Source organism: Nansenia antarctica, assembly GCF_963989245.1.
Source record: "Nansenia antarctica genome assembly, chromosome: 12".
NCBI classification, from domain to species: domain Eukaryota; kingdom Metazoa; phylum Chordata; class Actinopteri; order Argentiniformes; family Microstomatidae; genus Nansenia; species Nansenia antarctica.
In genome coordinates, this window is record NC_137682.1 from 29,244,759 (window position 1) to 29,310,868 (window position 66,110).

Here is a 66,110-nt window from a genome sequence, read left to right on the forward strand (position 1 = left end):
ATGCCCTTATGGTAGTATGTATGTATACAGAACATGACTCAAATCTATCCTAAGATGTAACGCTAACTAACTAAGTTTGTTTAATGTCCCAGGGGGGGATTTGATTTCACAGTACTATACACAGGCCAACAATACATGTAATATATCGTCATATAACACAGGACAAGACTCTAAATACAATATAAGTGGTGAGCACAGAGTCTGCCCTGATATACATACTGTAACATAACTAGCCTCAGCCCATCAATTATGTAATTCTATACAAATATAAATGTCATGGTTTCTTAGGTTTTCATTTTAGAGACATCTAGTGGACATTTTATGACATTACATTTGTTACTGCCTTTATTCAGTTTCGGTTTTGATTAGTCACATGACGAACATTAGTCACATGACGTGAGCACACTGTTCAGACGTGATAGCTCGTGCAACAGCTAGTTGAGAGAAAAAGCTCCGGAGAATCTCTTTGTTTACATTCTTGCCCTGGAAAAGGCTTTGCTTGTAAGTTGCCTTTTCTTTTCTTGTTTAACTACAATGTATAATGTATATGTTTATAAATACATAGCTTATATTATTTAAGTATAACTATTTGTATTGCTATATTGATGTTATATGTTGGCTACATACTGTTGATGTTGAAAGTGTAACAGTATAGTTTTGAGCATTACAGTAATTGTACTCTTATGTTTATTTACAGTTTTACAAAATAACCAAACGACCACTCATGTTTCTGAGGATTGAGTAAAAAACTAAACTTTACTCCAGCGTCTGAGGATTCATTTGTGTGTCAGTGTGTGTTCGCTATCTGTGGAAGTTGCGCCCTGGTTACGCGCAGTGGGAACAGAATAGTAAAAAAGCAACCACTCAGCGGGCGGATCGACTCAAGGAGAGAGATCTTCAGCGCAAGCACTGCTCCCCATCATCCTTGCTCACGCCAAGCACACAGCAATATTCATGATGGAAGAGTTGAGCAATGCTGAGACAAGGTCAGTGGCCTCTAGCACATCTAGGTCTTTTAAATCAACAGCCAGTAGGGCAGCTGTCAATGCACGTGTCAAAGTGGAAGTAGCACGCACACGTGCTGGCTATGCAAAAATTGAATCAGAGATTATGATCGAAAAAGCCCAAATGGAAGCAAAATTAAAGAACTTGCTGCATGAGAAAGAAGTGGCAGAAGCCATCGCTGAAGCTAATGTTCTTGAAGCAGCAGCGGAGGAAGAAAACAACGGTATCGAAGCTGTCATTCATGCCACTGTTGACCGCACACGCCAGTACGTAGAACAACAGTCACAGCTACCACTATCTGCCGAAGATGTTAAGGACTCTATAGCCAATCTGGAACCGATAGTCCATAGGCTGAGATCCTCCTCACCACCCAGACAGCGTCTGACTGTTTCATACGAGAGACAGCACTCCTCCACTGTGAAGCATGAGCACAGCTCTCCATCACTGCGACCTAGTAGGCCAAAGACATCAGAGCAGCCCTCATCAGAGCAGCCCACACCCAGCAGGCCCAAGGGTTCACCATACAAACCAACAGGAAGCGGTGACACAAGCGACATCAGTGATGTGGCTCGGTACCTAGCACGCAGAGACCTCGTAACCTCCGGTCTCACCAAGTTCGATGATCACCCAGAAGATTACTGGGCATGGAAGTCGTCCTTCAAGAACGCCATTGACGGACTACTACTCAGTGCTAATGAAGAGATGGACCTCATGATTAAGTGGTTAGGGAGTGAATCTGCAAAGCACGTGAAACGAATAAGAGCAGTACATGTAAGTCATTCATCTCAAGGTCTATGCAAAGCTTGGGAACGCTTAGAAGAGTGCTTCGGGTCTCCAGAGGTAATTGAAAAGTCCCTCTTCGACAGGCTGGAGAACTTCCCAAAGATCAGCAATAAAGATCCTGTGAAGCTGAGAGAGCTAAGTGACCTTCTCCAAGAGTTGGAAGCAGCCATGTTCGAAGGTTACCTGCCTGGTTTGAGCTATCTGGACACTTCACGCGGCATTTTGCCCATCGTAGACAAGTTGCCCTACAACATCCAAGAGAAATGGATATCACAGGGTTCCAGATACAAAGCTGAGCGACAGGTAGTTTTTCCCCCATTCACATTCTTCTGCGAGTTCATCACCAAAGAGGCACGAGCTCGCAATGACCCAAGCTTCAGGCTATCGATGAGTAACACAACCCAGATGAAGTCAGAGCAGCCATTCAAGAGACAAAGTAAGAGCATGGTCTCTGCACATAAGACAGATGTCTCTCACGAGAAAGACACACGAGACGGTTCAGGCCGAACAGCAGTGGACATAAAAAAACTATGCCCTCTCCATAAGAAGCCACACCCCCTAACACGCTGCAGAGGTTTCAGAAGCAAGCCCCTCGAGGAGCGCAAGGCCTTCCTCAAAGACAACGGTGTCTGCTTCAGATGTTGTTCCACAACTACTCATCTAGCCCAGAACTGCACCACAGCCATCAAGTGCATGGAATGTGAGAGTAACAGCCACACCACGGCTCTTCATCCAGGACCTCCGCCTTCAGCCCCATCTGAGGATGGCGGGGAGGGAGAAGGAGGATCAGACCAATCTTCAGTCACCTCAAATTGCACAGAAGTCTGTGGAGAGGGTCAAAGCGGCAGATCTTGCTCGAAGATTTGCCTGGTGAATATATTCCCAGAAGCACACCTAGAGAGAGCAACCAGAGCATACGTTGTGCTGGATGACCAAAGCAACAGGTCGCTTGCACGGTCTGAATTCTTTGGTATGTTCCACATCAAGGGGTCAGATTCAGCATTCACACTTCGTACATGTGCAGGTACAACTCAGATGACAGGAAGGAGAGCCACAGGCTTTGTGGTGGAATCTGTGGATGGAGCTACAACAGTGACACTACCTACACTAATAGAGTGTAACAACATTCCCACCGAAAGAGCTGAGATACCTACGCCAGAAGCAGCGTTGCATCATTCCCACCTCAAGCCCATAGCATATGGTATACCACCTTTGGATTCTAAAGCACAGATCCTTCTCTTGCTAGGCCGAGACATCCTTAGAGTTCATAAAGTGCGGGAGCAACGGAACGGTCCACATGACGCCCCCTACGCACAACGACTCGACCTGGGATGGGTCATCATAGGAGAAGTCTGCCTAGAGGCAGCCCACAAGCCTTCAGACATCCAAAGCTACCGCACCAATGTGCTTGAGAACCAACGCCCTTCATTCTTCAGCCCATGTCCGAACAGGATCCAGGTGAAGGAGCAATATGTTCCGAAGCCAGCACATCAAATTGCCCCAGCGCAAGGCACCCACAGTATCCGGGAATGCAACTTAGGGAGCACCATCTTCAACACGTCCGGGGATGACAACAAGATTGGACTCTCTATTGAAGACAGACTGTTCTTAAAGGTCATGGACAAAGAAATGTATATGGATGACTGCAACAGCTGGGTGGTACCATTGCCATTCAGAACACCACGTCAGCAACTCCCTCACAGCCGAGGCCAGGCCCTCACACGACTTACCTCTCTTCAAAACACACTGGAGAAAAGGCCCGAGATGAAGAGGCACTTCATCGCGTTCATGCAGAACATCTTCGACCGTGATCATGCTGAGCTGGCTCCTACATTGGAGAACGGACAAGAATGTTGGTACTTACCTATCTTCGGGGTTTATCACCCTCAGAAGCCAGGCCAGATTCGAGTCGTCTTCGATTCCAGTGCAAAATGGAAAGGCGTGTCACTGAACGATGTTCTCCTTTCTGGTCCGGACTTAAATAACAGCCTCTTAGGAGTACTGGTGCGATTCAGACGAGAACCGATCGCTGTCACTGTGGACATAGAACAAATGTTTCACAGCTTCGTTGTGAAAGAAGACCACAGGAACTTTCTCCGCTTTCTGTGGTACGAGGACAACGATCCTAGGAACGACATATGTGAGTACCGCATGAAGGTTCACGTATTCGGGAACAGTCCCTCTCCTGCGGTGGCAATCTATGGTCTCAGACGTGCTGCAGCTCATGGTGAAGAAGAATTTGGGTCTGACGCCAAACAGTTCATCGAAAGAGAGTTCTACGTTGACGACGGACTCCTGTCAAGGCCCACAGCACGTGAAGCCATCGACCTACTGAAGCAGACACAGGAGATGCTTGCTGTGTCGAACCTGCGACTTCACAAAGTTGCTTCCAACAGCCAGGAGGTTATGGAAGCATTCTCTGCTGAGGACCGAGCAAAGGGACTCAAAGACCTAAACTTGGATGTCGATCCCACTCCTATTCAACGGAGCCTTGGAGTGAGTTGGGATCTGAAGAAAGATGTCTTCACGTTTCAAGTAGCAGAATCCACAAAGCCTTTCACACGTAGGGGTGTTCTAGCTACTGTCAACGGCCTCTTCGATCCACTTGGATTCGTTGCACCAGTTACGATACAGGGAAAGATCCTGTTACGAGAGCTCACAAACGAAGCCTCCGACTGGGACTCTCCTCTTCCTCCAGAAAGGGAAGATGAGTGGAACGCTTGGAGAAGCTCTCTTCAAGACCTCAGGCAGTTGGAGATCCCAAGAACCTATTCTGCTTCTACAATCTCAACAGCCATAAGAAAGGAGCTACACGTGTTCTCAGACGCTTCAGTGAAGGCTATTGCAGCAGTCGCCTATCTCCAAGTAATTGATGTTGAGCAAAAATGTCAAGTAGGATTTGTCCTTGGAAAAGCTAAGTTAACTCCACAGTCGGCTCACACTATCCCAAGATTGGAGTTGGGAGCTGCCGTGTTGGGTGTGGAAGTCGCTGAGCTAGTCACAAGCGAGCTAGATATAGCTCTGGATGCTGTCAAGTTCTATACAGATAGCCGAGTTGTCCTAGGATACATTAGCAACCAGACAAGAAGGTTCTATGTATATGTGAGCAACAGAGTGCAGCGTATACGGCGGTCTTCTGAACCAACCCAGTGGCACTACATCTCCACAAGCCATAACCCAGCTGACCTTGGCACACGTTCTGTACCTGCAGCTATGCTAGGTGAGACAACCTGGCTTAGAGGACCAACGTTTCTGCTACAAGTAGAGGAACCATCATCACCTGAAGTCTTTGACCTCATCAACCCGGACTCAGACATAGAGGTGCGGGCACACATCACCAACCTGCCCAACGACAGAACACACCTTGGATCTCACAGATTCGAGCGTTTTTCCTCATGGAAGCGACTTGTGAGAGCAACAAGTTCACTCATCCACATCGTGGAATCCTGTAAGGCTACCAGTAAAGATCAGGATCAAACTTGCAGGCATCTTCATGGCATCACTGCAAGCAGCCTCGCACAGCTGAAGAACTGACAAAAGCTGAACTCATCATCATCAAATGCGTGCAAGGAGAGGCTTACAAGGACGAACTTGCGTGCATAGCAAGTGGAAAGGACATCTCAAGAAGTAGTCCTCTGAAGAAACTCAATCCCTATTGCGACGAAGAAGGCCTCCTGAGAATAGGGGGACGGCTCAGACATTCAGATCTCGCCTACAAGGAAAAACACCCTCTTGTTATTCCGGGACGGAAACACATCGCAAAGCTACTTGTGGAACACCATCACCAAAGGGTGATGCACCAAGGCCGAGTCTTTAACGAAGGCGCTGTCCGCACTGCAGGGTACTGGATCATGGGAGCAAGACGACTGATCAAAGGCATCCTTCACGACTGTGTAACCTGCAAGAAGCTCAGAGGCAGAGTGACGGAACAGAGGATGGCCGACCTACCTGTTGATCGCCTGAGTACTGAACCCCCATTCACCTACGTGGGACTGGACGTCTTCGGCCCCTGGCATGTAAGCACAAGACGCACAAGAGGAGGACAGGCAAACAGTAAAAGATGGGCTGTTCTTTTCACATGTCTAAGTATGCGCGCTGTCCACATCGAATTGATTGAGTCAATGGACACATCATGCTTTATCAATGCGCTACGCAGGTTCTTTAGTCTAAGAGGACCTGCCAAACAGATCAGATCAGATTGTGGAACAAATTTCACAGGCGCATGCCGAGAGCTGAACATTCTGCTGACCGACCCCAACATGCCTAGCATTCGAAAGTACCTGGGAGAAGAGGGCTGCTCATGGGTCTTCAACCCACCTCATTCATCCCACATGGGAGGCTCCTGGGAAAGGATGATAGGGATATCAAGGCGCATACTTGACTCCATGTTGCTCAAGGCTTGCCCTTCTCGCCTGACTCATGAAGTTCTCTCCACCCTGATGGCAGAGGTTACAGCCATAATCAACGCCAGACCTCTCACCCCCATCTCAATGGATCCAGACTCTCCTTTTCTTCTAACACCAGCTATGCTTCTTACGCAGAAGATGTGCACTCCACTTCCTCCTCCGGGAAATTTCAGTGATACGGACCTCCACAGACAGCAGTGGAAACAGGTTCAGCACCTTGCAAATACTTTCTGGAGCCGATGGAGACATGAATACCTCACGACACTACAGAGTCGCAGCAAGTGGCAAGAGGAACGTCCGAACCTCAAAGTAGGGGATTTGGTCCTTCTCAAAGATGCTCAAGCTAAGCGCAACGACTGGCCCTTAGGACTAGTCAGCCAGACATTCCCTGACAAGGACGGGAAGATCAGAAGAATCGAAGTGAAGATCACCAAACATGGGACGGCTAAAACGTTCTTGAGACCAATATCTGAGACAGTGCTTCTCATGTCGCCAAAGGACTGAGTATCCCTGAGTTAGTTCATAGTGGTATTTCCTCCATACCAGACGGGGAGTGTCATGGTTTCTTAGGTTTTCATTTTAGAGACATCTAGTGGACATTTTATGACATTACATTTGTTACTGCCTTTATTCAGTTTCGGTTTTGATTAGTCACATGACGAACATTAGTCACATGACGTGAGCACACTGTTCAGACGTGATAGCTCGTGCAACAGCTAGTTGAGAGAAAAAGCTCCGGAGAATCTCTTTGTTTACATTCTTGCCCTGGAAAAGGCTTTGCTTGTAAGTTGCCTTTTCTTTTCTTGTTTAACTACAATGTATAATGTATATGTTTATAAATACATAGCTTATATTATTTAAGTATAACTATTTGTATTGCTATATTGATGTTATATGTTGGCTACATACTGTTGATGTTGAAAGTGTAACAGTATAGTTTTGAGCATTACAGTAATTGTACTCTTATGTTTATTTACAGTTTTACAAAATAACCAAACGACCACTCATGTTTCTGAGGATTGAGTAAAAAACTAAACTTTACTCCTGCGTCTGAGGATTCATTTGTGTGTCAGTGTGTGTTCGCTATCTGTGGAAGTTGCGCCCTGGTTACGCGCAGTGGGAACAGAATAATAAATGATGGTGACTGGCAGGGGGAGCTACGTGTGCTGACCTCCCTCTGTGCCCAGAACCACCACAATTAGTTTGCTTCATTAAAGGGTGTGAATGTATATGTGTTCTCCAGTGCCTTTTGTCCGCTTTAAGGTGGTGGTAAGTTGAAGGTGTTTTTTTATTGGTTTTTATAAAAACGCAACACCGTGTATACAATCAATTAATCAAACAATCAGACATTTAAGACATTTCATTCAACAACAACCAACATTAAACTAACTAAAGTGCTCAGTGTTCAGTGTATTGTCCAGTGTAGTGTAATGTTCAGTGTTCAGTGTTCAGTGTCCAGGTTCCAGTGTCGGTAGGAGGCAGGGGTAAAAAACCTGTTCGCTGTGCATCCGGGAAAAAAATTCCCCTGCAGCCCTCTAGTTGTAGAGCGACTACTATCCAGTTTGCCCACCAGTGCAAAGCCGTGGCTCCCCCACCTCCCTCCCCCGAGGGACCCCACACACTCGACTCACCCGACCCGCCCCACCACCGGCGCATCCGGCCCAGCCCACCAGGCTCAGACTCCTGTAGCCCTTCACGAGGCTAGCCGGACCAGGCGCCCCAGCGGCGGAGCAGATCGAGCACGCAGGCCGACCGGAGGCCCCCGAGGAGAGGCCCAGAGAGCTCGGCGCATGGCAGGCAAGCAGAGGCGAAAAACCTGTACACAGCTTATCCAGGGAAAAAGCTCCCTGGCTCTTCTCAGCTTGTTCCGGGCTGGGGGTTGGGGGTTGGCGGGTAGGGGACTGGGCCTGTAGCTGGGGGCCTGGAGTTGGGGGGGGGGGCCCGGAACAGGGGGTTTGGGGTCGCTGAGTTGGAACCTGGGGTTGGTGCTGGGGTGACGTGGTGGTTCCCGCCGGTCTCTGCTCCTGGGTCTGGAAGCCTGGGTAGGTGTCAGAGCTGGATATGACATGTGCCTGAAAAGATACAGGAGTGAGAGAAGGGAGGTGTGCATGGTTTGTGTAGTGTGCATTTTGGTGTCAGGCGGGTGATCAGTACTTCCCTGTGACCCAGTGGTGTTGGTCATCCTGGTGCTGGTGGTGCTGGCAGAGACGGCTGGTTCGGCTGTGGGTTGTGTGTGGTGATATTCTGGTGAGGGTAGGAAGTGGGTCAGTGCTGTGTACATGTGTAGGTGGTGGAAGGTGCAGTAAACTTCCCTGTTGGTGTTGTGCGCTGCTCCTCTCCTGGTCCTTGTGATGGTGATACTGCTGACCAGGGCTTGTGCTGGAACGGTGGTGAAGGTGATAGTGCAGGAACTGGTGGTGTAGTGAGGTAGGCCCGGGGTGGGGGGGGGTTGGGCGATGCGGCGCGGCGCGGCATGGGGGGCGGTTTAGAGGATGACGTCCTTCCATCTCTCCACCCCCCACACCGCTCTTGCTTGATCCGGGTTATTTTTAAAGTCAACAATAGCATGGTCCCTGAGGAAGAGACGAAGGTGGTAAGTTGAAGGTTGAAGGCAAAATTTTCCGGCGCGCTCTGCGCGCACATTATATTCTCCCTCTGGGCTAAGCCCCGGATCTCCTACGATCCTAAATCCGCCCCTGGCCTAGACCTTTAAACACCGGTGTTTCAATGTCTAGGTTATAATTAAGCTAAATTTAGGCTAAATTGGAAATTGAAACAACGTCTATGTTTAGACGTTGAAATGCCGTTGAAACATAGAAAGGGAAACAACGTCTATGTTTCAACGGCATGTCAACGTCTAAACATAGACGTTTTTTAAATATCCAAAATGGCCGATATTTAGCCTCGATTTGGCCTAGACGTCTTCGGGCCATTTAGACGTTGTTTAGACGTCTAATCAACGTAAAATTGCTCACTGGGGAATATCGAACTGACAAAAACATACACGGATCGATCAGTCTATTCTATTCTAAATGTTTTATAAATTACTTCTGAGACCTTAAGACGTTAACTTATGAGTTAATACGTGTATCTAGACAGGAATAATACTTTTAAAAAAATAGATGAATGAATTAGAGACTAAAACATGAAGTCTTTGGCAATAAAGAAAGTTCAAACATAGCCAACCTCAGGAATGCATTAAAACTAAGATTATGAAAACTACTTTAAACAAATGTGACCTCAATTAAAACAATCAGGACATGAGGTTGCCTCAGTTATACCACTTGCCCTGTGAGGAGGAAACTTTGTTGCCATTGGGAAGAAGGCAAACCACCAGGGGACATGCCAATCCAATAGCAAAAAAAAAAAAAAAAATCCAGATGCAATCATTAGCACACTGCGCCAACTCAACACAGTCCAAGACAAAGGTGCAAAAGTTAATTAAACTTTGATTAAGACAAATTAGGTTTGATATTCCAAGCTGAGCAAAAGAGTGAGGGAAAAAAACATTGGGTAAAGGAATTACTTTATAAGCCGAGGAAGTTATGTTTATCTTCTTCAACTTGAATGAGTATTCTGTCGATGTATTGTAGGTCAAGGTCCAATCCCATTTCCTTTTTTACCACTACCCCTCTTTTTGGAGTGCCACTCGCTTTTTTGTTTTTTCCGTCCCTTCGGAACAGAGTCAAGGGTTGAAAATCTTCCCCTATTGGGATAATCCTCCAAGATCCTGATACGTCATCGGTAGTATTGTAGCGAACGGGAATCTTCTAGTGTTCATAGAAAAAAGAAAAAAATAGAAAAATAGAAAATAGAAAAAAGTTCTAGTGTTCATAGAAAAGCATGGACGCTCGCGATTCATTCACAACTTAAGTTTCATGCTATCAATCGATCAAACAACAATTCTTCATGATCAGGCCAGTTCATGACAGAATAGCGGTGTTCTGTATACCCTGCCAGACTGCACTGATATAGGACCAGTACCAACACTGCAACAACTTCCCGGCTGAACTTTAGTTAACGTCATAAAGGGGAAATGCGACATGTAAATATGACAACATGCGGAACTGTCATGCACAAATCAGCCTTAAAACATGTAACGTTAGATAGCTAACATTAGACACACAGCTACTAGCTACTTGACACATAGGCATAATAGCGATTTTTTTGTTATGTTTATAAAGAAAAGGTCTATAGTACATTGAAATTACATTAAACTAAGATAATACGATGGTTGTCATAATTCTCAAAATCTTTATTAACGAAGAAAATAATTAGATTTGTGGCTTTCTCTTCCTGCTTGTTTTGCTCCTTCCACTTGATTCGCAAGGCATTCTGGGATATCATAACACTATGGGCCCTATTATGCACTTCATAAGTCTTAAGCAATAAGACGAGGCGGTAGATCTAAACTTAAGACGTGGAGGCGTGGTCAAGGCCACTTTGCTATTATGCGTGCGGTAGTGGGCGCCTAAAACCCGGCGCTAAGCAAAGAAATTAGTCATGGGTGTGTTTTGGGCGTCTTCTCAATCAACCCAATCAGCGTGCCAGGTGCCATTCCCTTTAAGAACCGGCTGCGTTGAGTCTTTAGCGCTATGCTATTATGGAAGTCCTAAGAAGGAGGTCAGCGCGCTTCTCTGCAGAAGAAAGTAACAAGCTCGTGCATGAGGTCAAGGCTCGTCAGTTCGCAATCTTTGGAACGGCGCGAAATCCTCCCCGAGCCGAGGTGGTGAAACAGGCATTGGTGGCTATGTCATTGCTGACCAAACGACATATGTCAGTTACTGCCTGACGGGTGAAGCGCAGCTCATACAAGCATTGCTGCTCTGTAAACAGAATAAAAGAATATATATAGGCTATATTATACATATTTTAATAATAGGCTATAATATAATTGTAATTGCATTATGTTATAGCATTATTAACAGTTGGATCACCAATTGAAAGCGCTAAAATGCTTAGATCACGAATCCAGGATTGATTTGAGATTTGGCCTACCTGTCAGCCCGAGGTAACAAAGTCGTTGCCGGTATATGCGCTCGGCGCGCCGTCTTCGTCTATCATAATTCCTTCCTAGGATATATTCCATTGTTCTCTCTCTCTGGCTTAACATTTGCCAGTGGTGGCATTTATACTGTGACCGTAATTGACGTCTTGCCGTGGAGCCACGTGCGTGTTCATGTGTGCCCACATGCATGCGCAAACCGCGGAGGCGCGCTCGTGTTTCAAAACGTGCATGAAGTCTAAACTTAAGAACTTTTCAAACCACTTCTTAGCGCTAGGAGCAAAGTCAGATCGCATAATAGCAGGGGCGCCTAGTGCACTTCATTAACATATGAACACTCCCACAATGAGTAATATATGCACGGGAGTCTTACGTCTTATGTGTGGGCGCCTATCGACACCTGCATAATAGCAGTAGCGCGTATGAAGCGCATAATAAGGGTGGCGGTAGGTCTTAACCTGGCGGTGCGTCTTAATTAAGACTTAAGACGGCAAGTTAAGAAGTGCATAATAGGGCCCAGAGTCTGTTGCTTAAAAACCTCCATTTGGAGGGCTATGTAGCCCTACCATTTGGCCCTACACCTACATAAAAACAAGGATTGGGACACTCCTACCCTACACATGAACGCAGAAAACAGGTGTAAGGCTAAAATGGAGGGCCAAGGTGTGAAATGGAAATCGGAGATGGAAATCGATCGATTTCTCTCTCTCTCTCTCTCTCTCTCTAGCTGTCTATTAGCTATCTAGTAGTCCATACATGTAGGCTACAGTAGAAGCAGTGATGTCGTTAGGCCTGGGCATCCGGGGCTCTAGCCGAATGGTTTATGAATAGCCCCGGATCTCCAGATCCTGGAAAACCACCAAACTAAAGTTGCCATCTGTGGCTGTGGCGCTTGATCGGCGGTTCGAGCCCCGGCTGGCCACATGTCGAAGTGTCCTTGGGCAAGACACTGAACCCCAAATTGCTCCCGGTGAGCGGGCCAGCACCTTGCATGGCAGCTTGCCGCCATTGGTGTGTGAATGTGTGTGTGAATGGGTGAATGAGAGGCCTTTGTAAAGCGCGTTGGAGCAGCTATATAAGTGCAGTCAATTTACCTCTGCTCACACCCCTCCTGGTGTGGCTAAGCCCCCAATGTTTCAAGATCCTAACAATTTCTCTGACTAGAAGTGTAGTCGAGTACAGTGGTAGTAAAAATCTGGTTTAGCCTCTGAAAGAATTTTGTGTACAGTGAAATATGTGTCCGCTGTACAGTGCAGCAAGGTTAATTTGGATATGAGAAGAATTACAGTGATGACAAATCAATGATACAATGATTAAGTACAATGACCGAGTTCCACTATAGGGTGGACTGGATTCACACCTAGCTAGTTGATCCGAATCAGGGAGAAAATAGATGACGGGTCAAACATAAGACATCGATTTATTCCCAATGATTATTTCTAACAGTCATGGACATGATCGAACAGACTCCTACAAGTGGTCACATGACCAATTTACACAATTTAACTTATATCTGACTCCAAAAGACATTTCATGATTAATAATGATTGACAATGCTTTGCTCATCCCATCATCGGACCCTAGATTCCATTAAGAATACACTAAATGCTATTTCACCATGCGCTGCACGTTAATATAAATCGGCTTGCGACGACTTAGCTGTATAATCTGTCTCATTAACAATGCATGTGAACATTAGACATTGGTAAACTCCGTGATAACCTGGTCACGATTATGTTGTTTTGTCAGAAAATGAGAAGAGTTGTCAAAAATGTATTGACAATCACAACACTTTTAGCATGAGGTCGTATTCAGAACCACAGCAGACCTGAAGATCGTTTGCTCGGTCAAGATTGCAGTGTGAACACGAATCGAACCGGGTCCACGTGCAACATTGTAACTTATTATGAATCGAACCAGTCTGAATCAGACCAAATTATAGATGTGAATCTACAGAACACAGATGGTGAACTGGACTAGAAGGGATGCGGGACCATTCTGCTAAGAAGGTATACAACTAACATCACAAATTGAGAAATTAATTATGTGCAGCAAGAAAACATATATTATTGTGTGACATGCCTGTCCATGTTCCTTTATGAATGAATGAATGAATGAATGAATGAATGAATGAATGGTCTTTATTGTCATTGCTATAGTACAGGTACCAAACAACGAAATTTGGGAGGGGTGGCTCCCCTGGTGCTAGGAAAGAAAAAAAATAACTAAAAACTAAAAAAACAAGAAGGGAAAGGAGCTGGTTTTACTACTTCTTTCAAGTGGAAGAATACATTGTTGTGCTGAATTCAGATATTTTATGTAATATCTTCAGTGGCCAAGAATACTAAGGAAACCTCAATCCTTTTTGGTATATTTATTTACCATCCAATAACTTTTTAACAACACTGTCTGGACCGTGACTGCTCGGGACTAGCTCTGACTCAGTCTGCCCTAGCACAACGTATCACATAATTATTCTAAAACTCCCCAAGTTGTTAGCGCCACCCTGTGGTTAAGATACACATTACACTTAGGTTACTACACCCCCCTCCCCTCTGATAATACTAGCTTTCCAATTATCATTAACTCGTAAAAGTAAGGTAACAGTAATTCTAAACCCTCAATGCCACGGACAGTCAACCAAGGAACAAACAACAACAACAACAACAACAACAACAAAACTGTTCAGGGCCCTATTCCACAAAGCTCGATAAAGTTCTAAGCCTCGATAAAGTTCTAAGCCTCGAAAATGTTAGCTTGCGTTCGGTGCCATCAATGTGGCTCAAATAATTCGCTGCTTGGTTGAGCTCCTTCTGAGTCAGATATAATTAGCCTGGTCCCGACCAGGCTAAAACACAGGCTATAGTCATCCGTGCGTCAAAAAAGGCTCACAGGCGGAAACTAAACCCTGAACGAAAGTTCCTCATGTGTCTTTTAGGAAATATTAGTTCCCACTTCACATGAGATAGATAGATTAGATAGTTTGATTAGATAGTTTGACTGTGTGATAGATAGATAATTTGATATTTTGAAAGTGTGATCGATTGATAGATAGTTTGATTGTGTGATAGATAACTTGATATTTTGAAAGTGTGATAGATAAAGAAAAGAGTGTAAAAAAAAAAAGAAGTAATTGTCTCAACTTGCATTACCATTATCACAGCGGTCTGGATGGCGTGGTGGTTAAGGCTGCGGACTCGAGTTCCAAAGGTTGCGAGTTCAAGACTTGGCTAAGTCATTCATTTTTTTTTTTTTTACATTTAACCGAAGATTTCATGGAAAGGTTTCAAACACCATTGTAATCGTGTCAGTTCTTGTAAATTAGCCTGCACCATAATTTTATAGCCTACAATACTTTTTTAGATGAGATTTTAGATTAGATTCAGACAACGAAATGCAGTAAAAAGTGCGTCTGCAGAGGGATTCGAACCACTGATATAAAGTGACGAATAAATCCTATGGCAGCAGTCAATACCACTAGGCCATTGTGGCGATATGACGGTTTGTAGCCTGCTGCGGATATCACCACAGTAGTAATATTCATTTATTAAAATATGAACATATAACAATAACTGGGGCTAGTATGACCTACGCATTTAATCGGTCAGCAATTTCTTGCCAAACCATTTCCCTCGCCTTGTTAATTGCGGCAGTATTGCACTATTTTACATCTTATTTTTCCGTCTTCATAAAAATCAATAATTCGGAATGCTGCGCAAATGTAGTACCCCTGCAGAGTGGAGTATCTTCATTTCGACAGATCGACACTTCAGGGCTTTTTATGTCTGCGTGCACGCGCCCATATCGAAGATTTGTAAGCCTGTCTTCTGTGAACACTGATGACACAAGGCTGATCCTCATTCGAGGAATCACCTGAGGCTTGAATACCAATCTCGAGGTCCCTGAGCGCCGCATTTAATTATAGCGCAGCTATATTAAGCCACCGTTAGTGGAATATGGCCCAGGAACACAGTTTGATGCTAAAACCTTGTAGTTTAACTACTGTCCACTTTGCTCTTTTTATATATCTATATATTTTAACAGAACTTTTCCCTAAACTAGGGATTTCGGGGTAGACTGCCCTAAATCCCAGTGAGTTACAGGGCGCATTCTAACCTTGTGGCTGTGTAACTCACCACTAACTAAAATCTTTTAAGTAACCTGGAGGTCTTGTATTCCGCTCTGACCTTCTTATCTGTGGTTGTTCCACTGGCCCAGCATGGTCTGGTTAGGGTTAGGGTTAGGGTTAGGGTTGTTCCACTTGCCCAGCATGGTCTGGTTAGGGTTAGGGTTAGGGTTAGGGTTGTTCTACTGGCCCAGCATGGTCTGGTTAGGGTTAGGGTTAGGGTTAGGGTTAGGGTTGGCCCAGCATGGTCTGGTTAGGGTTAGGGTTAGGGTTAGGGTTAGGGTTGGCCCAGCATGGTCTGGTTAGGGTTAGGGTTAGGGTTAGGGTTGGCCCAGCATGGTCTGGTTAGGGTTAGGGTTAGGGTTAGGGTTAGGGTTGTCCCAGCATGGTCTGGTTGCGATGCCCCCTCAGGTAACTTGGGACTCATCGGACCGAGTTCCTCCTCCATCTCCCGCACTGCTGGTGCCTCCAACACACTCCTTGGGGAACGTTCTGCTACAGGTGACTAGATTTGTGGCCTCCCATCTTGCATTGACTTGGTCAATGTGTCTCCTCACTACCTGGCCATTTCCCAGGACCACTGTACAGGATACTGGTCCTGTCCTCTCTTCCACAGCTCCCAGAGCCCAGGTGGGCCCCACACTGACAGGACACTGAACATGGGTCGTGGATGGGTCTTCCAGCACGACAATGACCCAAAACATACGGCCAACGCAACAAAGGAGTGGCTGAAGAAGATGCACATTAGGGTCATGGACTGGCCTAGCCTGTCTCTGGACTTTAATCCTATAGAAAATGTGAAGAGGATCTATTCTGTCTAACCTGAGGTCAATGAGGAAAGTGATAACAATCTTTCCAGTTGGCTGGATGGGTAACATTCCTCAGAGATCAGGCATGTAGGGACTGACATTGAGGGCTTTTCCTCCTTGGGGACCCAGTGTTACTAACCTTTTGCCTTTTAGTTGGCATGGCCAGAAGGAGTTATTGTTGGGAGGGATCTAGGGGTACATCATGTGTTAGTGAAGGCTGGAGAGCAGAGGTATGGTGAGACAGGGAAAAGCGAATCCAACATTTCAAATCCAGTAATAAGAAGCAATACACCAAATAAATCACCAAATCTTGAATTTATTGTAAATGTAATATTTTGTGCATGTCTGACAGAATATGAATAGGGAATGCTATCCTATTAGAAACAGTTAAACAATTTTGATGACGATCATTTACAAGGCAACATATGGACTTATCAATTGAGTATTCAAAGAAATCCATAATAACTTATACACATTTTGTCTCCATTTCAGTTGTAAGTTAAAGATTACTTGCAAAAGCACCTGCAGTGACACTAACAGGTGTGCAGACATTTTCTTTATTAATTCATTTCAGTTAAAATGAAAGCCTTCATCACAATATTACAAAAGAAACAGTCTAGTGATAAGAAATGAGAGGGGAGAGAAAGGACCGAAATATCAAGATATCTATATGTTCTTAGCACCATCTTCTGGTTCATTGTGGAACAATTAGTCGGATGTTGACTCAATGACTGATTTCAATGAATTCATCCTATTTCGTCTTGGGAACGATTAAAAACATCATCATTCATCATCACTAAAAAAGGGCAGGAAAAAGGCAACTCAATTAAAAAAAAAATAACCTCCACCTCCCCTGAAGTAGAGATTATTTGCTTTTATTTGATGGTATTTGTGTACGTTTTGGTTTCAGCTTTTAAAAATTACAACACTTTGTATCCATAGTCCACCTATTTCAGGGTACAATTGGCTTGACGTGTTTCTGTTCGTCAGGTGTGTTCTGTCACATCATTTGTGCAGTCATAAGAGAGCTCTCCATGGCTGCGTTCATAAATTCGCTCTGGAATCTGATCAGCATTCATGGAATGCCTCTTGTCCAATCAAAATACTTGGTCCCTTTATGATGTTGAACCGAGTGTGTACTCCGGTGCTCTCAGAACGAATTTACTAACGCAGAAAATGTCTAGTATTGACAAAAGTTGCAAATGGTCTGGTAGGCCATGGAATAATTCTACAGTAGGTGACTAAAGAATGCTCAACATGATTATGAAACCCCCCAAACCACTATCCCACATATCAGGAAGACTCCAGGATGTAGGCGTGAGTGTTTCAGAGACTACAATCTGCAAAAGACACCAGCAGATCTACAGAGGCTACACTGCAAGATGCAAACCATAGGATGGCCATGTTACAGTTTGCAGTAAGTACAGTTTTGCAGTACAGTTTTAAGAAGTACCTAAAAGCAGACTTCAGGCACTTATTGTATGCAATAGATTGTCGACCAAACACCAAACATAAGTGCTTTATTTGGACATTTAAAAAATCTGTCCCATCACTTTTGCTGGCCTAAAATAGGGGGACTATGTCTAAAAATATTTTTTCTGAATGATGAAACCAATATGAACACAAATACCCTCAAATAAAAGCTGAGCATCTATGCTTTAACCTCATAATATGTTGTTGTATTTTTGTAATATATAGTATTAAATTGTTTAATCTGTTTGAATCCAAACGAATGTAGAGCCACAGAATTATTTTTTTTATTTCTGTTCATTACTTATGCAGGGCACTGTATATGTTCAGTTGATGGTTAAGTTACTACTTAGTGATTATTCAAAGAACATTCACAAGACATTTTATGGAGGATTTCAATAGTCATCATATTGTCACTGCCATGTTTTCAAGCCCTGCAGTCAGAATTGCACTTCATCCAACTTGTCCAACTTAAGACTGTCGGATTTGATTTTGAAGTCAAACAAGCCCTATATTATTAGCTGTGTACATACATCTACTGATGCCTCTGGACACATCTTCAGTGATGTTCCTGGAATCATCGGGCGTTTCGGACCAAATATGTTTTAGACTGTGATTTTTGTAGCCCAGAAATGATGGTAGAAACATATGAATTGATTGAAATTTAAAAAGGCTGTTCTGCCTATCATAATTTGTCAGTTGTTACTGAATATGAAAAACAAACATTTTGCACGTCTACGTCTACGAGTTGTGATAGGCTATAAATATAGGCCATATATCATAAACATCTGATCAGCTGTTATCATTAAATCGGATTGTGTGAAAATCAGTTTATAGCAATTTTTTAAAACAATTTGCGGACCAATAATAAATAAAATTGTAAAAAAATGCAGTGCAAAAATGTGATAGTAACACAATGCAGTGCAGAAATGTGTTAGTAACACAATGCAGTGCAGAAATGTGATAGTAACACAATGCAGTGCAGAAATGTGATAGTAACACAATGCAGTGCAGTGCCCCCCCCCCCACACGGTGCCTCCCCCCCCTCCCCCCACGCAGGGACCTGAGAATCCTGGACTTCCTTTGCCTCTTAGATGGTCGGGGATCAAACAGACCTGCTGGGCTGCCAGGTGTCCTTGATGATGCCTGCTGCCCTCCGCCTACACCTGCTGCCCTCCGCCTACACCTGCTGCCCTCCGCCTACACCTGCTGCCCTCCGCCTACACCTGCTGCCCTACACCTGCTGCCCTACACCTGCTGCCCTACACCTGCTGCCCTACGCCTACACCTGCCCTACGCCTACACCTGCTGCCCTCCGCCTACATCTGCCCTACGCCTACACCTGCTGCCCTCTGCCTACACCTGCCCTACGCCTACACTTGCCCTACGCCTACACCTGCCCTACGCCTACACCTGCTGCCCTCCGCCTACACCTGCCCTACGCCTACACCTGCCCTACGCCTACACCTGCCCTACGCCTACACCTGCTGCCCTACGCCTACACCTGCCCTACGCCTACACCTGCCCTACGCCTACACCTGCCCTACGCCTACACCTGCCCTACGCCTACACCTGCCCTACGCCTACACCTGCCCTACGCCTACACCTGCCCTACGCCTACACCTGCCCTACGCCTACATTGCTCTGCCTGGAGGGACTCCATGGGAGGGAGTTTGGTGCTGATGATGCTCTGTGCGGTTTAAACTACCCATTGCAGGGCCTTCCGGTCGGACACAGTGCAGTTGCCGTACCACATTGTGATGCAGTTGGTTAGGATGCTCTCAGTGGTGCAGTGGTAGAAGTTGTTCAGAATCCTGGGAGACAGCTGGGCTTTCTTCAATCTCCTCTGAAGTCCACAATGATCTCCTTGGTCTTACTGGTGTTGAGGGCCAGGTTGTTGTCAGCGCACCACGCCACCAGGTGTTGAACCTCCTCCCTGTAGGCCGTCTCGTTGTTGTTACTTATCAGGCTTACCACAATGGTGTCATCTGCAAACTTGATGATGGAGTTAGAGCCATGCATCAGCACGCAGTTGTAGGTGAAGAGAGAGGGAGGGGGGTCGGGGTGGATTGAAGTGCCATGGAGATGGCATCTTCCGTTAACCTGTTCTTGCGGTAGGTGTACTGGTGGGGGTCTAGTTTGGTTGAAAGGTGAGTTTTTAGATGGCCCAGGACCGACTTCTCGAAGCACTTCAATATTTTTAAATATTATTTTTAAATAGCAAGATCAATTAAATTCAGCCAATACCCATTACAAACTCTCTGCACCGCCCTGATTACAAATGATCACATACTCCAAATAAAAAGGACAGCTTCATTACAAATTCATGCTTTATTTAATTCAACATACCATATTTACATAAATATTTTTGTGCCTCATAAATATCAAGACAAATGTAAGAAAAAATTACAACATGAAATGCATCTTAACAATTTAGTTATATTCTGTATAGGTTCTGAATTCACCCTGTCCTTTATGGTCTATTTCAAGAACTAAACTCTATACTTGTGCTCTGACTCCCATAAGACAATCAGAACTCAACAATGCTATTTGATGTAAATGTTGTACTGTTATGATTTTATTATATTCCAAATATAGTGTAATGCAGAACTATGGGAGGGATGTTATCACCATGGGGGGGGGGGGTGCATCTACTAATGTTTTGTATTGTGCAGTTTATTCTATTTATTCGAGTTCATTCTGCAAATGCAGTCTGTAAAGACAGATAAAGGACATTCAATTAATTCACACAAGTAATTAAGTGATCATGAGATGCTCTGGTGTATGAAGGCAGCAGGACAGAGGGGTCACAGCTCTTCACTCGTTCTGTCTGCAGTCTGACACCGACCCAATATCCTCCTCCACCTCTTCCCTCTCTTCCTGACATCTTCTGATGAATAACAACATACCCTTGCCATACCATGGCAAAGTTTGAATGGATCCTATTCACACATTTCACAGAAATATTTATAGAATCTACAAAAAGCCAATAAAATATGTATATAAGAACAATATCTACAGGTCAATGTAACATGTAGAATTCCACAATTCAAATGAAACATTGAACATACAGTACAAGCTATAGCATGTGTGTCTGTCCTTAATTGTATTTCAATTCAGGTGCTATTCTGATATCATATAATTTGCCCCATATGCACAAATTTCACCCATACAAATACAATATACGGTAACACTTTAGATTAAGTTGCCCTTAAATGTATGTAACAACCTAGTAATAACTGTGGTATAAACATTACACTTAAATAGTAACTACTATGTAAGTGATATGTAATTACAGTCTAGCAGTATGTTATTACACAACTGGTTATACAATTGGTCTGCTAGATCAATGTCAGAACTCTCTCCCTGGCAATAGATAGTATAACAATATAACTCACTTCAACATGATAAAATGGTCAAAGGTGACGCAAAATATCCCAGTGCATATTCCCTGTGTGTAATAACTACAGCTAGACAGTAATTACATACAGTAGTAACTATATAATGTTACAATGTTGATACTAGTCATTACTACGTAACTACTTTAAGGACTTTAATATAAAGTGTTGCCCAATACATATATAAGGAATTGTTTCTCTAGGCGACAATAAACCCATAGTTCATACAATACAGTCGATACATAGCAGCTTAACTCCCAATCTTGCTGTGTTAATCCTTACAAAAGCTGTTTGGCCATACATAGAATATAACATTTAGCCATAACTAACTTGCCTGGCTCCATACCAAATGTTGAAAATGTTAGCTAGTCATAATTGGCTAAAGCACATACAGTATGGAGTCAGGCAGATAACTAACTAACATTCAGTCTCCCCGTAGCACCACATTACCAACAAGGCAAAACAGAAAATAACTTCCATTATGTAATTAAAACCTATAGTAGGTGAGTGATCATCCTATGCAGCGCTGGGGTCCTCCGTTGTTATGTGAAGCCACTTAGTGGCCAATGGGGGCATACATGTGTAAGTCCATTGTTCATTAGGGAGACATGCACTTTCCCTGTGGCCTGATAATACAACAACCTTCATTTCATTAGTGCTCTCCCTTTCTGCTGTGCTGGCCACAATCAGATTAGCCAGACGACAGGCAATCCTATTAAAGGAGTCCACGTAAGCCACAGTGAGCAGGCCAGTGTGATGACCTCTGTCCACTGCCTGGCTTCCTGTCATCCCTCATCCCTCTCTCGCTGTGGTTCTATCCTCCTATTCTTTTCTGTCTTACTCTCTCTCTTCCACTCAGATCTTAGGCTTGTCCACCTGCCTGTTGTTCTTCCGAAATATGGCCTTGATCTCCTCAGTCACCATTCCTTGCCAGTTGTCACTGAAAATAGAGGGAGAGAAATAGGTTTAACGTCCTAGTTTTTGACTGATTGCTAGTCAAGCACCAGATAGTCACAAATGACACGGTTGACAATACAAGAGGACAGAAAAAAAAATACATTAAATTTCACTCTGGAAGCGTTGTCTTAACAAGCGTGCAGAATGAATGTGAATAATCAAAGTAAACTCCCACAATATAAATAAATTAACTATAATAATAATAATTATGCCATTATTATGCAATTATTATTATTATAAATGAATTCAGCTTTCCCAGAATAGCCATGGTCTAGTTTTAATTGTATATAAGGTGATATGATCAGAGGTTAAAGAGACTAGAAGAGATGAAAAACTCACAATGTACCCACAGATTGTGAAAGCAGCAAAACAACAGGCAACAGACAACACAACACAATAACTAGCTTTCCTGGACAACACACACTACACCAAACATGCACAAGGTGCTAGCTACACCAAACATGCACAAGGTGCTAGCTACCTCCTTTGTTTTGAGTAAATTCAAGCCTTTTTCTCTGCTTTCTTTCTTTTGTACGCAGCTATATCTTCAGGGTTCAGTCCGTGATTGTCTTCTCTAAAGTAACATGTAAGTTACATGTAATCAAATGGTATCATAAGAGCCTCAATCACACAATCACACATAATCAAACAACATTATATCAGTTATACCAATACATTGGCAATTGACACACTACCATCTGGTTTTAATATACTGTCATTTCTGAAGTCTTACCCTGGTTTGATCTCTGGAGGCTTTGGTAAAGGTTTTGTGAAGTTAGCTTTCCCAACCAGCCAGTATGTCTCCTCGATGCCTTTACCCTAAACACAAATATGTCCATATACTGTTTTCATATGACTTTTCACAGGACATCTGAGTAAGACATCAAGGTAAATTAAGAGGATTGTTCATAGTGAGATCATTACCTTTAGTTCTGTCTTGCCCCTGACATCTATCTTGTAGCCATCGTTGAGAGAGCGAAGGATCTTCACAGTGCTCATATTGACATGAATTCTATAAGCTGTGGGAAATAATTTTCATAATCGAAACACATACTGGCTTCTGTCATTCTGACAAAATGCCAGCTTTAGGTTATGGGCGTTGGGTGATTAAGACAGTATAATATAACATATACAAAATATAATAAGACCAGACTAGTCAAACATTTAACTGGGCTGCACAAGATTACCAGACAAATAATAGTAGTTTTATATAGTAATAATAGTTTTATGAGGCTAGATTAGACCAATATGATATCATATAATAGAGCACATTTAAGTTGGAATGGTGATCAGGGGGGTAGTCACTTACGCAGCCCAGTGGATTCCATACGAGAGGCGGTGTTGATGGTGTCTCCAAAAAGGCAGTACCGAGGCATGGTCAGACCCACTACCCCAGCCACACATGACCCTGCGCACACACAACATCCCACTGAACTATTGAACCTAGCACTGCTGTAACCTTTCAAATCATAGTAATAAATGCAGAAATATACAGTAATTTCTACAAGGAATAAGAATGGAGGTTGTGACCATTATGTTCATCTACACCTAACAATGGCATTCAGCCAATGAAAGGGATTGGTCGCGACTACCCGAATCGCAACAGAGTTTAGACGAAACCACGCCCACTTCCGCCCACTGCGTTGCTATGGACACCGCAGCTCTCAGCCGTAACCCTAACCCTAACCCTAACCATAGCTAGCATACATTTTCCTAACCCTAACCCTAACCCTAACCCTAACCCTAACCCTAACCCTAACCCTAACCCTAACCCTAACCCTAACCCTAACCCTAACCCTAACCCTAACCCTAACCCTAACCCTAACCCTAACTGTGATCCAGCATCAACATCTCCCTCTCGCCTCCCTCACGCATCGTGTACGTCATATGCGAAAACGGGCGTGGTTTCGTCTAAACTCTGCGATTCGGGTATGGGCGGACTGGTCAACAGTGCCACCTCACCTGAGTGGATCCCTATACGTATCCTCACCTGAGTGGATCCCTATACGTATCCTCACCTGAGTGGATCCCTATACGTATCCTCACCTGAGTGGATCCCTATACGTATCCTCACCTGAGTGGATCCCTATACGTATCCTGACGGGTACGTCTGGCATGTGGCGCATCTGGAAGCTGCCCACAGAGCTGAGGATGTTCAGGGACATGTTGGCGATCTCTGCTGCATGTTTGTTCCCATTCCTCTTGGGTAGACCTGATGCCACCATGTAGGCGTCACCAATGGTCTCCACCTACAGAACAAGGGCGTGACTGAAACACATCACCACATGCTGCGGGGGCTAGGACTACATGTGATTGGTCTATTACTGGAAGTTACTAAAGAGGTACTCTCTGGAAATCTTCAGTGTAAAATATTGGATATAATTGATATAAAAAATGTAAAACAGACTGCTCCTCTGTCATGCTTGTCGGATCTCGCTGCTAGCGGATGACTAGTATAGTCAATGACATGGTGTATTCAAATTCAACACCTTTCCTGCTGTTCTGATCCTCTCCTATGAGTAGAGACTGACCTTGTAGACGTCATGGTTACAAAGCACAGCGTCAAACAGTGTGTAGAGATCGTTGAGCAGGTCCACCACCTCGATTGGGTCACTGAGGGAGGAGATGGTGGTGAAGCCAACAATGTCACTGAAGTAGATGGTGACCTGGTCAAAGTATTCTGGCTCCACTGTTGCACCCGTCTTCAGTGCCTCAGCTACAGACCTGCGGGGGGTATGAGATAGGACTCAAATTGGTATATGACATACAGTAAGTAAAATAAAGTATGTCAATAAAATGTATACAGGGAAACCTGACTGAGACCAGTGGCAGCAGGGGCCTGCTACAGGGAACAAACATATAAATACTCTGATTCTGAGTACTGAACAAACATATAAATACTCTGATTCTGAGTACTGAACAAACATATAAATACTCTGATTCTGAGTACTGAACTTCCAGTATCGGCCAATACCAAGTACCGATCTTATAAAAGGCTCTTTTGTTGTTTTGTTTACAGTATACATGCTCTGTGTGTGGATGTGCTATGCTTGGCATCATTCTTGTCCATTTTAAAACCAGTAAACACCATGGGAAACATTAGCTTATTAATTAAAGACTCAATTTCATAACTCTGCATAAGGAGAAATACATGCTACATGACTGAATTATCCCATACAACTTTCTTTTCATTCCAGACCGCAAACAAAGGCGGAACAGTTCCAATTATGATTTCTTCCACTGCAATTTCTGAAATAAATGTGACTTGCTCCATCGTTTTCAGTCGCTTGTGTCATTAAACATTTTCCGTTCGGATGGCTGTTGAAAAGCTGTGAATGTGTGTCTTATCTCCCAGTAATGAGTGAGAAAGAGCCAGTTACATACAGTAATTACTGAACACTGAGAATTGGGGAAAATCTACTCTACTCTATTTTTGAGGTACAGCCTTTCACTTGTGCCACCACAGACACTTGCACCACAGCTCTAATAGGACTATTTGTCTGACACTATCTCACCTTGAGCTGAATTCTATCCACCTACCAATGCTCAGTATCGAATTGGTGGATCTCTAAATACAATACTAGAGTTTATAAGAACACCTCAATTAGAAGACACAGCACTACCCACATGTGCAATCCTCCCTAAACAGACCCCTCACCAAAAATGTGGAATGACCCAACTGCACCAGGGTATCCACTGGTTAAGTAACCTGTAGGTCATTCCATGTCCGAGGAGCAGAGTAACTGAAAACAGATGTTGCCACTATTGATTGCTTTATGTTGCTGTTCAATTTCAGACAAGACATTGCAATTAGAGTGTAATTGGAGTCCTCAACTTAAGAATAGCTTTTTTTTCCCCACAAAATGTGTGAAAGGAAAGGTGTTTGACTCACGGAGGGAGCATTTCAGACAGTAGTTTCTCTGTCCTCTGTTTCTCCACCTCCAGCTCCTCTGTTCTCTCTCTGATCAGGTCTTCCAGGTTGGAAGAGTACTGCTCCAGCATACGCAGCATGGAGTCTATGATGTTGGTCTTCTTACCCTTGTTGATCAGCTTGAACTGTGACACAAAACAGGATCAGGGCTGTGTTGCAGAGGACTTCCTTTGTACATTTCATTTCATTTCATTTTAAGTCTTTATTTCAACTCGGGGACCACTGAGGGAGACCCTCATTTTCGGTGGGGCCGAGTGTCCAGGATATACAAATACATTGCAACACAATAAATACATAAACATACTTAGTGCAACAATAAAAACACAATAAGAGCAATAACAATAACAATAATAAATACATATTTCAACAAAGATGAATCAAAGCAGGTGCAAATAGATACACAATGGTCCCTAGTCATTGCCATGAATTGACCAATAGATGGGAGAGAGCCCATTTGCAAAGTGCTTTGTAGCAGGTTCCAGGAGTGTGGAGCAGCAAATAAGAAGGCAGTCTTTCCATGTTCTGTATGCGTACAGGGGACCTTTAGAGTAAGCCAGTTATTTGATCGGGTGAGATAAGGACCAAGAGCTCCTTATAAATAAACAGATACCAATGCCTATTACGCCTCATTTCCAGGGATGACCAACCAACCATGGTGAGTGTAATTAGCACCTGTGATAAATCTAAGGGCAGAGTGATAGGCTGACTGAAGTGGCTTTAGTGTTGAAGATGCAGAATGTCTATAGAACACATCACCATCGTCTAAGACAGACAGGAAAGTTGCTTCCACAATTATTTTCCTGTACGACAAAGGAAAACAGGATTTGTTTCTGTACAAAAAGCCAACCTTCTGACGCAGCTTGCTGACAAGGTTATCAATACTGATTATGATACTTAAATTGAAGTTTATGATCAATCCAGATACTGTCAAGATCAATCAAGATGCTTGTACTCTGAGACTCTCTCAATGCCAGAGCCATTTACTGTGGTTATACATAGACTATCATGATCAATATGTTTGGTATTTGTAAATAGCATACATTTAGTTTTACTAGCGTTCAGAACCAGTTTAAGATTGAAGAGTGCTTCTTGAAGAGCATTGAACGCAAGCTGCAGTCTTTCAGTGGCCAGTTGTACAGAATCTGCTACACAGTAGACAATCGTATCGTCAGCATAAAGATGAACTTGGCTGTTTTTTAGTGCGAAGGCAATATCATTTATGTACAGAGTGAAGAGGACTGGACCTCATATAGAACCCTATGGCACACCTTAGGGAGATGGGTAAAACACCTTAGGGCAGCGGTTCCCAAACTTTTTCAATCAGGCCCCCCTTGGGTAATTGGAAATATTTTCGAGCCCCCCCTAACCCGGTCCCCACCTAGATTGATATAATTAATTGTATAAAGTTGTAAAAACATTACATTTTCTCTTCTAATAATAACAAGACACATATATCCAACTATAGTTTTATATTTTATTATGGGTTGAAAAGGAACATAAGTGCTTGGCAAATGATCCTGTGCCACTGAAATATTCAACATATCAACATTAACTAATTTCTACTGCATCACTATTCTTACTCCTCACATTCCTATCACAATTACGATCAATGACTTGTGTGTGCTTGCTTTGCCTTGCAAATCTTCTCAAAGCGGGGTTGTTGTTTTGAGACTGCCACTCTCAGTTCATTCTCAATGTTCAACTTCGACCTGTATTTGCTTTTGATAGCAGCAACAGCAGAAAAGCCTATCTCACACAGGTACGATGTTGCAAAAGGCAGCAGTATTCCCACAGCTTTCTGTCCAATGAGAGGGTAGTCCTTCTCCACTCCCATCCAAAACCCAGCCAAAGTCGTGGATGTGAACTGCAGCCTCATGGTTGACTCTGAAGTCATGTCGAAGTACTGTTCCTCTTCCGCAGTGCTGAACATGGCAGGTGGTGGTGCAACAAATGGATCTCTAATCCAGTCGTATTTGGCACTGTCATCCACAGAGAAGTATTTCTGGAAGCTTTGTTTCAAGGCTGAGATGTGCTCTCTCATACATGGAAGCACTGTGCTCTGCAGCTCATTGGTCTCGATGAATGCCTTCAGATTCCCAAATGAGTCGATGTCCCCCTGTTCAAGTCTCCTGCCCCACATGTCCAGTTTCCGTGTGAAAGATTGTATCCTGTCTGCCAGATGTGGAAGGTGTGTGTTGTTGCCCTGCAACTGTAGATTCAATTCATTGAGCTTCTCAAACATGTCGCTTAGGTAGGCCAATTTCATGAGGAAGTCTTCATCATTAAACTTGCTGGCAAGTTCGTTCCCTTCCTCCTCCAAGAAGATTCGGATCTCATCTTTCAGCGAAAATTAAATAGCACGGCTGTGTGCTCGGAGCCCATCTCCTCGTACAAAGCGGAAAAAATGCGAGCTTTCAGTGGTCTTGTTTTTATGTAATTGACGGTGGTGATAACATCAGACAAAACGTCATTCAACTCTGGACTCAGCTGCTTTGACGCGAGTGCCTCCCTGTGTATTACGCAGTGAGTCCACACTGCTTTCGGTGCAACGCGCTTGATGAGCGTCTGGAGCCCTCCCCGTTTTCCTGCCATGGCCTGGGCACCGTCGGTGCATATCCCCACACAGTCCTCCCATTTCAGATCGGCTTCACTCAGGTATTTGTCTATGATTTTGAACAGTTCATCAGCTGTTGCTCTGTTTGGGACATAGTTGCAAAATAGCAAATCCTCGCTCAAACCCTCCGCATCAATGTATCTGACATACGCTATTAACAGACAGTCCTTGTTACTATCTGTGGCCTCGTCTACCTGGAGCGCAAAGCGTTGGTCTTTTATTTCCTCAACAAGCTGCTCTTTCATGTCTTCTGAGATGTCATTGATGCGTCTCGCAATAGTGTTGTTTGACAGGGGGATAGCATTGAGTTTTTGGGCTGTTGCCTCGTCTATCATATGTGAAACCATATCTATCGCAGCAGGGAGTATTAACTCCTCAGCGATGGTGTGTGGTTTTTTAGACTGGGCGATACGATATGCCACTTTGTAGGAGGCAAGTTGAGCATTAGACGTAACAGATGCTGTTTTAACGAAACGGCTCTGCTGACCACGGTATTCTTGGAGTTTTCTCTTGAAGAAATCGAGGGGCTTCTTCACATCAGTCGGGTGTGTGGTCTCCAAGTGACGTTTCAACTAGCTAGGCTTCATGCTATCTGCCGCTAAAGTTTTGAGACAGAGGACACACAGTGGTCGTTCCTCCGCACCGACCACATTAGACGTGAAGCCCAGGGAGAGGTATGTATCGTCATACTTTCTTGACTTTGGCTTTGGGACGTTTGTCATGGGCTCCTTCGCTTTTCGTTTAGCTTCTGGCTCTTTCATAAACTTATCCATTGTTGTTGTTGCTGCTAGATAGCTGGAATGATGGGGAGGGAGAGCGCGCGTCAATGACGTGAATGGAGCCCCCCCTGGGCTCGCGCCCCCTCGCAGCCTCTTTGTTACAGTTTATGGCCTGCGCTCCATTCAGGTTCTCATTTTTATTATAAAATCATCCAACACCGCTGATGGTAACCTTAAGCAAGCAGTGTTTGTTTACAGCTCTTGTGTGTGCATTTTTTTCCCTCCCATATTATTTGAATGAATGAATGAATTAATTAATTAATTAATTAATTAATTGTCATTGATATAGTACAGGTACCAAACAACGACATTTGGGAGGGGGGGCTCCCCTGGTGCTAGGAAAGAAAAAAAAAAAACTAAAAAAACTAAAACTAAAATAAAATGAAATAATAATCTGCGCCCCCCCTGCAGTACCCCCGCGCCCCACTAGGGGGGCGCGCCCCACAGTTTGGGAAACACTGCCTTAGGGAGATGGGTAAAACACCTTAGGGAGATGGGTAAAACACCGTAGGGAGATGGGTAAAACACCTTGGGGAGATGGGTAAAACACCTTAGGGAGATGGGTAAAACATCTGATTGAAAGTTTCCAGCTTTCACACATTGACGCCTCTCACATAGATAGTCCAGCAAGCCTTATTGTCCATGTCAATATTAAACAGTGTTTGTAGGAGTAAGTAATGGTCTACTGTATCGAGAGCTTTAGATAGATCGACAAACAGTGCAGCACAATGCTTCTTCCTGTCTAAAGCAGATATACAGTATTTGTAACCAAAGTGACACCAGTGATTGTACTATGCTTAGCTCTAAAACCAGATTGATTAAACATTTTCTACAAACCAAGACAATGAACCTGAACCTTTCATTCACTCCTGAAAAAGCCAATTTCTATACAGCGTATAACTCATATTCATAATTATTATAACTCATACTCATAATATAGACATATTTCCTGTACTACTCTACTTAACCATGGCTTCTATGGAGGACACAGATGATGTTACTGACCTGGTCAAAGATCTCATCGAAGGCTGGTCTGCGGTCAGGCTGCTCACCCCAGCACAGCTTCATCAGCTGGATACACTGCAGAGGGGCCTGGTCTGGGGCCACCGTGGGCCTGCACATGGGCGGAGGCTTCTTCACCTTCCTAATGATCTCTGACATTGAGCAGAAAGAGATGGGAAATGTTTTATCTGCACTGAAACTCATTAAAATAAGTTGTCATTGCTGCTGGTACATTATTTGTCAAAGCAAAGCAGAGACACTGTTAGGCTTTTGTAAACAAAAACAATTGGGAATTGTAACATGTTGTGTCCTCTAGACGTACCCTCAGGAGTCAAACCCAGCATGCAATATGGGGGTCCTCGGACCACCACCTCTTGGAGTATAATGGCAAAACTATACACATCTCCTTTATAAGTCCCCTTACGAGAGTTATCTGGGTCTCTGAGGAATTCTGGAGCTGTCCAAAATAGATCTGAGAGCCAAAGATGCAGGATCACAAATTTGAATAATAATAATCATCATCATCATCATCATCATCATCATAATAATAATAATAATACTTTACAACACCAGACAGGATAATGATATGCTTTTGATATAATTTTTCATTAGATAAATTCTCTCTGAATTCTCTCTGAAAGTGACTGGGTGTCTATGACAAGACCACAAATTATTAGATCATTATTAGAAATGATAGTACATTTTGGCTTTAGACATTACCTTCTGCTGGAGGTAGATTTTGTGGGGCTTTCTGGGACTCTAGAAGCTCATTGAAGCCATAGTCTGTGATCTTCAGGACGAAGCGGCCATCCACCACACAGTTCCGAGACTTCAGTCGGCCGTGGGGGAACTCCCGGTGGTGTAGGTATTTCATTCCCTGAGACAGATATCATCAACAGACACTCATCTCATCTCAAATAAAATCACACCAATTTGAGCACTCAGAACCTTTTTGCTTTAATCCATAATCTACAGTGTACTATTTAAAGTGGAAATATGTGACACAGCCTCATGTCGCATGTCTGCAATTCTCAAATCGCACAAATGAGCAAAAAGCTTCTTTAAAAAAAAAGGAAAGTGTTTTCAGTTTTTTTGCATATTACGAAAGTTGAAATGTTGAAGAGCCCACTCAATATAACAAACAACAGTTTTAGGATCACTAAATACTTATAATTTGTGAATTGGATTCACAGTCTTGTCTGCCATAGGTTACTGGGTGAGTGATACATGGCTTGTAAACAAACTTACATTTTAGGACGTGTTCAAAAGCAAGGACTGTGTGATCATCTAATTGTGTAGTTGTGTGTTTTTAACATGTTGATGTTATATCAGTGTGTTGTGATGTGCTAAACATGCAGTTAGATGTTATGTACCTTTTTAGCCGCTAGCTATTAACAGCTGTTTTGCGTGTGTTTTGATTCAGAGCGATATTCTCCAGTATTTGGTTTGAGGTGTACCAACATTCAAATAAGCATATCTTCTTCAACTATTTTTAGATTTCAGATTTCAATGTATGACACATCATTTGAAAGCTTACAATCTGCACTTTCATAATCTCGAATTTTTTTTTAAATGACCATGCCCTACTTAAACACTTTTTAACCAGACCCTGTCACATATACAGTACATTTCAGATTGTGGATTGAGGTAGGCTTTAAAAAGAAATCTCAATTGAAATTCCTTAATAAAATAAAGGATAAATAAGACACTGCATATGGTGAAGCTTTTCTCCTATTACTGAACTCCATGTAATGGTACATTACTGTAAATACACAAGCCCACCTTGATGAGGTCCAGCAAAAGGGAGGACTTGAACATCCAGTCCAGCTTGACATCATCATTCCTCAGAAGGTCCTGCAGACTGCCACGCGAGCAGTGCTCCGTCACCACAGCAAACATGTCACAGTCGATAAAGAAACCCAGGAATGGGTTGACGTTCTCATTTCTGAGATCTTTCATCTAGCAAAGTTCACATGGAAAGAAGACTGACATTAGCAACAACTCCTGAACATCCAGGCTTTCCTTTGCTTTTGACTATGCATCGTGCTGGAGGTTTTCCTGATCATCTCATCAGGCCAGAAAAAACGTATTGCACAAACTATGCATTATGTATTGTATTACCTTTGTAAAGATCTTTGTGGTACTCTGCTTGACCTCCTTGAAATGGCCCTCCTCAAACTTTTTCAGCCACACCCAGTCACCCTGTGAAGAAAAGAAACACCCCATCTCTATCATCTTGCCTCTCTATTTGTAATGTAATGCTAAATCATGTTGAGGTAGTGTTGAAAACAGACTATTTTATGCAATGGTCAACCTACCTCATAGACAGCCACATTGGTGGTCTCATGTGTGGCTGTTTGTGTGCTGTTTTGGGACAGGTCTGCAGACTTCATACTCTTCTCCTCTATCGCACTTTTAGATTCACTGAGATCGTCTAAGGTGATTTTCTATGAAAAAAAATCAAAAGATAGGATCACCGATAGAGGTAAAGCCTAAGTATGTATAGAAGGATAGCTCATTTCTAGGAAATGTAATTTTCAGGTAATTGTTTGTAGGAAAAGTTGCTTACCCTCTTGCTAAGCTGTGGGTTGATAAAAGTGAGGTCCTCTAATGTCAATAGGATCCGATTGGGTCCCTTGACTAACTGGATCTGCTGGATCCTCCTCCTACCAATCAGGGGACATTTTAGCCAAAGTAAACTTAATGTGCATGTCTCAGTGGATCTAAACATCATCAACAACATTTGAGCTTTACGTATTTTTTTTCTTAATGCTGAACAGAATTTTAATAATAATAATAATTTTGTTATCACAAAGACAGATAACCTATAAACAGCCTAGTGAGATGTGGTACCTTATGAACAGACTTAGACCAAGCCCTCCCACAGCCAGGATGAAGATGACAGCGAACACCACTATAACATAAGTGATCTCAACACCTGGGAAGTGGGGAAGTTCAGATGTGATAGTTTGGATGATGGAAAGAGAAAATAAAATGGAGAAGCAACATGATTCAAAGTGGATTGTTTTGATAGTTACATTTCCATTGCTCTGTTGACTACAATCATACAGTAGGCCTAAGTGAAGGTATGGGTTATTGTTGGTTAGTTATAAGTTCATTAGTAACCGATAAAAGGGTTAGGGTTAGGGTACCTCCTGTGCAGATGGCGTTGGGGTTGAACCAGCAGCTGGAGTCAGAGCGGGGAGGCGAGCCCCCTGGGAAGTGAACGGACCTGCCCACAAATCTGATCATGTCTGAGTTCAGATCCACCAGATAGGACAGGTATAGCTGACTCGACCATCCATCTGTGTCCAGTATGACGTAGTTTGTTTGGCTGTCCCCTTCAGTGTCTATCTGAATATTCTGGTTGAAACCAGTAAAGCTCATGTTCCTGGTGAAGTAGGCTAGGTTGGTCCCAGAGAGCCACTGGCCACCTTGCCTGGCGTTGTGCATGGCGTTGGCAAGCATGTAAATACCATTGTAGATGGTTCCAAACAGGGGGTTGACCTGGAATGCAAGAAGGTATATGGTCAGATGTAATATGACAGCAGAGAATCTACATATCGACATACATAATGGAAATATTTATAATATATTACATATTACCTCATGACATAAAGATGTAATGCAATGACATGTTTTAAGCACATATAGGACAGCATCATATTGAGGGAGGGTTCCAACCTGCTGTGGCTCCAGTGATATGGTGAGTTCCCCAGATCTCTTGGATATGTTGAATGCCTCATTGAATGACATCAATTCAGATGCCACAGTGATGGTGAGTACAGCGTCATAGGCCTGGCGTAGTTTGGTGTTGTTTTGCAGAGGGAAGTAGGTGGTGTTGGTGTAGGGCAGACTATAGAGCAGAGTGTCGTAGGGCACAAACACATATCTGCCACTTGTCAGACCCATGTCATGGGCCTTGAGCAGAAATTTGGCCTGCTGCTCTCCTCCAATTAAGGCAGAGTGCATACACATGATGATGACTGGAACACACAGATCGTAGATGTTTTATATCAGCAAGGCTAAAAGAGTAAAGATTTGTACATAATACTGACATTATTAGCAATACAGTAGCTCTGACAGCCCATAGAGAGATAATGTATGATTGACCATGACCAACGAGTTAATTATCAAATGTTCATTCTGCCATAATAATAAACTCATCAATATCTTACCAAATTGATCATGAAGATGCCAGGGTTCAACTACCTCACTGAGTTATTGAAGTTTCCTAATTCATGGGTGCATCTCAGTAGTCTAAATGAGCTTCCTCTCCCCCTCTCCTTTAATCTGCTATGAGAACAGGATAAGGGGGAGAAGTAGAGTGTTGGATGAATAGACACCCATATGGACATGTTGTGTTCACCTGTTCTCTCAGATCAGTGTTGATGAAGAGAGGGTGACATGGAGAGGAAGTCACTTAATATTATTGAGATGTGCCAATGATTCATTGCAGCCATAGTATGTAGAATGTTCTCCAACTATTGGCCTCCATGGCTATAGTTAGGTTGTAAGACAGATGTAGTAGAGGGTAAACCCAAGTAAAGTCAGTTTATCCACCATTTTATTTGGGTGAATAGGGTTTATCCACCTTTTCTGCTAGGTCTTTTTTTTTTTTTACCACAGAATATAGCCTACATTCCATACAGGCTATTAGGTTGCAAGCTAATGATACAACCTCTGACTTCATTTTTTAGGTAAATTATTGTATTATAACCCTCCCTAACCCTAAATATTTGGAATACTAATGAATGCAAATCACTCACCCTGTACAATGCTATCTTATATGACCTCATCAAGTTGGTCAAAACAACTTAACTTTTGTGACTGAGGCTTCATAGTTGAATTAGTTGCTGAAAGGCTTACCTTTTATCTCCCCTGCGGCCCGGATGTCCCTCAGTGTATTCTCCATCTCAGTTTCATTGGTTCCAACGGACGCTACTATTCCAACGGGAAGTCCCTGACTCCTGAGAGAATTTGCCACTTTACCGGCGCTGTCCATCCATATATCCTCATTGGAAGAGACAATGCCAATGTTGGCCCACCTGAAATGCCTCAACACGGTGAACAACACCCGCGTGGGCGACGGCAATGTCCTTGCGAAGGTCGGATAGCCCTTAATCCGATCCAATTCATAGTTAATACAAGACCAAGAGAAGACAGCTTTATCCCAATTTTTCCCCAAAAGCGAGGCCGCGTCACAGTAGCCTGGATTCGTGGGTCCGACGAAAGCATCGACCATTTTCTCATAGTAAATAAATGTGGTCAAGGCTTTGGACGTTTCGCAGGCCTCCTGGAGAATCACGAAGTCCATTTTGCAGCCTAGATTTAAACTAAAGTCCTCGTTTATCCTGCCCACAGCAAGTTTCGCGGCAGCCGCAGGTAGGGCCTTGGAATAGACTGGGTCGCAGTTCCAAGGCCCAAGAACCCCCACTTTGAATATGAAACACTGAACACAACATGGGAACGTCCAAACCCCAAGCAGGACCCATAGAAAGTTGCTGAATGGCATCGTCGCAAAGCTGTGTCTGCTTTTGAATGTGGGGCTGCATGGATAGTTGGATAACTCCCCTAGCGCATCTCCAAAATTAAGAGGAATATGTTGCATTTTGCAAGCTTATTACCCGTATTGGTGACTTGGGATGTTACATCAAAGCAGACAAGAACACCTGCAAAATAAATGTATATGGTTATAATGTAATTATTGACAGTAATATGGGCCACGGTATATCAACTAAACTCTTAGCTTGGTAAAGTTGTAAAACAAAGCATTGAGTCCGCTCACAGTGGCTGATATACTGTTTCTCAAAAGAGGCACGAATGAATAGGTGAATCCAAATAGACACTTACCATTGCTTCTCCTGGCCTTCTTTGGAGCTCAGAAGTACGACGAGGAAGATCAGGTGCTTTTAAGCCCGCTCCTATTTATTTGCGGTATTTTCCCAGTACTCACCAAACGATTCTAGTATTTATTATACATTTAGTTACCGAGTTTAACACACAACAATTCATTATCCCTCTGTTCTGTCTCATAGGATGAGAGTTGAGTCTTCGTTGCGTCTGTCACGATGAGAGACAACTTCAGCACCCTGGAGAGCTACTTAGATCATACCGCTGTTAGCTCTTCACCGGGCGTCTACCGGTGCACCCTAAACACGTAGCCTACACTCCACTCTCAGGTAACATGTTTAGTTCAACATAATAATAAAACAATGCTTGTAGGTATCTCCTTGTCATCTTCTTCATCTGAGAGCATAGGCCAACCAAATGTTTAATTACAGGATACAGAAACAAAACAAAGTATTCCGAATTCAGAGATATAGGTCTAATCTAAAAATCGTACAGTTAATGATTTATATGTTATAAATGATTTAGAATATAGCAAGTCAGAATCACCTCCGCTCATTCAAAGTCCTTTCAAGTGACCCGTAGGCTAAACGTGGGCGTTACTCTCGGACCTAATCCATATTCGGTAAGGCACAATATAAGAGGATTGTAAACGTACCTTGGATTCTCAGAAACACGTTACAAAGCCACAAAACCTTGTCAATATAGATATAAGGGTGTACAAATTACATATTTCTGAGTCCAAATTATATTCTACTCTTTCAAATAATTGGTTCATTTCCAGTCATTACTACGTTTTCTGAAAAAAATAAAAAAATCTATAACAGACTAATATCTTCTTGCCTTTCACAATAACTGATTGGCAATGTGCCTTAACAGTTATCCAAGGTCAGATTAGTTTGCTATGGAAACATCTTGTTGCATGAACACACCTATGAACCGTGCAATAATTGGTCTAATGTGTTTATGTGACACAGGCCCCATCGTTCAATTGAATTTGCACCATGGTGGAGAGGGAGTAATTAAAGTTAACGAACGGCTCTCCCTGCACGCGTCACCTGAGCTCTACAATATTTGCGGCGTCAGGCCTTTCAGGTGTTTTGATGACATGTTTCAGTACCAATTTAGACAGACATACATCTGCATCACAACACCTACAGTGACTTCGGAAGTATTCAGACCCACATGTTGTTGTGTTACAGACTCAATTTAAAATTAATGATGTTAGATTTTTGCCATCAATCCACATATAATACCGCATAATGACAAAGTGACAACACGTTTTTAGACATTTCTGCAAATGTATTACAATTGAAATACAGAAATAGGCCTATACCTCATTTACCTATGTATTCAGACCCTGTTAAAATTAAATGCTCAAATGCAAAATAGTCGTCAACAAGTCACTCAATAAATTGAATTGAGTCCATTTGAATGCAATGATAACAGTTCATGTGATTTTGGAATTAATTTAGTTTTTATAGGGTTTCTGATTTGCATAGGAATCAATTCCACCCTGTGTGGGTCAGGTTGTCATTAAAAACTGAGCCAATGGAGAGGAACAAAACTCTCAGGAATGCGACCCTGAGGCCTGGGAGACTTACACACATCTACCCTGAGGCCTGGGAGACTTACACATATCTACCCTGAGGCCTGGGGAGACTTACACACATCTACCCTGAGGCCTGGGGAGACTTACACACATCTACCCTGAGGCCTGGGAGACTTACACACATCTACCCTGAGGCCTGGGGAGACTTACACACATCTACCCTGAGGCCTGGGAGACTTACACACATCTACCCTGAGGCCTGGGGAGACTTACACACATCTACCCTGAGGCCTGGGGAGACTTCTACAAAGCTGAATGGCAAAGAGGAAAAGCACAATCACAGGACAACGTAATCCCAGTCACTCTACAAAATTGGTTTGATTGATTGATTGAAAACTTTATTAGAAGATTTGCAGAAGTAGGTACATGAAAGTACATATTACATACAAGGTCAACTAAAAGGATAAAAACCCAAGAAAGCCACTGGCTTATTTCAATTGGGGTCCTTGGTCTATAACCAAGTGGCGAATAATCCCTTAATGGAAAATAAAATAATAAATATATGATAAAATCTCACATCAATAATTGGGTTTGCACCAATGAATTCAAGTGATAGTGCAAAGAATGTGGCTAGAAATATGTTTATTTGGTTTTACTTTAAAGCATTACGTTTATTGCAAATCCAGCACATGCAATGTAGTTTCCATATTATTCCAGGTATAAAGAATAGTGGTAACTCCATCATGTTCTGGATATGTTTGTCACCAGCGGACTGGGGAGTTTGTGAGGATGAAGAGAATATTATTACATTTGCTATGTTAGTATAGCGACATCATAATCCACACAGTGTTTAATTGATTTCTATGCAAACCAGAGACTATAAAAACAAAAGATATTCATTCTGAAATAACATGAACTATTATCCTTACACTCAGGTGGACTCAATTCAACTTGTTGAATGACTTGTTGAAGACATTTAGCATTTGACCTAATTTTAAGAGTGACAAAGGGTCTGAATACTTATGTACATGAGGTATTTCTGTATTTACATTTTAATACATTTGCAAACATTAAAAAACGTTTTTACTTAGATTATGGGGTACTGTGTGTGGATTGATGGCAAATCTATTCAAAAATGTGAAAACAGTGAAGGGGTCTAAATACTTTCTGAAGCCTATGTAGAGACAAATCATGAATATCATTAACTTGAACCCTGGAAAGCAGTAGAGATTAAATCCCACGATAATTAGTTATAAATTGAATTTGGCCTTTGGAGGTATGAGAGCTCAGAGAATACTGCGTAATTAACACATAACAATGAACTTAAAGCAACAAACACATGGTGGTGTATGGTGAATGATGATGTACAGTATATATGAAAATCATACAGAATTTAAAGGTAGGCTTCAATCAGAGAGTAATGTACAATTTTAACAATGCCTTTTGCAAGGTGAAAAGTTAAAGAGGGTCAGCTAGACCTCATTATGGTGTGTGTTCCAGTACCTCATTAGGTAATCTCAAAGACTGCAGATGTGCAGTGTGTGTGTGTGTGTGTGTGTGTGTGTGTGTGTGTGTGTGTGTGTGTGTGTGTGTGTGTGTGTGTGTGTGTGTGTGCGTGCGTGTGTGTGTGTGTGGGTGAGTGTGGGTGAGAGAGAGAGAGAGAGAGAGAGAGAGAGAGAGAGAGAGAGAGAGAGAGAGAGAGAGAGAGAGAGAGAGGGGGGAGGGGGGCACTGCTGGGAGAAGGAAGAGGGGGAGAGGGGGCAGGGGGGGCACTGCTGGGAGAAGGAAACTGATTACACCTTTGCTGACCCATATCCCATATAAGCTGAAGAGCCTCTTAAACATAACACCTTGACACTTCTGTCCTGCTGCCAGAAAGAGGGGAGAAAAATGAGGGCTCAGCTGAAATCTACACCATGCACCTGAACATATTGCTCAGGACTCTGGTCCTGACCCAACAGTGCAATGAAATATGCAAACAAAAATAGAAAACTTTTACTCATCTTATAGCTACTACTGCAATTTATTGAATCATTAACCATCACACAAATTGCAGTCTATTTTACAAAATACATCACATGGCATCACCATTCTAATGAAATACATATATATAAATAAATAAATAAAACAAAATAAAAAACATGTTACTGTAGTCTTGAATAGAAAATACATTTAGAGTCATTTAATTTGTTTACTGCAATCAATGGAAATCCATATTTGCTCATACTGTATATTAGAATGGCTGCATGTGTGCATACTGTATATTAGAATGGCTGCATGTGTGGTTGGGATGTTCTTAGTTCTAGCACCATCTGGGGGAGATGATATTACCATGCCTGACATATGAATGAATGGACTTTATTGTCATTGCTACAGTACAGGTACCAAACAACGACATTTAGGAGGGGTGGCTCCCCTGGTGTTAGGAAATGGAAAAAAATAATCACTTTTTTAAAAAATCACAAGAAGGGAAGGAGCTGGTTTACATAAATAAAGGCTATGTACACAATCCACTGTACTATACTGTACAGATAGACGACTAGGGTTGTCATATTGCACAATAGTATTGTTTCACGTTATTTAAAGTGTCACAGTTTGCAGGCTTGAAATGTACATGTTTGTGCCTCAGCACTACACCTGATTTTTTCAGTCCAGCAGCTGCCATACAATCCGTCCAGACTGTCCAGGGCCCAGAACTTAGGTCTTTGCTGTGTTCAGGGCCTGGACGGCCCTGTGGTAGAAGCTGTTCTTCAGTCTGTTTGTCTTAGCGGCCAGGGTCCTGAACCGCCTTTTCGAGGGCAGCCTGGTAAAGTGTACGTACCCAGGGTGGGTCGGGTCCCTGGAGATCTTGGAGGCCTTCCTGAGACAGCGTGTGTTGTACAGCTCTTCCAGAGAGGGGAGGGGGGCGCCGGTGATCTTCTGTGCTGTTCTCACGACTCTCTGTAGCGCATTTCTCTCCGCTGTTGTGCAGCTGGAGAACCAGTTGCAGATGCCGTAGGTGAGGATGCTCTCCACTGCGCCGCGGTAAAAAAAAAACAGTATCTCCTGCTTGCTGTGTTCCTTCCTGAGGACTCTCAGGGTGTTTAGCCGCTGTTGTGCCCTCTTGATGGTGCCTTTTGTGTTGTCCTTCCAGGTCAGGTCATCCCGCATGTGCATCCCCAGGAATATATATAGATAGATACATAGAGGTCTGACATATAGATAGATACATAGAGGTCTGACATATAGATAGATACATAGAGGTCTGACATATAGATAGATACATAGAGGTCTGACATATAGGTAGATACATAGAGGTCTGACATATAGATAGATAAATAGAGGTCTGAGGTGACATAGAGGTCTGAGGTGACATATAGATAGATACATAGAGGTCTGCGGTGACATATAGATAGATACATAGAGGTCTGAGGTGACATATAGATAGATACATAGAGGTCTGAGGTGACATAGAGGTCTGAGGTGACATATAGATAGATACATAGAGGTCTGAGGTGACATAGAGGTCTGAGGTGACATATAGATAGATACATAGAGGTCTGAGGTGACATAGAGGTCTGAGGTGATATATAGATAGATACATAGAGGTCTGAGGTGACATATAGATAGATACATAGAGGTCTGAGGTGACATAGAGGTCTGAGGTGACATATAGATAGATACATAGAGGTCTGAGGTGGCATATAGATAGATACATAGAGGTCTGAGGTGACATATAGATAGATACATAGAGGTCTGAGGTGACATAGAGGTCTGAGGTGAAGTTGATCTTGAGGTCTAATCTAGCTGCTTTTTACCCTCCCCAAATCTTATAGTTAACCTTTCTAGGTAACGCAAACTGACCAGTGTCTAGGGGAACTACTCCTGAGGGAAAAGGGAATAAACTGGTGGTACACACAATGCAGTAGCCTAAAGATACATGTTATATATATACTGTATATATATATATATATATATATATATATATATATATATATATATATATCATTTTCCAAATTGCGAATATGGTAGACCAATCACATGTTGTGTAGCAATTATAGTAAATTAAAGTAATAATAATGATACACATGATATGCAGTTAGAAATATTATAGTTGGACATGGTTAATTATTACAACTTTGTGCAGCCTAATCATCGTTGTCATCATTTATTAACTTGAACTCTTTAGGTGTTCCAACCCCATATATAATCTAGGGGCTATGGGGAGTAACAATATGATAAAACCGGGGGACAAGAACCACAGTATTGCAATGTATTGTATTGTATTGCAGTAGTAATGTATCATGACACATGTATCATGATATTTATCGTATTGTGACATTATTATTTGGATTTAGACAATGATGACAGCCATTGTGTAGAACTTTATAATTCCACCTGCTTATAGTGAAATAATGTGATGCTCATAGGGTCAGTTTCTGCTGGCTTCCTTCACACCAGATAACATCATAGGCTACAAGGGGCTCATTCTCTGAGCATTACCAAATAACTTAACATGATTTAAAATTCATACGATTTGCAATGAAAGTATTTAACTCTTTGCAGCCACTTCAGAGTATAAAGCTAAATAGAGTATGATAAAGGGGGGGGGGGGGGGGCTTTTAGACCTGTGGTATGTTTGTTTTGTTAATATGTGGACAGCACTATGTATCTATTTGAACAATGAAACAGGGACAATCCAATGGATGTTATACATACATTTTTTGTATAGGCAACTATTTGCACATAACATATATATTGGTCTCTAATTGCTCAAACCTATTGCCCTTGTCCTGTACATGTCATACTGTACATATATCTTATCTGTACTTATCTGTACCATTGCACGTATATTGACTTTATATTCATTTACTTATACTCACTGTAATACCGTATACTGCCATACAATGCACTGTTTACATAATCATGTCTGTTGCACTATGCACTATTTGCACTGGCATCTGGTTAGATGTCAAACTGCGTTTCGTTGTCTTAGTACTTGTACTCAAAGACAATGAAGATGAATCTAATCCAATCTAATCTAATCTATTTAATCTGGACTTCAACTGAGTTTTACAATCCAGAACAATGCCAGATTCTTGTGAGTGAGCTGCCAGTTTCCTAAATTCTGATGACAAAATGGCAACCAAAAAAAGTGTGTGTATGTCGTTAGATTTAGACGTCTAAAAATACCACACCTCATAAGATTTATATGTGTTATTTTTCTTATCCCTTGACAAAACGTTGTTTCGCAGCATAGTTAAATGTAGAGTATTGTTTTGTTAATATAAACAGCAACAGCAAACAGCAACCACCATGAGACGCCCAGACTTGCTTTTCGTTCTACAAAAGTAAAACGCCTAGCCCGAAAGTGTCTGGGTCAAAAGTAAAATAAAATAAAATAAAAAATCCATAATTGCATAATATTTTTCTTGTCAGTAACAATTGCGTCATTTCACGTCGGTCCCCGCCTAAGCAATGTCCACTAGAGAGCGTTTCTGAGTGAAACTCCAAATACCGCTTGGGATAGAAGAGGGGTGCGGAGTATCAGGATTTCCTAAGATATGTATAGATATAATATAGTATAGAAACATATAAGATATGTGGATATATATATATATATATATATATATAAGATATGTGGGATCGAAGAAGTGTTCGAGTCTCTCTTCCTCACATCACCATAGGATGCAGTTTTGACAGTGAACGATGGACAGCAAGAAACCGCAAAGACTTTATTGAAGTGCCCAATGCCATGGGACTGACATGGGACTGACATGGGACTGCCATGGGAGCGGAGGTTGAGTCGCTGCAACATTCTGTGCCTCGGTGAAACAGACTAAAGAGACTCCGGTGTGAGAGTCAATTCTTCAGATTCCCGGTTGAGGGTCAAGGTAAGTCCAAAAATATGAGTGAGTATGAAGGATGACATCTCTATAGACTATTTATTGGAACGCCGTGAGAACCACTTATTCGGAAGTGGTTAGATCACATTTCTGATTTGCCTAGGCAACTTTAAGAAATATGCGGTCCTCGTTTAAATCATAGGCTACATGTAAGGACCGTTTATTTTATTCTACATTGATAAAAAGGCATAAGGAAAATGAGGCAAACTATTCGAGTGGTGCGCGAGTGACAAGTTGTGATTGACAGAGTGTGTATGGGCAGGGGCGGACTGGAATCAAAAAACAGCCCTGGCATTTGCGACACAACAGCCCTATTTCCAAACGCAACATCAACACGGATTGTTAACATAAAAAGCTTGAGATAACCAGACTGACTAGAATCGAATGTAGACATTTGGAACACAAATGTAACACACACACGCACACGCAACTGACACACTACAATCCAGGGGCGGCGCTAGGGGGTGGCTACTGGGGCTCAAGCCCCGGATGTTTTCTGAAAAGCCCCGAATGTTTTACTTAAAAAAATAAAATAAAAAATAAATTTAAAAAAAACTCTCGTGAGTAACGTGCAGTACCGGAGTCCAACAGAGAGGCAGCAGCTGCGCGACATTAGCCTGCATACTGCGTAGCCTACCCTGCCCTGAAGAAGAAGTGATCTCAATCAGTGCCTGACTTGCAAAAGTGTAAGGATGGATATCCGAAAGTTGTTTTCAACAAAACAAGCGCCAAGAACTGTTGCAGCAGCCGTATCAGCAGCTGACAACAATGACATCACCAGCAGTGATGACATAGATGATGTTTCAGGTTTGTGAATCTTATTAGAAAGGTGACTGACTCACTGACACTACTTTTCCGGTTTGCTAATGCTAGCTGGCTATCATAACATAACGTTATGTTATAATGAAAATGAAACATAGCAAGGTACTGTTACGGTACATGGTAAGAAATCAAACAAAGGATAATACTTATGGAATGGAATGGAATGGAATGGAATGGACTTTATTTGAAAAACAGATGGAATGAAGTGGTTTTTCACTTTATACAAATAAAGTGAATAACAGGCTGATAGTCTTTGATATCTGCACTCTGGTTGACTGAGTAACAAGTGAAAAAGAATGATGTAACGTTAATGTTACAGCTAGTAAACATGGAGTAACCACATTAAGTATGCCCTTATGGTAGTATGTATGTATACAGAACATGACTCAAATCTATCCTAAGATGTAACGCTAACTAACTAAGTTTGTTTAATGTCCCAGGGGGGGATTTGATTTCACAGTACTATACACAGGCCAACAATACATGTAATATATCGTCATATAACACAGGACAAGACTCTAAATACAATATAAGTGGTGAGCACAGAGTCTGCCCTGATATACATACTGTAACATAACTAGCCTCAGCCCATCAATTATGTAATTCTATACAAATATAAATGATGGTGACTGGCAGGGGGAGCTACGTGTGCTGACCTCCCTCTGTGCCCAGAATCACCACAATTAGTTTGCTTCATTAAAGGGTGTGAATGTATATGTGTTCTCCAGTGCCTTTTGTCCGCTTTAAGGTGGTGGTAAGTTGAAGGTTGAAGGCAAAATTTTCCAGCGCGCTCTGCGCGCACATTATATTCTCCCTCTGGGCTAAGCCCCGGATCTCCTACGATCCTAAATCCGCCCCTGCTACAATCGCTGATAAATTCAGAGTGCCGACAACAATCAACACAACGTTATTGAGAGCATAGTATAACCAGTAGTATGCTATAAGGCACATTCAGGACAAATAGGCCAGACCAAAACATGAGAAACAATGCCAACTGCTAAATTCTGAAATCAAACTCACAACAAGTAGGCTAATTCTTTAGATCTTATATTGAACTCCATTTCCCAAGCATAGCCCCTAGTGGGGGCCCCTGGGCTTGAGTCATTGTTCGGGCCCCTACCTACACCAAGAAAGGTTAGAAGTCATAAGGAAACATGTTTATTGACTGGGCAACACAGTGTAAATACAGTACTAGCCTGACCTTGGTCATGTGAACCAGCTTCATAAAATAAACCAGAAACACTCATTCTGCAGTCTGCACGTTTTATTCTGATATTAACCAGCTTGTTAACATTCAATTTGTCACATTGTATACCCACAAACCATATTACTGTGTTGACGCAACTTCAGGGGAGTGTGTTCATTTTCTGCTGTGCACCGCTCCCCTCTTTCACTTTCCCATAGTCATGCTCCCTCCGGACTCTTCAGAAGCAACACTGAGTCATCTAATAAAGTAACACTATTTAGGAGCAGTAACTAGTCTGCAGACTTCAACCATACTCAACTATCATCACTTCTATTCAACACATGGACAACGCATTATTGGATAACGTTTACGTTAGCCCAATATTGCTAGCTTATAGCAAGGAGTCTGGCTAATTAGATGGTAGACTCGCCAGCCAATGAGGGGGCTCTTCACGAGTGCTTCGCCAACCAATCAGGTAGCGGTATTGCTCTACCATCCCCTACCATCCTAGGTTCCGCAAATCCTCGACCCGGGCCGATATAATATGTTTTGGGCCGCGGTTTGCTGAAATAAGTTATTTTCAATGAAAATCACCAGAGACAAAATTACAAATAATATATATATATACAGTATATATATATATATATATATATATATATATATATATTAAAAAAAAAGATAATACATTCTGAGCGGCCCAGAGTCTCGCGGCCCTCCTGGCATTTGCCAGGCATGCCCGGTGGCCAGTCCGCCACTGTGTATGGGGGTCTAAATGTGAGATTTTCAAGGAATACCCCACGCGATTATTAGTTGTATTCGTTTTTCCAGAGAAGTACATTAGGTGTGGAAGGGAGAAGGAGGTCAGAGAAGTACATTAGGTGTGGAAGGTAGAAGGAGGTCAGAGAAGTACATTAGGTGTGGAAGGGGGAAGGAGGTCAGAGAAGTACATTAGGTGTGGAAGGGAGAAGGAGGTCAGAGAAGTACATTAGGTGTGGAAGGGAGAAGGAGGTCAGAGAAGTACATTAGGTGTGGAAGGGAGAAGGAGGTCAGAGAAGTACATTAGGTGTGGAAGGTAGAAGGAGGTCTGCCACGGCTGCAGGAAATCTGATCCGCAGCGGCACCCAAAACCGTTGTCCGCCTTACCAAAGGCACTAAGGCAGGGCTCCTTCATCACTTATTATTACGCATTTACTTTGTTTTATTGAAATGGGCGGGTATGTTAATAAGTATTATGGGACAGCAAACAACCATTGTCATGGTTATAATAAGAGTTGTACACTTTATAGGAAGTGTAGTCTGTAATAAAGCAGGAATGTCCCGTCACTTTGGCTCGGGTAAAGGATGTTCTTTTCCTTAGCTTGTCAACTCGTAGTGCTTACGTTCAACCGTCACTTGACGTACTACTGTAATACTACTTGCTTTACGTACAGCCCCATCTCCCAGGTTATGACGCTGTCTTGCACATTAGTTTCACTGTTTCACTGTTATGCGGACGACACCCAGCTCTATGTCTCCTCCAAACCCTCATCCACCTTCCCACCCTCTTCCCTCTGTGCCTGCCTACAGGAAATCAAATCCTGGTTCCCCTCCCACTTTCTCAAACTTAACAGCAACAAAACCGAGATAGCACTCATTGGCTCCAAATCCTCCCTCACCAAGCAACCCAGTTTCACCCTCTCTATCGACAACTCCTTAGTTTCTCCCTCCCCTCAGGTTAAGAGTCTGGGTGTCGTCCTCGACAGCACCCTATCTTTCCATACCCATATCAACAACACCATCCGGTCTGCCTACTTTCACCTTCGAAATATCAACCGCCTCCGCCCGTCACTCACTCCCAACAGCGCTGCTATCCTGGTCCACTCTCTAGTCACCTCCCGCTTAGACTACTGCAACTCCCTTCTCTTTGGTCTCCCACACAAACTCCTCCATAAGCTCCAACTGGTCCAGAATGCTGCTGCCCGTATAATCACCAGAACCCCTGTCACCAGTCACATCACCCCCGTTCTACAACAACTCCATTGGCTTCCCATTAAACTACGCATTGACTACAAAATCCTCCTCCACACATTCAAAGCCATCCACAACCTCGCCCCCCTTACCTGTCCGACCTCCTCCACCTCAACATTCCCACCCGGTCCCTCAGGTCAGCCTCCGCCATCAACCTCACTGTCCCCCCTGCCCGTCTGTCCACCATGGGGGCAAGAGCTTTCAGCCGCTCTGCCCCTCGCCTCTGGAACTCCCTCCCCCCCGACATTAGGAACATTGACACCATAAACCCATTCAAAACACACATCAAAACACACCTCTTCAGGCAGGCTTATCTCTGAGCCACCCTCCCGACTATTGAATGCCCTGCTGCTGCTGCTTTTTATATTGTAATTTGTAATTGTTTGATTGTCATTTTTTAACTGTTTGACTGTATTTTTGTAACTGTGTTGTACGGCGACCTTGAGTGCCATGAAAGGCGCCTTATAAAATAAATGTATTATTATTATTATTATTATTACCATAGTAACTCCAATACGATGACATCTCCCCAGGGGCGGGGCTAGGGGGTGGCTACTTGAATCCGCCCCTGCATCTCCCCCTTTTAGTTTGACCATTTCTCTTTAAAGTAAACATATAACATAATGTTAAACAACAATGCTATTGTATACGAACAAAGCTAAACATCCTGTATACCCCCCCTCCCCCCGAAAGATCATAGGTCACATTCAGTTACAACTGGTTTAGTGATCTGCCCAGATCTGGGGGGGTGAACTAGTCCTATGTCTGACTGTGTCGTCTGACTGGTGTCCTTGCGAGCAGGTGCTCTCAGCTGGCTCTGGGACAGGCACCTCTTCGACCTCTTGGAACGTTGCTCCCTGTTGCGTCTCGATGAGGTAGGAACGTGACGTGACACTCTCTCTGGTCACTACTGCAGGAGCTGTCCAGGATTTCTGATGGTCCAGCTTTGTGAGAACATGACCACTGCATGGCTGCAGTGAAGGTAGGGATCTCACCCCATGACGTCAGTTGTAGAAAAAGGCTTGCAATGAGAGGGTCCTTCTGCTTGAGGATTCTCTTGGCAGACTGCACAGCCCTTTCTGCGTGACCATTTCCTTGTGGACTCACAGGTTAGGTCTTTGAACTCGGCACTCGAGAACTGTGGCCCGTTGTCACTCACGAACACGTCTAGTATGCCGTACCTGGCACGTGTTGCTTTTAGTTTCAGGGCGACTTGGGCGCTGGTTGTTGTTGTCATATGCAGTATCACTATGTAGAGAGATCCAGAGTATCTACAGTAATAGACTGAGATAACCAAATAGTTCTGTTTGTTATGCTCACACGGGTCTAGGGGTATACGTTCCCATGATCTGTTAGGGAGCGGGGTAGAGATCAACGTCTCTTTCCTTTTTCTTCTCAACTCACAGCAAGACCCTGTGTGGTGAGACCATTATGTCCATCATGAATCCTATCGAGAATGTCTGCCCTCAATGTCTCTGGTATCACTATCCGGCTTCCTCTTGTAACCATTCCCTTCAGTGTTTCCTCCAGGATTTTTCACATTAGTGGCGGAGTGCAAATTTTTCGCGCGCAGAGCGTAGAGCGTGGCCGTTTTTCCGCATAAAACGCGCACTGGCGCTCAAAACAAAGACGTAATTTCACCAAAAAATAGAGGGTGGCAACAATTATAATTTCTTAAATAGCGGTTACGGTAAGTCATTAAAGCCGAGCAGGTGATTTTATATAGAAGGTGATCAAATACCAATATATCCTACAGCTGCAGCGGAACATGCGGAACGCGCATTACACACACACACACACACACACACACACACACACACAGAAAGATCAATACGAAGTAGGCCTACGTGAGAGTACACGCACAAAACCGGCAAACGTTACTCATTAACTGTTTACACAAGTAAAATCACAGTGTGACAGTCAGATGGAGCATTCGCTAAACAACAACAGCAAGGTAATGCTATCAGTTGAGTTAAAGAAAACCAACTCTTACCTTTGAGGAAACCAACATGAGCCCTGCTTACCCGTACCTCCGCCGTTCTGTTTGTAGTGATTTTAGAGGCAATAGATTATTTTTGCCCTGCGCATATTGCTATGAATAGTTCGAAGCTAGGTGCTTGCACGTTAGGTGCGAGAATGCTCGGTTAACCCATTAGCGGGAACATTATTTGTTTCACAAAATAGGCTGATTTAATTGACCATGAACATCAGAGACATACATTACGAATGTTCATTTAATCATTTTAAATAATTTTGCCACTTAGCAGACGCTTTTAATCCAAAGCGACTTACAATTACGAATTACAGGGACATTCCCCCTGGAGTAACTGAGGGCTAAGTGCCTTACTCAAGGACACACTAGTAGTGGTGTGGTTTCAGGCGGGATTTGAACTCACAACCTTCCGATCACAAGTCCAACTCACTATCCACTAGACCATCACTACCCATGCACTAGACCATCACTACCCATTTAAAATACTCTATACTGAGCGCTGGTATAAAATTGTACAGAATTTGTACAATTCGACTGTGGGTTATTGCATTTACTGCTGTTCTCTGGTTCATGTTCTTATAAGAACATGAACCAGAGAACAGCAGTAAATGCAATAACCCACAGTCGTCGCTGATGATGTTGCATTTTCGATTAGGATACGTTTACGGGATTAAAGGGACCGGCGACGGGCGAAGAGAGAAATCCAAATGTCCGGCTAAATTCGGACCAATCACAAAACTGTTTTGAAAAGCGCATCGCCTCGCGCCGCGCGCCTGTTGAGAGCGATTCTCGATTGCAGTGCGAACACAAACGACAAGGTTAATTGCAACATTGTAACATATTGTAACTAACTACGCCCTAAATCGTAACGAAATGTAGGTCTGGAAGCGGCCTAAATCTAGCTTCAATCTGCTTTTTTTCTGTTCTCCGGTCATAATAACTCGCTGCCTTTCTGCGCAGCCTGAATCAAAGTGGACTGTCTGAATCAATTAGTGGCGGAGGAAATTCATTTGTGGCGGCCCGCCACGAATAAATGCATATAGAGGAAACACTGCCCTTGTGCTCTGAAAGTTTACTTTTCACTGGGAAATACTCTCTTATGTTAACTGGGACTCACTCATGTATTCAGGCCACCCTGACCTGATGTATTTGATCACCATCTGCAGCGTCTCATCCGCTGCTGTCCGTCTTCTGTGGAGTAGCAGGCATGTTGTCCATCTTCTGTGGAGTAGCAGGCATGTTGTCGATGACTGCTGCGATGTAGCACTCTACGTCTGAGTGTGTATCCCTCTTGTTCACCGTGTGGTGCAAAGGGCTCCTTGACAGTGTGTCTGCCACAACGAGGGTCTTTCCAGGTGCATACTCATAGTGAGATGCTAGTTTGATTTAGTTCTCTCTCTGGAATTAGCATGTTGAAAGTCTCTTCACACATAACACTAGCATCTGCTCCAGTATCAATCTTAAATTTCACTAGTGTTGCACCAATGAGAAGCTGCACTGTCCATTGCTCATCAGTAACTTTTGCGTTCAGTCATCCCAAAAAGTTTGCTTTCTGCTCATCAGTCACTTCCCTATTTGCATGTGCACATTCTCTCCCAATGTCCGGTTTTGTTGCACTTGTTGCATGCTGACTTGAAAGCTGGGCATTTTCTGGTTGTTGTGTTGCATTTTGCCACATCTGCCTCACTTGCCTCTGACGTGAGAACATGGCTTGCGGCAAATTCGTGGCTGAAATCGCTTAGTGTCTGCTGGCCTTTAAACTGTATGATAGATTTCTGCAACAGTCAAATAGTATAGGCTATATACTATCCGGCTGCAGTTTGCATTATGCTGTTGAACATTCACTGTTGTCAAAAACGGGGTGACTTGACAATTCATCATCAAATGTTCATTCAAAAATAGCTGTACTCTTTAAATCATAACCATTCCACGGCGGGGGAAAAAGAGTAAAAGAGAAAATCATATTTGCCTACCTTATCGTATCTACACAAGGGGAGTTGAATAAATCAATAATGTCATTGTAATCCAAAGTGTCTGTTAGTTCGCTTTCAAATGCCAAAAGTGTCATGTTGTTCAGGCGTCCAGTCAACATTGATGATCTCAGGCTTAATTTAGTGCTTTGCACTGCTGCATGTTAGCACTTTTGCTAAGGTTAGCATGCAGGCTAGCATGACAGGTTGTCCATGCTGTGGCCATTTCTCCTTCATTCCCAGGGACAGCAAATGTCTCACGACGATCCTGTGATTCCTCTTTGGACAGGGCCTGCTGATACAAACCTTTTTCATCATCCAGACTTGTTTTTTTAAGAAAACGGGTCAATGATAGCTGTTTAGCCATAGTTACACACTTAACAATTACCGAGCAGCTCCGTCCTAGCAAAATTCAGATTTGGCGCCTAATGTCGCAAACGTAAAAGAGGAAGTTCTGAATAATATTATTAATTAATATAATATTATTATATTATTATTATTATTGAATACAATTGTAATTATTCCCAAGATAAAACAAATCACATTCAAGGTAATTAGTGTTTTTTTTTTTTTTCTTCATGAATCTGAATATTTGGGTTGTTAACCTGGCTGTTAACCCCGGCCCACCCATATCTGCCCCTGCTTGAGGCGTGTCACCGTGCTCTTCTATTCGTGGTCGTTTGAAAAAGCTTAACAGTGAACGCTGTTTGGAATTCAACATTTTGAAGTAAGGGCAAGGCTACTACATTCACACACTGACAACTCCAGCTGTGCGCGCTTGTAGATTGTGAATGAGGCAGACACGAGCACCTTGTAACGAATGTGATCGATGATTGGAGGGCGGGGGCGGCTCATCAAATTATTATCGAATGATGACATCATGATCTTCACTAACGTTAACGAAAGGAAATGCACTCGCGGGAAAGTCAAGTGTACGTGCACAGGAGCGCTCATTGGGTATTAATATTTATTAAATTATACATATTGCACATTATTTCCCAAATCTTTTAGATAATCAACAACAGACAAATTATGTAAAATGTTTTTTAATGCATTGCTTACAAATTATACAACGTAAATCCCCTCCCAATATTTGTTCCACACCAGCTCACTAGGGGGTGCTGCAGCACCCCTAGTTCCCACAGGCCTGTATTAGGGTGTGTGTTTTAACTTCACACATTTTGTAACATTTTGATACCGCCTAAATGCTATTTATCCAGCCCAACCGCCCAAATGCTTTTTTTCCTGCCCAGTGTGATCAAAAGTAGCCCCTTCGGCGGTAACCCGCCCCATCTGGCAACCCTGATTGAGGGGAAAATGCTCGGGCAAGGCGCAAATGGAGTACCTCTAGCCCAGGCAGTGAGCTGACCTCATGCACTGTAAAACTGTTTAAAATACACTAATATATATATATATTTTTTCACCATACATTTTTTCGGCCGGGGGTGCCTGGCCCCCCTGGCCCCCTGACAAACTCCGCCCATGGTTACACAGCTACATGGAGGATAGGAGAAGACATTGACTAACACCAATGTGATATACTTATAAATAAAATGACCACTTGGTTTTAGTGCCAGACAATTTATCACACAAGGGGCCTCATTCATAAAAAAGTACTTGAACGTCATCTTTGACTTTCACGTAAGCACAGTTTTCTAAACGGACGTAAGCATTATTTATAAAATGGGCTGAGATGGTTTAAAGTTGCGTACGTGCTTCCTTCTATAAATACCAACGCAGGTAAAAATGAACGCAGGTGAATGAGGTTTGTATTAACGCCCTGTGATAGAGGCTGAATTATAGCGGCTGAATTAAGACAAGTGCTATAATATAGGGTAGGCGTTCGTCTGGAAGTGGGAGAGGGCAGAGAAGGGTGGCTTCTCGGTAAGTTGCATTTGTAACGTTTGATCATGACAACTAACCAGGCACATGCTTATACTCAGTACTCAAGTTGTAAAAGAAAATCAGGGGAGGTGGTGGATTTTATCATAAGAGGACAATTTTAGCATCCCCTCGCCAGTGACTTCAGTGTCAGTAACTGTCATTGCATGTGTGCGTGCCCCCTCGCACCTTGAAATAGCAGTAATACCACGTTCATTGATAAAATGACATTAAGTATGGAAAGAGGGGGGCGATTTTGACTGTTTTTATTTCAGGGGGGATGCCATCCCCCCTCAACTCGAGTGCTGCTAATACTGTAATAATATAATGGTCTTATTCTTATCAGGTGGTCTTATTCTTATGGCTGCTCACTCCCTTTGCGAACTCCCAGACACCAGAGAAAATCCAGTATAATTTAGCGCGTGGCCGGGCAAGGTCCGTTGTGAAACGCACTATACTATAGGCATGTTGAAGGGGAGATAGACAGCTACGGAGGGATATAAAGGATGACTGAAATACAATCAGAAACATCAGTTCCTTTTAAATCTTGAATTAAACTCATTTTCTCGGCTGATAACAACATCGTTAATTTTATTACGAGCCACTTGCATGAATTACAGTAGGCAGTGCAGCTCACATGCCTGTAATAACTCCGCATAACCAGTAGGTAATGTGCGTACGCAAGGTCAATACTCGACGTCGAGCTACGATCGTTTCCACGATCAAATTGACTCACGTTGAAATTGTATAAATCACTACGTTGACGTGGTTTTCTACGTACGACACGGGTAAGATCAAAATTTGATCTAAGCACGTTCTATGCATGAGGCCCAAGGCCTTAGATTGCCCTCTCATGGGGTTTCTAATACACCCAGTCACTGAGGGTGTAGGGTTAGGGTTAGGGTCGGTGAGAGGGTTAGGGTTAGGGTTAGGGTCGGTGAGAGGGTTCGGGTCGGTGAGAGGGAATATGTGGTGGAAGGACCATAGTAATTGTTTTTAAAAGGGCAAATGAAGTTAATGTTAAGGGTGGTAAAAGTTCACCCTTTATTGTGAAAACTAAAAAAATAGTGGTGTGCAGCCAGAGGATTAATGGTAACTTGTATAAGCTTACAGGAGCACAATATTTATTTTATTTTATTTGAAAGGGAGGTACTGTATTTACTCAACTTGATTTGATTAACAAATTAAGACCTGCCCCTTCTTCTATGCTGAAACCCCTGAAGGGATAACTAATGCTTTGAGTACAACAAAACACTTATCTGCTTTTCCCGTATCTTTTATTTGTTTGGCTCATACAACAGTGGGCTACACTCTACACCACTGTTGTGCATATGTACCTGTTATATAACTGTTACTCACATTGTTAACCTCTGTCCAATTTCCATGTGTGCGTGTGGGTTCTCCGGGTCATTGTGACTCGGCTTCTGTATGACTTGGCTTCTGCCAAATAGGTTTAAGAGCAGATCATTTACCTGCTTTAAGGACAGGGGCTAGGCTTGTTCAAAAGTCTTTGAAGTACTGCTATTCTATTCAGAGAGTGCTGTCAGCAGCAGGTGGGAGAGAGAGGGATTAAACTGGACTAAACTATCGACAACAACAGAAAATAGAGGTATGCAGTGCATTTCCCATACACAAGTAGATGGTAGATGTGGTAGAAGTACTGTAGATGTTCTGTAATATAAAATGAAAAAATGTGTGACCAAAGACCATAGTGATAACAACAAATAAGGTCATAATTATTCTTAAATTCACAAAATTGTTCTTAAATTCTTAATTTGAGTGTTGAACATTCCATCTCAGTTTCAGCCGTGAGTCTGTCTAGAATAAGGGTTATGTTTGTACAGTCTATCTAGAATAAGGGTTATTGTTGTACAGTCTATCTAGAATAAGGGTTATTGTTGTACAGTATATCTAGAATAAGGGTTATGTGTGTACAGTCTATCTAGAATAAGTCTTATTTCTGTACAGTCTTGTATCCTTTACATTTGTGTGAATTACACAATCCTTGTGTGTTTTCCTGTATCTCATTAATAACACTAGAAAGGTTTTGAACAGTCAAATTGTTTATTTAAATGAAACCATAGAAGGTTCAAAGCCTCTATGGGGCATCTCCTGGATATATTCTTACGTTTGGTACCAGCATGTCATACCAGTTTAGGTTGAGCTGGCTCTGGATGGAGGAAATAATGTTATCATGGTGACTCCAACATTTATTTTTACCAATGATAAATTACAAAAGGACACTCCAAATGTTTTGATTTTAAATCAAAGAATTCAGAATCAGAATCAGAATTGCTTTTATTACATCAATGTATGGATACAAAGAGTAACATTTGTGGGTTCAGGTTCAATAAGACATTGGCATTGCTGCAGAAATACAAAATCAATAATAGAATAAGCAGGATATAAACAACAAAATCAATAAAAGAATGAGCAGGATATAACAACAGTCAACAATCAACAATAACTGTATAAACAATAGCTTCAATAATAATGTAGGTGATAGCAGCAGAATGCAAATCACCAATTCAACATTCTTAATGTAAACAACATTAGGTAATATCAGGTTGTTCAAAAATGCTGTGCAGGTTTCAGTGAGATGTGACACACTCATACGGTGTGAGATGTGACACACTCATACGGTGTGAGATGTGACACACTCATACGGTACAGATGCAATATGGTGCAAAGGAGCAGTATAGAGTTCAAGTAGGTAGTGACCATGTAGTCAGGTAGTCATAATATGTATTGTTATTGCAGTGGAGATGCAGTGGGGATTGGCTTATGCCAGTGTGTTTCCCTAGGAGCCTGATTGCTTGTGGGAAATAGTTGTTCGACACCCTCTGGGTTTTTGCCCTGAGGCTACGGTACCATTTCCCCGACGGCAGTAGATCGAACAATTTCTGATTTGGGTGGCTGGGGTCCTTGGTAATCCAGGGCCATGCTGACACACCGATCGCTGTTAATTCGCTCTGAATTACTGTGAGGTTAACAAACATTGTATGCACAGTCCCCCTAACCCTAACCCTAACCCTATTTCAGGGTAACCAAAAGTAATGGCTTGACAGGTGTTTATTGTCAGTTGTGTTACATCACATCATTTCTTCAGGCATAAGAAAGCTTCAATGTCTAGTATTGATTCTAGGCGAGTCTGCATTTGTCAGCATAAGGACCAAAGTGGTGTCAATCAAGGAAGCCTTTATTAGGCTGAAACAAATGGGAATGTAGCCAAAAATTGATTTAGGCTTTCCAAAATATTTCCCCCCCCCAAAAAAAATAAACACTGGTCATCTCAGCAATCACTAACGAGCTGGTAGGCAAAGACAGACTTCTATAGTGGATGACCGAAGAATGCACCATAATTAAGAAAAAACACAAAGCAACACTCTCCAGGAGGTAGGTGTGAATGTGTCAGAGACTACCATCCGCAGAATACGTCACCAGTCGAACTACAGATGCTTTACGACAATATGGAAACCACTAGTTATCCTCAAAAAAGACACTTACAGTTTGCAAAAAAAAGTACCTAAAACGCCTGCAGGTCTGCAAGTATTGTGGACGGATACGATGAATATGAGCATGTATCAGAGTAATTGCAAGTGGAAAGTTTGGAGAAAAAAGTACTTTACACCATACCACCTCATCTGTGAAACATGGTGGAGGGGGTGTTAATGTTAGGGCATGAATAGCTGCCACTAGATCTGGTTTACTTCTCTTAATTGATGATGTAACTCCTGCAGCAGCAGCAGCAGCAGCAGAATGTATTCTGAAGTGTACAAAAGTGTCTGCTCAAGTACAAGCAAAATGCCTCCAAATTCATTGGATGGCGCTTCATCATACAGTAAGAATGACCCAAAACATACTGCCATAGCAACTACAGTTGAGTTTTCAGGCAAAAATACCTAAAAACAAACAACAACTGAAGACACCCAACATCTGGTGGGGTCAATGGGTCACAGACATCAGGCAGTTATTGCATGCAAAGGATTGTCGACCAAATACTAAACAATGAGTGCTTAATTTGGACATTTGATAAATCTCTCAACCCATCACGTTTGGGTTCCCTGTAACAGGGGGACTAAGCATAAAAGGTGTTGTGATTTCTGAATGGTGAAACCAATACACACATACCATCAAATAAAAGCTGAGAATCTCTACTCTAACTTCATAGTTAGTAGTAGTTTGATTTCAAGCATGTAGAGCCTGCTTCTCTGCAACAAATGCTTCACTGTCCCATTACTTATGCAGCACACTGTATACTATATTGATACTATTTTATTTAGTGTGTATTTAGTGTGTATGCATGCATGTGTTTGCTTACTATACACTATAGTTAAGTGCCATAAAGTATCTAATTTATGAAAAGCATATCAATGTGACCTTAATGAATAGATGCTCATTCACTAAATGGAGCCCCTAGCTCTTAAAGTGTTTTTAATGGCTCTATGTATGCTTTTTCTTAAATATACTAGAAATAACTTTCAACTTTTATAAATATATTTTGAATTCCCCTTAGATTGCCATGGCACTCCTCCTGTGTGTTAGCATGTCACTGCTGCTGGCAGTCCATTCTACCACGGTGAGGAACTGCCACCCTGGATGCCACTGTGAGGTGGAGAGCTTCGGCCTGTTCGACAGCTTCAGCCTGACCAGGGTGGAGTGCAGAGGAGTGGGCCCCAGCTCCATGCCCATCCCTATCCCACTGGACACTGCCCACCTGGACCTGTCCTCCAACTCCCTGGACCTGCTGACTGACGCCATGCTCTCTGGGCCTGGATACACCACCCTGGTCAGCCTGGACCTCAGCAGCAACCACATCACCCAGATCAGCCCCAAGGCCCTTTCCAGGCTACGGTATCTGGAGACCCTGGATCTGAGCCAAAACACCCTGGAGAGCCTGCCCCAGGGCTGCTTCTCTGGCCTCCCCCTGGCTGAGGTGGACCTCAGCCACAACCACCTCCAGGAGTTTGACCTGGATGTGTTCACTACCAAGGGTCATGGCGAGCCTGTCAGTGTGGATCTGTCTCACAACCGTCTGACCACAGTCTCCAGGAGCCCACACGCGGGCACTCTGCATGTACAGAGCCTGACTCTGACAGAGAACTGGCTGAGGACTGTACCCAAGCTAACAGGCATTCCGCTAAGAGACCTAAGCCTGGACAGGAACCCTATCTCCAGCATTGAAGATAATGCCTTTGCGGAGCTGAATGACTTAGTTTACCTATCCCTCAGTGGTCTCTCTGAGCTCTCCACCATCCAACCCAACAGCTTTTGGGGCCTGCTGAACCTCCAAGTCCTGGACCTGTCCAACAATGCTAAGCTCAAGACATTGAGCTCCTCAGTTTTCAGTGGACTTTTCTCCTTGCAAGAGCTCAATCTGTCCAACTCCGGAGTAACATCATTGCCAAATAACACGCTAAGCTACTTGCCTAGCATCAAGAGTATTACCCTGGGCAGAAACGTCCATTGTTGGAGGATGCATAAGCAAGGGCAGTTTCACAGGCAGCTGGGACAGGCCAAAAATGATGAGGTCCTAACCTGTAATGTTAAAGGGATTGTGTCCTGAGATGCTAACCTGTAATGTTAAAGGGATTGTGTCCTGAGCTAACCTGTAATGTTAAAGGGATTGTGTCCTGAGCTAACCTGTAATGTTAAAGGGGTTGTGTCCTGGGATGCTAACCTGTAATGTTAAAGGGATTGTGTCCTGAGCTAACCTGTAATGTTAAAGGGGTTGTGTCCTGGGATGCTAACCTGTAATGTTAAAGGGATTGTGTCCTGAGATGCTAACCTGTAATGTTAAAGGGATTGTGTCCTGAGATGCTAACCTGTAATGTTAAAGGGATTGTGTCCTGAGATGCTAACCTGTAATGTTAAAGGGGTTGTGTCCTGAGATGCTAACCTGTAATGTTAAAGGGATTGTGTCCTGAGATGCTAACCTGTAATGTTAAAGGGATTGTGTCCTGAGATGCTAACCTGTAATGTTAAAGGGGTTGTGTCCTGAGATTCTGCCTTAAGAATGGATCTTCCGTAGCACATTTTCTGCTAAAACTGTGCCTTTTTACACTTATCCAACACATTTTTGTTATTCCTGCCAAACTTGATAATTACTCTTTGAAATCTATTGTTTCAATGTTAATTCAACTACTTTTATATTGCACTTATTCCAATGGTTTGAGGGATTACTACTAGTCCACTTAAACATGGACAAATATCACACAGTATCACAGAACACGTTCTATGTAGCCTATACATTGCTTTATATAACCTAGCTAATATTTATATTTGAGGGTGATCCCTGGATCTTGAAATGAACACAAATGACCAACAATAGGAATCAGTTCTTATGGTCCGTATCAATTAGATGTTTGTCAAGAGTACACGTGGAAGGGTTACTCTTCAGTCATGTCAGACCAAAGGTTAACATCAGTAGTAGTCTATACACATGTAGTAACACTACAATAAATAGCTTTTAGACAATACCTGTGTAGTATGCTGTAATAGCTCTAGAAACATCCCTGTCAGACTGATATTGTATGACAAACAACAATGTACCCAATCTTGTATTAAATAGTAATGTAGTAATTGCTACAGTACAGTATATAACAGGATGGTAATACAGTGTAGCATTTTTATTTGTTGCCATTACACAACAGATTTTTTTTTTTTTCCTATTCCACATGTATACAAAAATCAACTGAGTCACACTGCAATGACCAAGTCATGTTCACATGGCAACAATCTGACAATCACCATGATCTGTTGTGCTTCAAAGAGCAACCTGTACAACTGGGGTTGAAATGTGATAAAACCAGTTTCCCATGACATTTACTAATCAAAACAGCTTTAACTTGTATCCCTGATGTATGCATAAAATATGTTTGGTTGTGAATTGTTACAAATCTCTGCTGACAGACAAAAACTATCTTTGTGTTCAACTGAAACACCACACTATGTTGCATTTGATACATGATATGGTTAATCTTCTTTGCATATTGTGAATGTTGCATCTAGATTAAAAATAAAAAAGCAATAAATATGGATATGTTATGCAACCCCAGCTAAAATCATTGTTATTTTGTGTAACAGTTGTTCAAACCAGTATGTTCAAACCTGCCTTGGTATTCCTGTGGTATGTCATGGACCTACGAGTCAATTAGCCTCATGACTGCAAATAAGGTGTTTTGAATGTCAATCATCTGTAGATAGTTTATATTTATTTATCAATACTGTATATAACTTTGTATAAATCATGAACAATAAATGTATTATTCTCAGATTCACAGTTATTATTATTTATCAACTTTCTCAGACATTCTTTTGAACCTTGTTTGCTATACGTCATATGCTGTATCCACTGCCCAATGCCCTGAAGATTGAAGCCTACTTTCCTCATGCTCCCCAACAGAACAGTATTTCATGTTAAGTAAGTTAATAGAAATCTCTTTATTTCATAGTTAGACTTGTGTGATCTACTAATGACTCACAGGGCATGCCTGGCTAGAGAATCTGTTAAGGCGGCTGGAACTACAGATCTCCTCTGTGTGCTGAGAGTGACTATTCCCTGTGGGCTCCTCCGTGGAGACACAGAGTGCATTCAGATATCCACTCAGCTCCTCTGAGCCATTGCTAAAGCACAGAGCTTTGAAATGGTAAGACACTCATATGCAAACAAATCCAAAAGAAGGCTGACTCAACAAAAGTAGGTTTAGAGATTACAACGCATACATCACAATATTCTTCTCTCAAAGATGGCTTTGTAGAGAAAGCTCACTTGGAGTTTTCCTTCATGATTTAACTTCATTTGAGACTTGGGATGTCTTCTTGCCAACCAAGGAGGGAGGGTTAGGGTTTTAATATCTCATATAATATGTGTTAGTGTGGCCCACTGTTGATGACCCCATTTATAAAGCACTTCCAGATGTCACTCCCATTGGTCCATCTCCTAGAGAGAGAAGACATGTTGAGGTGTGGAAGGGTTAGGGTTAGGGCCTTCTATCATCAATTCTGACTTTAAATGGGTTCACCTAAATTATAAAATCTGATATTTGGTTCCTTACCCTGAAATGAGTCTATAGACAGAGAAAGACATCAACAATCAACATTGGTTCGGTATATCCGGGCACTGTGACAACTAATTGTAAGCATTTCCAACCCCAAAAAGTAAATGGACCGTAAGTTAGTATATTTTCAATTGCATGATTGCATGCCCAAATCATGTGACATTCTCAGAAGAGATTCAATTGCTTGATTTAAATCACTGAGATGGTTTGAGCATGATATTTTGAACATGCTTACTTAGGGCCCATTGACTTGCATTGGGTTTTGGTTAACAATGCTAATAATACACTGTTACCGGTAGTTATTATACATTATAGTGCCCAGGAAAACCAAACCAAAGTGTGAATTGAAGGCTGTCCTTACTCCTTTCTGAATTTGTAACTTGGGTGAACTATCCCCTTAACAGAGTGACGTTGCAAAAACATCTCTGCAATTTAAGAACAACAAATCAGTTTTGATTTCAGCCTTGTTCCATATACTGTACTCTACAGTGAGTGAACCTGTATCACTGTACCTGTGGTTATGGAACATACTGATAGCTGTACTTCTCTTCAGGGCAACATAACATGCGTGTGAGAGGTAACTGTGGCTGTATCACTGTAGCTCAGTAGAACATAGTTCAGTGGGCCAAGGGCTCAACTGGCCTGGGACTGATGCTAAAAGTATTTGCTATCTGAACTCTCCTGAGCTGAGACATGGTGAATAAACCTGGGCCACTTAATAATGTATGAGAGAATAGGATATAGTGTTCATTATCTAACATGCACACACACACACACACACACACACACACACACACACACACACACACACACACACACACACACACACACACACACACACACACACACACACACACACACAGTCATGGGCAACATGTATTATTGATTATCAGGCAGGAAATCAATGCACCTCTGTAAATGTGTATTCCCCATGCAGATTTTGATGAACCTGTCTTTTTAGCACATAAAAAAAAAAAAAAAACGCTTTGAATGGGGCATAGCCTACAGCGATCAAGAAGGATCAAATGTATTTAGTTTATGGTAATTCACAATCGTCCTGTTGTCAAAAGCTTTCCATTTCAAAGATCACAGCAACGCGCTCAACCACTTACACCACTTTCTATACGGTACAGTTGAGACAATGAAACCACATAACAGTAAACGATGAAGGGTTTGATTATCCCGTCATCTGAGAGGGGTAAGTGATACCTCGCTGGCCAAAGACAGCAATGCGGTGCTTGGTGGCTAGATGATGCTAATGTCATGTGAACAGGGAACCTGATATCTCTCAAAGCCAGGGGTCCAAAGAGCTAGAGACTATTAATCACATATGAAGTGCCTTCTTTGTTCTCCTTTAGTCTATGTGGTGATGTCCTTTCTATGTCTGAGCTCTACCATATAATGACACATACAGCACAGTATGGTGAAATGTTGTTCATCCTCTCTTTAAGTGCATTATACATCTATATTCATTTGAATGATAGAAATCTCATAAAAATCATTGCTTTTCACTGTACGTAAATCCAGAAATAGCACCAGTCTTACACCAAAGTGCCATCGGAAGGATAATATTTCCACTTTACTCAGGTGAAGGGAAGAAATAAGTAGAATAAATTTGGCCTTTTCAGGTTACCCCTGCTGGAGTTGAAAACTGGGACAACATAGAGCTGAAGGGCTGAAGTTCTCACTGAGATAGGGAGGGTAATACGACCAGGAGCACATTCAGCCTTAACACAGAAACATCTTGGGACTTCAAACATGCCTTTAAAGAGTCTGGCAAAGCGCTCTGCATGACCCCGGAGGGTTTTGGTGTATTGGTTTCGCTGCCATATTTCATGTGTTGTTGATTGCTTTTTGCACAATAACGCAGTTGCAAAAAAAGAGGGAAAGATGAAAAGGAGGGAAGGTAAAACTGAGGGGAGGATTGGCACGCAAGCTGCTAAACAATACTCGCTCTCTGTCTCTCTCTCACACTCACACACACTCACACACACACACACACACACACACACACACACACACACACACACACACACACACACTCACACACACACTCACACACACATACACACTCACTCTCATACTCACACACACATACACACACACACACAGACATGCACACGCACACTCACTTGCTCACACACACACACACACACACACACACACACACACACATACACATACACACTCACTCTCATACTCACACACACACACACACACACACACACACACACACTCACACACACATACACACTCACTCTCATACTCACACACACATACACACACACACAGACATGCACACGCACACTCACTTGCTCACACACACACACACACACACATACACATACACACTCACTCTCATACTCACACACACACACACACACACACACACACACACACACACACGCACACACACTCACACACACACACACACACACACACACACACACACACACACAGACAGACAGACCTTATTATAAAGCATTATAGCTTATTTGGTTTGATTGAAATAGGCTAGAGATAATCATTTCTCATAATGTAGGCTATGCAGTGGGTTGGCTCCTAAATATAATTACAAATGAACTTTTGAAGTGTGTAATGACTTCAGGAATACAGGACCAGTGTATCTTTATTACTGGAACCTCTCCACGCTCACTTGAACTGCTATCCGATCAATGTAATCTGACCTTAAAGGACAGATCTTTCATGGAGAGACTTAACCTAGCAGCTAATTGATATAGCTCATAATGCCATGCAGTTTACTGAAGGGAAACCTCAGTTTGAGTGTTTTTCATAAAGCCGTGTTTGTGTATATGTTGAGTAGATAGCACAAGACTTTCAAATATTGTCATAACAATGGAAGCCATCGCACAATGTTACTGCTTGTGAATGAATGGGGGTATTGTTGTGTGTCAAACAACAAATCACTGTACTTCTCATGTCTTGCTTTCTGTTGGTGAATGCTATGACATTTTGGCTTAGCATTAGATGTGTACAATAGGTATGTAGAGATTTAAAAATGTTTTATTTATTTGTGTAAGCACACAAAGTATGCTGATCAGTAATGTACATATGTGTATCAGTAATGTTCATATGTGTATCAATCATGTTTCATGTTTTAGTCACATTACACAAGTGTAAGAGAGTGAAATTCTTAGGCTTCGGTTCCTGACATTGCAGCACAAGACAATATGGCAACAGGCAGAATTCAAGATATAAAAGTGACAATAGTAGACAACATAAGTGACAAATAAGATAGGATACAATCAGCAGTACAACTAGTAATAATTACAACTAGTAATAATCAATTGTAAATGGCTGTGAGCTTAAGGTTAGGTAGTCCGTATACATGGGGTGTGCTTGGGGATGATAGACAATTGTCTACAGTAGGCTTGTTCATGAGCCTGATCGCCTGGGGGAAGTAGCTGTTGGTTAGCTTGAGCTTTGTTTTGGCCCTGAGGCTCCAAAAGAGGCTTCGCCATGTAGTTTTGTATGACCGTGTGTGTGTGTGTGTGTGTGTGTGTGTGTGTGTGTGTGTGTGTGTGTGTGTGTGTGTGTGTGTAGTTGCCTGACAGGCTGGCCATGAATAGCCTACATCTCTCACCTCTAATCCAACTTTTCATGTTGCTTGTATATACCTCCCACATGTCTAGTCTTGTATATGAGTATGTGGATGAGCATTATGAGTGTGTGGATGAGCCGCGATAATTAAGCCGCTATCACAGGGCGTTAATACAAACCTCATTCACCTGCGTTCATTTTACCTGCGTTGGTATTTATAGAAGGAAGCACGTACGCAACTTTCAAAGATGACGTTCAAGTACTTTTTTATAAATGAGGCCCCAGATCTCGTAATTCCGAGATAAGGCGTCAATTATTGTATTTTTCAGGTGAATGCAACGAGCTTCCCTAGTATTCCCTGGGCCTGATTCACTATTCTCCCTGGTGCACCAGAGAGTACTACTGAACAAAGTGCTACGATAGATTCAACTTTATTGTCATTGCGAAGAGTACAAGTACTGAGACAATGAAATGCAGTTTGGCATCTAACCAAATAGTGGCATAAGTGCAAATTGTTATGTGTTATGTATTTGTGCTTCCATGATAAAGCATGCAGATAATCCTAACACAATCAAATAATTCAAATTAGCCTTTTTTCTTAGACTGAAACCTCTTCTAAAGTCTAAAACCTATTTTTGGAAATGCAATACAAGACACAATGATTATTTTCGTGGCTTTTTCTATGGGTCTCATTCAGATAGACCGTTTCACATTCTTGGATTTTCCTCAAACTAGCCTCAGAGAGCCTCAGAGAGCCAGAGATGACCTATCCAGCTGACAGGCCTCAACGGGGAAAAAGAAATTGGCTCAGGGAGTGTCATATCAGAATGTGTGTTGAATGAGTTGAGTCCTGATATGTGTGAATGTTACAACTCCATAAAAGTTTAACATGCAATTTTAAAAGAAAGTGTCTTAAAACACCAAACAGTTGAATAATGTTTTGCAACTTGTTGCCACCACGTTTGGCGGTGCTGAGAAACAGATTTGATTGCATATGTATATGTTTTATGATCTATTACAGGTAATTGATGTATTGTATGGTTTAATCATTCATTAAT

The 66,110-nt window shown here is 42.5% G+C and overlaps 2 protein-coding genes across 3 annotated transcripts; one reads left to right on the forward strand and one right to left on the reverse strand.

Annotated features, from left to right (window-relative positions):
• Window positions 1–21,857: 21,857 nt before the first annotated feature.
• gucy2f (guanylate cyclase 2F, retinal) lies at window positions 21,858–35,896 on the reverse strand (the record flags this gene model as incomplete). The annotated part of the gene is made up of 18 exons (XM_080542933.1): window positions 21,858–21,942; window positions 22,693–22,778; window positions 22,884–22,978; window positions 23,269–23,367; window positions 24,034–24,208; window positions 24,491–24,683; window positions 25,852–26,015; window positions 30,289–30,437; window positions 30,608–30,757; window positions 31,006–31,162; window positions 32,068–32,244; window positions 32,407–32,487; window positions 32,604–32,732; window positions 32,855–32,951; window positions 33,139–33,223; window positions 33,438–33,792; window positions 33,970–34,271; window positions 35,155–35,896. 18 exons carry the CDS (start codon window positions 35,894–35,896, stop codon window positions 21,858–21,860), a joined length of 3,321 nt encoding a protein of 1,106 aa, XP_080399059.1.
• A 7,459-nt stretch (window positions 35,897–43,355) lies between these two features.
• tsku (tsukushi small leucine rich proteoglycan homolog) lies at window positions 43,356–60,707 on the forward strand. 2 transcript variants are annotated; one of them, XM_080543265.1, is made up of 2 exons: window positions 43,356–43,560; window positions 57,948–60,707. In XM_080543265.1, the coding sequence occupies exon 2, from the start codon at window positions 57,954–57,956 to the stop codon at window positions 58,995–58,997; it is 1,044 nt and encodes a 347-aa protein (XP_080399391.1). In that variant the 5' UTR covers window positions 43,356–43,560; window positions 57,948–57,953; the 3' UTR covers window positions 58,998–60,707. The 2 variants fall into 2 exon arrangements, with proteins under 2 accessions (XP_080399391.1, XP_080399390.1); XM_080543264.1 differs by lacking the exon at window positions 43,356–43,560 and adding an exon at window positions 54,869–55,040.
• Window positions 60,708–66,110: the final 5,403 nt, after the last annotated feature.

Coding starts and splice junctions, on each gene's coding strand:
- tsku (XM_080543265.1), top strand. CDS start 57,954: ATGGCACTCCTCCTGTGTGTTAGCATGTCACTGCTGCTGGCAGTCCAT.